The following is a 50,916-nucleotide window of genomic DNA, read 5'->3' on the forward strand; positions in this document are numbered from 1 at the left end:
CTTTAGACCCAACTTTATTAAACTTTTAAACATTCCCTTAAGTTTCAATTTATTAGAGGGAATGTATATGTGTGCAAAATGTCTCCCTGAGATCTCATAGTATTAATGTTTATCACCCATCTTTAATCGCCAACTTTTAATGTTTATAAGTTATTTTTTCTCTTGCAAACGAAAGATAGTCAAAACGAATCCATTCAAGTTAAGATAACACAATGAACAAGTACAAAAATAAGATAAAATGGCAACAACAATAAGCAAATGGACTTAAAATCCTTACAAAAATCCTAATCAAATTATAAAATAAGTCCTATTTTTTCAACTTAATTTGGAGCTTGGGAGCTTGATCAGCTGATTTATCTGCCTCCGAGGTAGTGACTCCCTCTTTGTCCTTAGTAGCTCCCCCAGCTGGCATGACTGTGGAAGCCAAGTCCTGTTGAAAGCCTTAAGGGACTACCTCTGCCTCAGGAGCTACTGCAGTCTTGTCCAAGGAGGCTTCTGGAGGGGCATTAGCCTCTTTAACTGGCTCTGGTTGGCCAAGAGGAGGAAGACTTTAAGGAAAAACCTCCTGATTAGGATCAGTGGTTGAAGGAGTGTCTTCAGCTTGACTGGATGGAGGAGCTGAGGTGCAGATTGCAGTAAGGTAGAACACATTCTCTGCCTTCCTTAACTCGGAGGAAGCTTCAACCTCAGCTCGGTTAAGGGCTTCATTCCAAGTTTGGGCGCAGTAAATGCGGCACACCACTGGCACCTCTGCCTTTAGGGTCTCCTCCGTCTCAGCCACACCGATTTCATAGCCTTTCTGTTCGGCCTCATTCGTTGCCCGTTCGGCCTTGGCCTTTGCTCTCTCAGCTTCCTCCCTGGACTTTTCAGCTTGCTCCCTCAGTTTTTAGGTTTCCTCCAAGTGCTTCTTAAGGAATGCAACTTGTTTCCGGGCAACCTTTAATTCTACATTTGCTTCACGCAAGCACTTTCCCTGGTCCTCGGCTTGCTTTTGGAAGCCTTCCAAGGCCGAGTCAGCACTCTTGCGAGCTTGCTCCTCAGCCAAGTCTTGCTCGGATATTGTCAAAGTTTGTACAGCCAACACCCGTTTCTTCCTTTCATCGTCTAGCTGATTGTAGCAGATATTGAGCATCTCATCTAGCTTAAAAGTGTTTTAGATAACCTAAAAGGAAGAGATTAACACTATAGTCAGTAAAAAGTACACATCAGTGAGTAATGATCACAAAAAGAAAAAGAAAAGAGTTAGCACTATACCATGCCCAAATATCTTTTATTATTGAGGATGAGTTCATTCTTCCTCGCGTTCTTTATTTCGGCCATATCTCTTGGAAGTAACAAAGTCTCCTCTATAGCCGAGGCTATGTGACACCTAACGCCACCGTTGAAGTCCCTAATAGATGCATCATCTCGTAGGAGCTCCCCACCGTGCATGGATGCTGGCAACCATGCTTGTGGCTCAGGAAGTTGAATGTCAGACCTCTCCTGGCCTCACTGAGCAGGGTGGCTAGTTTTTTGCTGCTTTGCAACTCGCTGGGCATCCTCCTCACGAGTTGGACGGGACTTACCAGTATCCACCACATCCTTCCCCTTCTGCTCCCTACGCCTTTTTAACTCGGCAGCATCAGCTCTGACTGGCTGGGAAGGTTGATAAGAAGGTTGATGAGGAGCAGGAGGAGGAGACCTGGTGGGAAGAGAAGGAATCTGGGATTGCATTGATTTTTCTGGCGCATTCTTCCCAGGCTAATTCTCAATTAACTCCATTAGACTTCTTTGGGGCTTCCTTTGTATTCCCATCTCGTTAAGATCTTCCTCGGAGCGTATAGGTTGATCAAAAATCCCAAAATCTTCCGAGGAGTCTGAGAGTTCTACAACTTCTTCCTTTTCTTCCTCTTCTTCTTCGTCTTCCTCTTTCTCTTCTACTTCTTCTTCTTTGAGGGCAGGTTAGGATGAAGAGGCTCCTGTTAAGATGGTGGCCACAAAAAGGGGCTTAGTGCGAGATGTATCCTTGAGAAGTGGAATACCTTCTGGAACGATGAACCCCTTGTAGGCAACGCTAATACGGTGAAGCCGAGGATCGCGAGCTCTGATCACGCACTTCGGCACTTGGAAAGCAAACGAGAGGGGGGTGTAGCTGAGGATTAAATGGGCTGCCCAGAGTTGGCCGTCAGCTTCGCTCATGTATATCTCGGCTTTCAATACCCTATCCAAACTTGCTTTGTTGACTAAATTGAGTTTGGGCTTGGTGAAACATCTATCTGCAAAATCATTGAATTGAAATGAAGTGTCATTAGGGATAAGAATACTAGGACTCAAAACAAAACCAAAAAAAAAAAAGGAAAAATATGTATGTATAAACTGAACATTATGAATCTATGACTGCATTCCCACCTGGTGTTCCTTCCTCCATAGGGCATGACAGACCATCATGCGATTCCCTATAAAAGATGAGGAAATCCTTTTTTAGATTCTTGTTTGAAGTGGGAAGGCACTGAATTAGCCTCACCTCAGGATATCTCGACTTGAGATAATACCCCTGCCCCTTCAAATGGTGGAGGTTGTACACCCAATTCACGTCATGATGGGTCAGGTTTAGGTCCATTCTCTCATTCAAAGCTTCTATACTTCCAAGGACCCTAAACATGTTTGGGGCACACTGAGTTGGGGATAACCTAAAGAACCTAAGGTAGCTTCTAGTAATCTTACCCATGGGGATGGTTATCCCGCCTTCTATGAAGACAATCATGGAAATAACCACTTCCCCTGTTTTTCTAGCGCCAGCCCATTCCCCTTGGGCTACGTACCTCATACCCACTGTTGAGGGAATCCTATACTTAGCGCGGAAATTTCTCATACCTTCCTCGGACTCAACCAGACATCGAAACTTACCCTCCTTTTTCCTCATTTTCCTAAAGGGTTTAGTAGAGAAATTAACGAGTTTAAGATGAAAGCTGTAAAGGTTTTGAGAAAACTTACAGGTTTGAAAGAGGGTCCTCGGACAAGATTTCAGTATTTGTAGATGCCAGGAAAATGACGAAAAATGAGAAAAATGTTCAGTGTATGAGCTCTAGAATTGTGTGATTACTGAAGGTAAGAAAGAGAATTGATTTGAGAATTCCTTTATAGTCGTGTAGAAGTTATGAGCGGGAAAGTTCCCACTCGCGAAACGAGATAGACCCTCCACCATTCGATTTACATCTTACCATTGAACGTGGGGAGACAAGGGCGTCGCCAAAATTTAATGCTGCCACGCTCAGGATGCTGAAGCGTCAGGAGCATGCCCAAAACATAAAAGGATATGGGCTTGTGACATCAAAATCAATCTTTTCTCCCGAGGAGTCAAAAAACAAGATTTTGAGGGGCTATTGTGGAGGCCAATTAATCAATAACTATTAAAACCATATTAACTGGGCCTGTGGCCCATCCGGGGACGTTAAACCATCTGAGAATGCCCATATAAGATTATAAGGGGAACCAAATGAAAAGAGAAGTAGATATCACATGAGATGGGTCCAGTATGCGTCCGAGGACAAAATCCATTTCGGTAATATGTGTCCGAGGACGATCCGAATGCCGCGTTGTCACAAACACACTTTGAAGTTGTATTACCACAAAAGGTGGGACATGGGACCTAGGGTAACAAAGAAAAGATAAACAAATATCTTTAACAACAGCTGTCTCCGCATTAATTGCCTTTCAACCAACTCTCTGGCCGCATTAATGTGGAGGTGATGCCTGAACAGTGATGAAGCAGCCTTACAGCTGCTAGTTGGAGGTTTCAGAAGGTGTTGGATGGGACAGGAAGGGATCCCCCGAACCCAACCTACACGTGTGTGGTGAAGATGACACCAAGAGGGCAGTATATAATATGGAAGAATGCATTGAGAAAGAAGATCGAAACTTCTAAACGAGTAGTACTTAGAAGAAAACCTTATGAAATAAAGAACTTAACTTGTTTCAAGGAGAAATTGATTGTTATATTTGTGTTAATCCATCTATAAACGTTAAGTTTAATCGTTTTTCTTTTGGAGTTAATCTAGTTCTTTGACATCCACGCTCTACAAATTTATTGTTTGGGCCTTTAGCGTTCGAACCCAATACGAATTTGGGATCGTTACAAATTGAGTCCTTACAAATATTTACCCTAGTGATTTGGAAGAGATCTCCCGAAAAGTATTTACTATTTAGTTCCCATTTCAGCCAGCTTATCTCCATCGTCTTTCATTGACTAATTGGGATGTATTTCAATGATGTTCGTTTTTCCAATTATGAAGAATGATATCAATTTTTTATATTTTTTAATTGTTATATTTCTACACTTTGAGAAGGTTTTGTAATGTTATGACTTCTTCTTTTTTTATTATGTTTTATGAGTTTTAATTTTATGAATGATATATTTTACTATGTGCCCATCTTCATCATTTTTTATTGACTAATTGGCATGTATTCCCACGGTGCTCGTTTTTCCAATTATGAAGCATGATATCAATTTTTTATATTTTTTAATTGTTGTATTTCTACACTTTGAGAAGGTTTTGTAATGTTATGACTTTTTTTTTTTTTTTTTATGTTTTATGAGTTTTGATTTAATGAATGATATATTTTACTATGCCAGCTCATCTTCATCATCTTTTATTGACTAATTGGCAAGTATTTCCACGATGCTCGTTTTTCCAATTATGAAGCATGATATCAATTTTTTTATTTATTTAATTGTTGTATTTCTACACTTTGAGAAGGTTTTGTAATGTAATGACTTCTTCTTTTTTTTATTATGTTTTATGAGTTTTAATTTTATGAATGATATATTTTACTATGTGCCCATCTTCATCATTTTTTATTGACTAATTGGCATGTATTTCCACGATGCTTGTTTTTCCAATTATGAAGCATGATATCAATTTTTTTATATTTTTTAATTGTTGTATTTCTACACTTTGAGAAGGTTTTGTAATGTTATGACTTTTTTTTTTTTTTAATGTTTTATGAGTTTTAATTTAATGAATGATATATTTTACTATGCCAGCTCATCTTCATCATCTTTTATTGTCTAATTGGCATACATATTTCCATGATGCTCGTTTTTCCAATTATGAAACATGATATTAATTTTTTTTTAATTGTTGTATTTCTACACTTTGAGAAGGTTTTGTAACGTTATGACTTCTTTTTTCTTTTTTCTTTTAATGTTTTATAAGTTTTAATTTAATGAATGATATATTTAAAATAAAGTTTAAGAAATTTATATGAAAAAACAAATTGTGTTTGGTTGGACAGGCAAGTATTGTGAGTGCCAACTTAGACAGGAGAGGGAAACAAACCCTTCCTAAAGTGAAAGTGGGGCAGGGGTGGGGGATTAAGACGTGCACCATACTCACCCAATTGCCATTCCTAACCTTTGAAGAATTTTATATATATATATACACACAAACACACATTATATTGGAAAAGCTCTAAAAGATTAAATCTTATAATAAAATTTCACAAAACTGAGGTATCAATTCACCATAGATCAAAATAAAAAGAAATAAAATAGATATTATGTCAGATTTCGTTAAAACTCAAAACAAAAATATTGTGGAATTTCTTTGTATCTTTAGACATTCTAAACAAATAAAAGGCTTTAAAAAAAATGAGGGTGAAAAGAAAAATAAAAGTAAAACAAAAGCAAAGTTGTTTACGCTTAATTAACTCATTCAAAGAATGGAAATAGTGATGGCTCGGCTAGAGGCTTGGAGAGAAAATTAATGTCTTAGTCGGTAAGTAGAGAAAATTCGTGTCGGTCACGTGTTTGAGTGACCGGTATGCACGAGATATCTACTCTTTTCTCTTCGCCAACTACCCGTAAGTACAAGCTCAGGGAAAGTTGGTGTCATGGGAATTGATTTCCCCATATTGCTATTTTCTTCACGGTGATAATTATTACTTATCTAAAAATAGAATGCTTGGGTTTTTGGGCATTGCCATGTCAGTAAAAGCTTGCCAAATTCCAATAGGTCACGGAATTTAACTTCTTTGGGTCCAAGAACTACAAAAGAGAGTGAAAATAATCCAAATCTATGTTGTCATCAATTATACTTAAGCAAATTAATACACAAGTTTTAATCAATTTACTCTAAATGACTTTCATGGATTGGAATTTGAAAAAAAATAGGGTGAGGTTTAGGTCCAATGCATGTAGTGTATTGGACTATTAAGATGGTGGCATGTATTTAAAAGTGAACACATATTATTATCTCAACGGGTCCAGTGTCCAGTTGCACTGGACCCAAACCTCACCCAAAAAAATATATAGCAACATTAAAATATATCCCTATAGGATTAGCCAAAAGAGTTAGTGTCTATTTGAGAACAACTTATCCAGTTTTTACTGAAAACATTTTGTTGAAAATATGCTAAAAAGCTGTATAGAAAAACTAAAAGTTAAAAGTTAAAATTGATGCCAAACAAATTGTAATAGTATTGGTTCAAGGACGTAAGCTTTTTAAGAAAATGATTGACTCTAATTAATGTTTTGAGTACTAAACGCAAACTAATTCATGTTATTTTCCTGAGAATAGTTGCTCTGGACAAATTTTCAAACAAAATTAAGGGCACATATGTACACATTTGGCAAGAAAACAAAAGGGTACCCTACACTACGTTCTTGCTTGTTTTTTTTTTTTGGCTAAGCACATTAGAGGAGAATCGTAGCACAAAGATTCCCTCTTGTGGGATGGATAGATCGAAAGGGGTGGAACTGCAACAAGGAATGTAACTAATCTGTGCTCGTATGGGCTTGCGTAACCGAGCTGATACTGTACCAATTAGAACGTGAATCCTTGATTCTTCCAAGACCAATCACTAGGAGAAGTCAAGAACATCGACTTTGATGGCTAAGAGTATTCGCATAAGCTCATGCAAAATTTGTCTATTTTAGTATAAAATTTTTTTTTTCTTATTTTACATACTCACTTTTTAGAACACTTCACGTCAGATTATCTATTTTACATTACATTTCATTAAAATATTGATTTTTCTTTTATCATTTCTCTTTCTTTACGCAACAACCACCATCCACTCACTTCCTTCATCCTCAAGATACGTAAAAAATAATAAATAACTAAATACAAAATGCAAAATGAATAACACTAGTTTAAATTTACATGGTTATTATAGTAAACTTGTAAATTTACACAATTATACATAGACTAATGTGAGTCATTTTTAGGCAAAATTATATAAATTCTACATCTTTTTTTATTATACACGAACTGAATGCTTAGTTAGTATGTTAAGATTTTTAGGAATGAAATATTGAAGAGTAATAATGATTCTTAATGTGCATATGGTGTGGGGGTGATGAGTTTTTTTGTAGGACATGGAAGAGGTGAGTTTGGTGGGTATTTCTCCCAAAACCAATTGTTAGGCATGTCGCTACTAGGTTATCCCCCTCAGGTTAGCTAAGGAGACGTGTGTCAAAATTACAGTGAAATGAACAAGTCTAATCATAGTTAGTGTACATTTGGCATTGGCTTGAAAAGCCAGCTTTTTTTACTATTTAGCTTATTTTTGGTATTATTCATGTGTCCCATTGTATTATTTCAGCTACATTTTAGCTTTACCTACAATCTTTTCAGCAAAAAATTTTCAGTTTCAACTAAATAAGCTGTTCCCAAATAAACACTTAATGTAATTGATAATTGATGAGGCATAATAAATGTTAATGTTAGAGAAAGGGGATGATAACACTCCCCTCTAGGAAGATTGTTTATACCAATTGATACCCATAGGTCTATGGACACATCATCTCTAAAGCACCCAACTATTGTGGTCCTAAGGGCCATTAACTACCGGCCCGTTTGGATGGAGAAGGGAAAGAGAGGAGTAGAGTAGAGTTGACTGAAAATTGACTAATCTTGGCCTAAATATACTCTAGTCTACTTTACTCTACTCTATCTCCCTCTCCCTCTCCCTCAATCCAAACGAGCTAAGGGCACTCTCTTTGTTGGTTGAGCCTATACAGACTTCAAGTTGTGCTCTCCTATTCACCAATCACATCAATCCTTAGGGGAGTATTTTTCATTTTCCAAAATGAAATTTGTGTGGACTTGACGATATGGAGGTTGATGGAATATCTACATTAGGTAGAACCAAAAGGAAGACATAATATTGAAATACAAAAAATATAAAAACGAAATAAAACTTAAAAGAACTAAACTGAAAACATTTCAAAATTAGAGAATAATTTGTAATTTAGTTTTTTTTATTATTATTAAATATGTGAAGAGGTGAGAAAGTGGTCAAGCCTTAGTATGATAATAAGTACCTTCCACCAAAAGTGATAGATCTTAGATTTCACTCTAGGAATCAGCATAACCAAACAAAAATGGATTTTTGTGCACTGGGTACAGCCTTTTGTGTAAAGAAGTGAGATAAAACTCAAGCAGTTTATGTTTATAAACTCTTCTTATTATAATGAAGGTAGGTTATCTTATTATAAGATTATATAGTTTGATGCGCCTGTTTGATCTATTTGGCATCTTGAACTATTTTGATAGGGGAATATGATTATTTTGAATTATGAAAAAATTGGTTTATTTTTATATTTTTGTGGACTATTTTATATTGATTATATAGTTGATTTACACAATATATATGTTATGTTGTACATGTTTTGAGTTATATAAAAAGTGTTATCAATTTTTCCAACTATAAAAAATATCAGAAAATATTTTCTAACTAGTTTTCTAGGTCACTATCAAATATAGATATAAACGAGACATTTTTTTAGAATTTTTTTTTTTTTTTTTTTAGAAAAGACCTATGTTTTAGTAAAACGCTTTAGGTAGAAAAAAATTGATCATTCAGAAGCAAAAATTCATCAAAAATCTCGAGAAGTCTAGGCAAAAATTTTGCCAATTCTACAGGTAGTTGAGTTTGCCCTTCGCCATCATTCACTCTCAGATGCTTGTTTGTTCAACTACATACGAAAAGAGAAAATTCGAAAACTTTTTTTGTGATTGACATATGTACGTTTGAAATCATGAAAATCCTTTTTTCCTAAGAAATAAACAATGCATGTTATGACTTTTGGGAACCTATCTATTAAGAGAGGGAGCCCCTCTCGCTGCCATAGCCAAACTCCCCTGTATTTTCCTTTTCATTCAAGTCACCTCTTTAAGCTATCTAAATAAGCATAAAAGTTTATTTGAATACCGCTTATTTAATTGAAACTGAAAACTTATTGTTGACTATAAATAAAAATAAAAGTTAGTTGAAATAATACAGTGGAACCTATAAATAGTGCCAAAAAATACAGTGAGACTTATGAATAATAGCAAAAATAAATTAAATAGTAAAATAATTTATAATTTTAATCCACATCCAAATGTACACTAAGACTCTAAACGAACTATATATCTTACAAAATAGCAATGGCCCCTTCTTGAGAAATTGGCATTAATTATGTTTAATTTTGGTCCTGCCCCTAGGTAGGTTAAATTACTCCAAGGTAAGTATCTATCAAGTGGTTTGGTCCTGTCCTTATGTCGTGTCTCTTTTTTCAAACATTATTAGACTATTCTTGTAAAGGAACCTTTACGTATACATGCTATTACAAGTCTCTTTTTCAATGGACACATGTTAAAAGAGCTAAGCAAGTCATCTAATCAAGTCATCTACTAAGTCTTCTTCCAAAACTAACAAAGCTTCTAGTATCAACCTTCTAGTATCAACAACTCGAGGAACATAAGTCTTTGTAATGTTATTTACAAAAACTACTTTTATAATAATTGTCAATAGACTGAAAGCACTACTCCCCAAAATTCATACCTTGGCAAATTGAATTCGAGCCTAGAAGACTCATTCTTCTTTTTTTTCTTTTTTTCTTTTTGATGGGAAACCTGAAAATTTCATTAAACAACAACAGAAGACAAATGGATTACATCGTCAGTACGCGCGTGCTCAATAAGCCTAGGAGTTTCATCCAGAGGTTAACCACACTATTAGCTTGGGGAAAAAAAAGGAAATTTTAGCTATATATAGGGATAGATTTGGACATGAAAAAAAACCTTTGATACATACATAGACTAACATCAACCAAAGACAAAAGAATTGCAAAATCAATAGTGAAAAGCCTGCTATGGTAGTAAGTGATCGGATAGAAGTGAACCAAATTCAAGAAGAGGTTAACCACACTATTAGCTTGGGAAAAAAGAAAAAGGAAATTTTAGCTATATATAGGGATAGATTTGGACATGAAAAAAAACCTTTGATACATACATAGACTAACATCAACCAAAGACAAAAGAATTGCAAAATCAATGGTGAAAAGCCTGCTATGGTAGTAAGTGATCGGATAGAAGCGAACCAAATTCAAGAAGAGGTTAACCACACTATTAGCTTGGGAAAAAAGAAGAAGGAAATTTTAGCTATATATAGGGATAGACTTGGACATGAATAAAAAATCTTTGATACATACATAGACTAACATCAACCAAAGACAAAAGAATTGCAAAATCAATAGTGAAAAGCCTGCTATGGTAGTAAGTGATCGGATGGAAGTGGACAGAATTCAAGAAAATGGTGTGTTTGGATACCGTTTATTTAGCAGAAGTTAAAAAATTATTGCTGAAAATACTATAAATAAAGGTAAAAGTTACTTGAAATATTACAATAGAACTTATGAATATGTCAAAAAATGTAATAAAACTCATAAATAATAACAAAAATAAACTAAATAATGAAATAATTTTCATTTTTTATCCTACCCAAAACGCGTACAAAAGCTTTTGAAGATTCTAACATTTGAAATCGCAAGTGGCATCATAGATACACACATCCTTGAACGGTAAGAAATGGCTGCCTTATGGCTTCATTGATCACTTTTATCCAAAAATTTATGACAACCAATTGACAGGAACGACCGACGTTAACGTCCTTTCACTTTTAGACAATGGGACATTGTACTAACTACTAAGCTCTCATTAAATTTTCTGAAAATTTTGGCAGCTGGTGTTGGAAAACTTTAATGGCCTAATTGATCAGCAGTCCATGAGTGACCACCCACTTACTTATCATGTTCAGGTCGGAGTACTTGTAGGACTGCCACTGTCCATTCGGTTTTTCACTTTTTGTGGGTGTGGGCTCGTTGCGGAAGCCAGAAAGAAGAATGCACAATAATACATTGGCTTTATTATTTGGGAAAAAATTTTCTAGGGCTGCAACCAATTATTGTAGACCAATTTTTACCATTATAGAATGTGGTTAATTGTGAGTAATGAAAAAAAGTTATGAGTTCATATGAAAGTTTGTCATATAAAATAATTGTGAAAATTAATGAAACTTGCTGTGAACTCGTACGTTGTACGTGATAATTATTTTTATAATGATTTTTTTTTTTTTTTTACAATTTAAACTAATTTAATAAAGAATAATGTATTTCATAATCATATTTTTATTTATTATAGAAAAAATCATAAATATAATATAAGAGCAATCATAAATCATAAATATAAATTTTGTGGTACCAAAATGAAAAAAATACAGTTTTTCTCAGAAATTCAAAAAGCAAATTAACGAAAATATTCATTTTTTAATAAAAGTTTTTGTGGGGGCTATGGCCCAAAGTAACGAGTTGGGCCTTGGGCTTGTCCGAGGACACTAGCGAGTCCGAAGAGACAACATGACTTAGATAATCTATGTTACAAGCCTTATCATAGGAGACAAAGAAAGAAGGTCCAAGGAGGGACTTCTCCTTGGACGCTGAAAATCCAGAGCAAACATACATTCAAACTGTTGAGGCACACTCCCTAAACACGTGAAAAGGAAGAAAACTCAAAATATCTAAGGAAAGGTTGCCACCACCACATTAAATAAAATACAGCTGTTTTTCTGGCCGCATTAATGTGGAGAAGACCCCTGAACAGTACTACTTTAGCTACCGCAACTCACAAATGATTGAAAGAGGTGTCTGATGGGATAGATGCTCAGGTATGAATCCAGGTGACCAACAGGTGTAAGGTCCAGATAATCAGAGAGAGCCTATATAATGTAAGAAAGCTCCCACAAAAGGGGGACGGAGAATAAAAGGAAGAAAAGGAGAGGGAGAGATCGAGAGCATGTAAAAGAACCCTGATATGGTGATTTGTGATCCTAAAAGTTCCAGTCTCCTTGGAAAAAGGTCTTTTGACCGTGACAGATCTTACTTCCAGTCTCCTTGGAAAAAGGTCTTTTGACCGTGACAGATCTTACTTCATGTTCATTTACCTTTAAATCTCATGCAAGTCGTAGTTCAACTCATTTTAACCTAGTTCTTTGACCCATACTCTAAATAAATTTATTGTATTGGGCTTTTTGGGCCAAGATTCTAGAAAATCTGGAGTTGGGCTCCAAATCTAGTCCCTACAATTTTTTATAACATTTTGTGAATCGTTAAAAAGAATATAAAATTTTGAAATTATTCTTTTAGTTTCAAACAAAATTTCTCAAACCTTATTTTTTCTACCTACAATCCAAAACACCGAAAAACGTAACTAAGAAAATTAATAAACTTAACAATAATTAATTGGACCAATTAGGAAAAATAATTTGTTGTTGATAATCTATTAAGGTTATTTTCTTTTCAACAATTGTAATTTCATCCACCTAAAACATATTATAGAATAAACAATTATTAGCAAAATCTAAGAATTCAATTTCTATATATGCATTGTTATAAAATAATAATAACAATTAAAGTAAAATTACAAAAGTTAAAATTTGTCACCCATCTGATTATTTTCGTTTGACTAACCTTTGCTTTTTTCTAAATAAATGACATTATAGAGTATTTCTAATACAACTATTACAAGTATTTTGTTCACCACAAAGAATTAAAAATAAACAAAAATTAGTAAAGTTTCATAGTTTAACATCTAAATTGAGCACTATAAAAAATCACGATGTGTCATAGAATAAATACCAAATTATCCAAATTATGCTATGTAATAGAATAATATTATATTTTTATATGCTATATTTAATTCTTTATAATGCAATAGGATAAAATTTAACAATCAAAGAGAACAAAAAAAAAATTCAAAAAAAAAAAAAACTAAGTCTCATTAACCTAAAGTAGAGTTTTAAATAATATAAAAAATTATTAGCCTAAAGCAGAGATACAAGAAAAATAAAAAAATCCACCAAACAGTTGAGAGAGAGAGAGAGAGAGAGAACATTTGTTTTGTGAGGGAAAACTATGCATACAATGGAAGAGATAGTGACAAGTTTATAGTAAGAAGGTGTGAATAAGAAGAGACAAAAATAAAAGAAGATGAAGGGGAAGAGGAAGAATGATATTAATGTAGAGGCTAGTGGGGAGATGAAAAGGTAAGGAGGTAGAAATGTTGGAGAAGTAGTAAGGAGATGAAAAGGTAAGGAAGGGAGAAAGGTTTGAGAAGTATAAATATTAAAAAAATAAATGTTAAAAACAATTATAGGAAAATTGAAAAGAAAAAAGATAATGACATGAACGCTGATGTGACTCAACTAGAACGTAGCAACAATAAATGCTACGCTTCAGTTTATATATATATATATATATATATATTAGTTGTAATTCTATAATAACTCTTAGTTTGGATAGTATGTACCTTGTTAATACACCAAGACATGTGGTAGGGTTTTCTTGATTTGAAATTAGGTGTGAATTGGTGAAATGTGGAGTGATAATGAACCAATCGTTCTTAAGTTTGGTGCTGGTGTATGAATACACTATCATTCCTACTCGGGGTGTTCTAGTTGTTGTTGCAAGTGTGCTCCAAACACTAACTTTTAATGTGAGTCCCACATTGGTTTAGAGTGAACTCTTTTTTTTTTTTTTTTCTTTTTTTGTGATTAGAAACTATTGCGAATCTCTTTTGATATCTAAATATATGGGATTTAGTATAGACTTTGACCTTATCTATATCACATACACCACTCCATCTCATCTTGTGCTACCTACATGTGATCAACTTCTTTACTTTTTTTTTTAGACTTTTCCTTAGCTATTTAATTGCTCCATCTCTATCGAAACAGCACCATTGTCCCTTTATTCTCCATGAAGTGCTTTGCCTCTCTCCACATATTTTCTTCTTGTGTGAATGGTATTCTGCCATCACCGATAATAAAGGAAACACATTTTAGAAGATTTTTCTTAAACCTCTATGAGTGAAAGTGCGTCCAACACAAAAGTGTACACCATAATCTAATCTTGAGAGGTTGTTTGACCTGAGAATCAATCATATCAAGTTTTATTCTTTTTGATACATTGATAATTTAGGATAGAGAAATTTGAACCCTAAATGTTTTTGTTGGAAACACCAGGAGTTACCAGTTAAGGTACAAGCTTAAAGTTCTTGGCGCATCAAGTTGCACTTGGTGCAACTTTAAATAGTGTCACATCACCTAATAACTTTTTATTTAGTTTAAATTTTAAAAATCCCGCCATTAGGATACATGTTCTTTATATTCTTAGAAAGCATGCAAAATTTTATACCAATCGAACTGTTTACTATTTGATCAAGAAACCTGTCTTTTGTTTATAATTTTAAAAGACAAAAACCTGAATAAAAATTTGATAAATGACATAGTTATTGATTTTTAATTTGAAAAAAGAAATTGGTAGATGTATTAATAACATAGAAAACATGTAATTCAATGGCATGATCTCAAAATTTTAATCTAATAAAAAGTTATTAAGTGATGTAACATTTCTTAGAGTCACACTAAATATCTTGACCCACGTATATACTCTCTCACCAGGGTGAACACAATGCATTTTATGACTAAAACAGCGATTTTAAGTAGGGTATTTTATTATATTTAAATACTAATAATATAATATTTGTTTAAATTTTGATAATGAATGTTGTTTTTCATAAATGAATTTGTCAATTTAAGTGCTATTAAGTAATGAACATTGGAATTTAGTAATGAATTTGTCTAGAAAACTAATATTTCTTATTTTAATTTTGATAGAGAGAAAGAAAGAGTTTGTCCACCTTCCATGTGTTTGGAAGATTGAAAATTTTACAATTTTTTTTTTAATTAAATAGTTGATTTGAATCTTGGATGTTTCCATTGAAAACTCCAAAAGATACTAGTTGAGTTACAAAGTTTTTGATAGAAAGTCAATCCTATCTCTCATAGTACTTGGATCCACAAAGGGACTATCTACATACGCATGAATGCAAGAGTTATCTTAGGTTCTTTTATTAATAGGACTATTTTCTTTCATTTGGGAAACTTAGACCATTACTTAGGTGGTATAAAGGTTGAGTCAGCCCTATCTCTCACAGTTTTTGGATCCACACATTATGAGAGGGACTATCTCCATATGCATAAATGCAAGAGTTATCTTATGCTCTTTTATTAGTGGGACTATTCTCTCCAATTTTTATAATTGTTCTTTCTTTTCTTTTCTTTTTTTGATAATTTGTCTCAATAAAATCTTACTGTAATTATACATTTTTATTTTTAATATGGTCACGTGATTGCTACATAATTTTTCCATCCATAAAGCTAATGAAAATTAGTTCCAAAGGGAGGTGTTATATGGAAGAACAGAAACCTTAAACAATGTTTTTGCAACTGACTCAAACCTCAAGGCGTATTTTTGCATTTTGGCCCAATAAAATAAAATAACTTCGGATCCACCTCAACCTTAAATTATTGGGCTGGGCCAACTTTTGTGGGCTGATTCTTGAGAGACTGGGCTGGGCTGCAGCCATAAACCTACTCAGAATAGCTCAACAACGTGGCCCAGTTCAGCCCAAGACTTCTGAAATTGGTCCCGGTTCACTTGCAAGACCGAGTCTTTCTTCTCAAAATCTCTCTCTCTCTCTCCTTCTGTCTAGAGAGAGATAGTTCCTTATGGATAGCTCAGTCCCGCGCTTTCCTGTCACCTACAAGAGTCTCTCATTGGATATTAAGGTAAAAAGATTCCGACTTTTGCTTTTTCATTGGATTTCTTTATCTAATCTTACTGAAAACAAACCATGTTGCCCATCACCTGTTTGATTCAACGCTTCAATGTAAAATCCCAATACTTTATTCTGTGTGATTTTGGTAATAATGGGTTCTTTGTATTTTTCATAATTTACTTTGGGTTGCTTCTGAATATCACTTTAGTGATAAGATTAGGTGATTTGAAGTAATGGGTCAATGGTGTCAGTGACAGTAAGATGGGCTTGTGGGGCTTTTAATTCTGGAATTACAGTTTGCTTTAAAAACCAAAAAACAAAAACAATGTTTGGAATAATTTCTCAGCTGGAGTAAGGGCTTTTGTAATTTTTAACCATAATTGAATGGAGAATTCTGATTTGGCTTGTTTTGGTTTTCTGAAATTTATGTGGATTGCATACTTTGAAGACCTAACTCAAATATAAGAAGTATGATACTACATATTATGGTATCTAGTTTCTTTCTTGTTGATATAACTATGTATTTTTATTAGATGAGAGAAAAAGAATCAAGTGAGGCTTCATTTCAATGAAATACCTGAATGCAAAGGTTAGGCTTGCTAAGAATGTGAGACAGGTGACATAGGGACATTGAATTTTATAGGTCTTACAAAGTGTGCACAAGTAAGTCAGGATCTCTAAATGGTTCTGTTTTAGTTTCAACTACCCCAATCAATTTCATGATGGAAATCATGGTCCTTTTGGGTTTAACATTCCTTGTTTTGTTTGCTTGGCTATTGCTACTAATGTGTTATTTCCCAGTTGCTTATTTTGTTTCTGCTTGTCAGGGGAACAAAACAGATGTAGTCCTTTGTAGTTATGATGATCATTTTCTTGTAAGTTCTAAGTTCCTCTTCATTTGGATTTTTTTTATTGGTGACCCTCCAATAGGGGACGGGGTGTTGATGGCTTCATGTTTGTGTGCACTTCTAATGTTTGAAAAACTTTTAGGTGATTGCAACTCAAATAGGAGCCATGGGGACAATACTCCATGCCAGGTCTGCATATTCTTTTCATTGAACTACTGGAGCAATCCTGTGAAGTGGGATTTCTTTGTTGCTTCATAAATTATATTTCAGTTCAACATTGCTGTAATTATGCACATTAGTTCCTTTCTCACTTTGTCCAATTCTTTGTTCATATGGAAACTTTGTGGCTTATGATAAAAATCCTGTTATTCTTTACTCCTGTTCTGTTCTGTGAAGTATTATATCATATATTGTCCTCCAGTCAGCCTAGAATGGTTGACACAATTTAGTTATTCTATGTTTTTGTACGTGCTTGCTGACCTGGGAGGTTTGCATAACTTACATCCAAAAAACTCTCTCATGTTTGTTGAGTAGAAGGAATGATCTTGTTATGTGGCTTTTTTAATAAAACAAAATCTTGAGAGAGAGAGAGAAAAAAAAAATAAATGAGGGAAAACTTGATTCCAGTACTTGATAATAAGAAGAGAATTTAAGGTCAACAGACTCAACACAGGGCTGAGAGGAGGAAGAATTTTTTTTTTTTTTTTTTTTTTTTTTAAATCCTATAGTTTGACCATTTAAAAATGTGAGAGATTGATTGCATAGCAATGTGACATTGTAATCTCATCCTTGGATGTGAGAATCACATGGAACCATTAAATGATAATTCTACTGAGAGGAGCTTCTGAGATATATATCTCTCTTCATCACCAGGAAGGAGGAAGGGGTGTCAATCGAGCCAACATTCAATGTGTCTGCAGTATTTGGCAAACGAGATGAGGTAGGCTAGCTTGGGCTCTAGCCTCTTAGTATGATAACTGTTAATTTAACTTATACTGATTTCAACCCACTTCAACAAATGCAGCCAATGCTGCTGGCATGTGCTCGTCAGTTAATTCAACACATCAGGTATATTTCCAGTTCAAAATATTTACGAAAGTTTTAAAGCTATTTTTTGTTCCTTGCTTCTCAGAACTAGAATTTGCTAGCAATCATTTTTTTCTTTGGGAGAATTTATTTTGTAAAATCATTTATGTGAATGCTAATAACAAGGTATTCATCTTCTCACATTTAGCCTAAAAGAGGAATTACTAGCATTAATAGAATGCCAATCAGCGTAAGTGGCATCCAAATATAATAGCAATGTATGTTCTGGATACCTGTTTCCATGGAATCTGTTACCTGAATCACAAATAATTTAATGTGTCTTGTTGTGTGTTCAGCATCTCAGGCTCCTCCAGGTCATTGGTGATCTCTCTTGGACTCAAGGACCATTCTGCGGTACTATTCAAAGATATTCACATCTTCTTTATTTATAAAAATAAATAAATTCACCTCTTCTTTGGAACAAATGACACAGTATAACTCATGATCCCACTTTGTTATACAGGAGACACTGAAGGGAGTTGTTTCTGCTGTTATTGAGAACCGCCTCTGGTAACGTAATGTAACTGAACTTAAAGCATTATGCTTAAAACCTCAGATGTTGGTTTCATTCTCCAGGACTCAAGCCTGCTGCATTTGCAGATTGATAGTCGCTTTCTAGTTGCATATTAATACTCACTTAACTAGCCTGAATGCAAATGTAGTTCAATAGTTATCGCTGGGGTACATGTCATTAGATATGAATGTTCAACCATTGCTTAATGATTTGTATCTGAAACCTTACTTTAATACAAGGACTGCTTTGATTTTTAGGGCTCTCTCTCTCTTGCTCTCTCTCTCTCTCTCTCTTGTGGCAGGGGAAGCACTCCTACCAAACTCAGCTGCTATGGTCCAATACTTCTATATAAGTGAACGAGTATAGCATGTCAGCATTAATTCCAAGTTGGGACTGAACCTACCATAAATCTGCTTGAACAGCATCATCTCAGATTATTCAATAACAAGCTCAGTTTATCTTATCAAGAATAAATAAACAATAATAATTAGTAGGGAAGGGAAATGCTGCCCCAAAGTAGGCATCTCTTCAAATAACCCGCCCCCTCTCTCTGAGCTACATAGCATCAGTTCTCATGGAAACTTTCTAATTTCCTGACACACTTGGCCTACTTCCTAGCAGAAGCAGAAACCGCCTGTGTAGATAGCTTTAATGGGTTCTTCAACATGAATAAATGCAGACCTATGTTAGGGCCCGTTTGGATTGAGGAGGAGTAGAGTAGAGTTGGCTGAAAATAAGCTAATTTTAGGTCAATTCTACTTTATTTTACTCTATTACTCCTCCCTCCCCCATAATCTAAATGGACCATTAATCTTGAGAGCCTTCAGTGAGGAAGATCAAATCTTTTCTGAATATTTACACGTGGTTCCAAGAAGTAGCCAACTTTTGTGATCTCACATTCTCACTTCAAATGCTACTTTCTTAGCTTGAGACTAGAGATCCTATAGTTTCGGCCATTTCAAAGGTCTGCATTCCATGTGTAGTTCTGCTTAAAATAACAAACGATCTACATTAAATTGCAGATACCAATCCAAGCCTCAAGTGGAAACCACATGCTTCCCAAAGATTGAAACCAATGTAAATTTCTTGTTTAACCTGAAAAAGTGAAAATAGGATAACATGAAAAATAACTCTAAAAACTTCTCCTGAATAAAATGCTTTGGGAAGGATGCTTAAAATATAATGCTTTGGTAACATTGTTCTAATAAAATTATTTATATTTTTGGAAATACGTGTGGGTAAAAAGTGTATAGAAATACGTATAATGTTAATTAAAAACTGAAAAGTGTTGCTTAAAATGTCATACCATATGGCCCCAAATGTCCCAAGTTGTGGCTGGGAATATGACAAAGGAGGATTCTAGGGTGGACTTATTAGATAGTCTTGACAAGTCTCTGAAGACCTCATCCTTGAGGCCTGAATATTTTTTGAAAAAAAAAGCTACTTCACTCCCCATTGTACAAGTTTTAGCAAAATATCTCACATACGAGGTGTATCTTTCACTATTTCACTTGTATAATTATATATTGGATCTATGGAAGTAGGAAGTAATTAATACACCCACTTAACTAAAACAAGAGTGATTAGGTTTAAGTAACACGAGAGAGAGAGAGAGAGAGAACAATGGCATCCCAAAGCAACCTCTTGGATGGATGTCCTGCGTTAAACACCTTATAGCACTGGCAATTGCAATTATTAGTATAAGTTGATTATAGAAAATTTGTCTTTTAAAAAATTTGATAGTTACAACAATGGGAGGGAAAAAAATCTGAACCTTAGGCGTCTTTATTGAAAAGTGGAAACACTAAGATATGTCAATTAAGTTACAAGACTTTTGACAATAAGTTTGTTAACTTGGAGCAAGAGGTCATGTCCATTCCATGAACTTCGCTCTACATATTACCTTTACCTGCTCATCGTAACGAGCTCAGAATGATACCTAAGTGTTCCTAGTTCACACTTCACATACAGCCCCTGAAGCTTAACATCCACAATTAATGTAAAACAATTCAACTAATCATATTGAGATTATTATCTGTGCTAACTCCTTATCTTTTAAGGATTACTTTGTCTCATATTTATTGTGGAAGATTGTATTTTGTAGGGGTGTCAATTCGGGTTAGCGTGTTGGGTTCGTGTCGTGTCGAGATAGGGGTATTCGACTAAATGGTTCAACCCTAACCCGACTCATTTAATAATCGTGTCATGATCCTTCAACCCTAACCCGACCTGTTAATAAAGCGGGTTGACCTAACCCAACCCATTTGACACGCTTAATAAACGAGTCGTGTTGGGTTGACACGAATGTAACACAACCTATTTCAACCTGCATAATATTAAATATAACATCCATCTAGAAATAATTTTTTTTACATCCCAAAAAGCAGTGCATACACTTTAAGTCTTTAACCCATATTAAAAATAATATAATTCAACAAAAATATAATATTTATCTAGAAATAAGTTCTTTACACTCCAAAAGAAGTACATACACTTCAACCCAAATTCAAAATAACAAAAATAAAACAACATAGTTCAACAAAAATATAATATCTTTGGAACTCGCCAAATACTAAGTATCAATATTGAAAGAATTTGAGCAAACAGTAGACTAATCCTAACTATAACCACGATTATCATCCATAAATTCTTTACTGATGTCCAAATTCATAACATCTTCCACAAACTCATTCAATTTCATTTGTCCAAGTTCTATGCCCAAAAAAAAAAAAAGTATTAGTAGTTCTAGAGTCTGTAAAGTTTCAATTTCTAATTATATCCCTTGTAAATTTTTGTAGTTACTCACTTTTCTATTTAAATTTAAAATATATGTTGGATATAAAAAGTATTTGACAAATCTAAAATAAAATAAATATTTATTTGTTATACGAGTTAAACGAGTTGTGTTAAGTGGGTCATTTCGGATTGATACAAATAAATTGGCGTATCAAACGTGTCTATTGTGGGTTATACGGGTTGACCCGCTTATGACACGTTTCTTATCGTGTCGCTTTCGGGTCGACCCATTTATGACCCAAACCCATTAAGGTCTAAACCCTAACCCAAAAAAACACGTGTCGGGTTCGTGTCGTGTTCGCGGGTTGGGTTGAACATTGACACCCCTAGTATTTTGAATCAATTGGCTTTTCTTCATTACTTATTCTATTCCTAAGGTTGGAGCTACGTCTAAGAGAAAAGAAGTGTCAAATTAGATGAAAGTTTAATGCAATGTGTTGTTACATGTGCCAAGTAGGCATAGATGAAAGGGGCCTAATGATATGAATAAGAAAGAAAATAAATTGGTGTAGAATGTTAGGAGAATTGAAACGATTAAATTATCACATTAACACCCAAGGAATTAACATATTTATACCAAAAAGTTATAGTAATCATGGTTGTCAAAATCGCAATCTAAATCGTAGGATTGCACAATTTTACGATCTCACCTCACCAAAACATCGTTTAAGATCGCACTGAGATCGTACGTAGAATCGTGTAGAATCATATAGGATCGCAGGATCGAATGAGATCCTACCAATCCTACCGATCCTACCAAAAACAAAAAATTTTGGTTTTTTTTTTTTATTGGATAAATTTTTTGTTTTGATGAAACTTTAAGAGTTTTTATTTTTTCACGTTGTGATAGTATAACTTTTTATTTTATTTTTATAAAATTATGTTAACCTAAACAAATGTTTTCTAGTTTCTAGTTCACTTGTAATTAAAATGAATGAATGCTTCATCATTTCTAAATGAAGAATTTAATGTTGACTTTACTGCCTTTTAAGCTATAATGTTGTTAAATTTGTTTGATTAATATACTAATTTGTGTTCTAATATTACTAAAATATTTTTTTATATATAATTTTATCAATTTTGCTTGTATTTGTATATTGATTGATTGATTTTTTTTAACATGCTCTTTAATTGTTGCTGAGTGATATAACTTGAATAGTTGAATGTGAAATTATATCGTAATGTCTTTTGTAGCTCTAGTATACAAATATGTAATGTCCACATAAATGATGAAATAAATGATAATAATTAGAAATTTAAGATGATGGTTATAAGAATCTTAGAATGAGAATAATTAAATGTTCACTTCACCTTAATATTTATCTTTTTTTTGGATTTTATATTGTAGTTAGCTAGTTTCCATATGCTAACTTTTTTTGAATTTCAAACTTGGAACTTGGAAAATATGTTCCATATGCTTTAATAAATATTTTGATATTTTATTACTAATTAAACATTTATTGAACTTTTTAGATACATTAGATCAAAACTTAAATATATTTGTTTTGTTAATATAGACTTAACGATGTATAATATGCAAATTACATCATATGATGCAAATCTTAGTTTTTTTATGGATAAATTTATAATTTACGTAATTATTCAACATATAAAGTCATTATCAATGTGTTTTTTACTTTAAATCTGAAAATATGTAAGATCTTACAATTCACGATCTGATCCTATGATTTACGATCTCACCTATCTTCAACGATCCTATGAAAGATCCCAATTTTGATAATCTTGATGGTAACCCTTCCAAATTTTCAAGGGATGTTTGGAGAAGAAAGCAACTGAAAGTTGTGGCCGCTTTTAACCGTACAGAGAGCGCCCACATAAACCTTTGTCCTTTCTGTATCTTTTTTTTTTCGCACAATGAAAATATTTGTCCTTTCTTGTATCTTACAAATAACAATAAGAACACCCCCGCTCCGGGGGACTAAAAAAAAACGAGGCTAGTACATAGAGAGGACCAAACTGAATATAATTACAAAAGCAGTCAATAAATTACATGATAGAGTGACTCAAGGAATAGCATTTCAAAATTGGGTATCTGCCTTACACACGTTCACACATATGATACACTAAAATACAATAAAAAATGCCCTATACCTTCGAAAGTACCTTGAAGACCCTCGCTAGCCACTGAAGAAATAATCAACCGGTAGAAATTCGGCTTCCTCAACCAACTATAAAGAAATTATGCTTCTTTTTGTTCACAAGGCGGTGGTAATATGAAAAACATCATTGTGCATCCTCCTCTTTGTTCACCAAAGTATTTAGTTGTCTTTCTAACTGCACAACCCAAAGACAAAAGACACCAAGACTGTTCAATGACCGGAAAGTGAGTGAACAAGAGAGAGAAACAAGTTCATAACCACCCTAAGAATCCACTTCAATCACTAAACCAACTCAAACCCCGTACACCCATTCTCATACTACACCAACAAATTGAGATGAGAGAAATGTTCAAGAATAAATTAGCAAAGAAGAAAGAGCTATGTTTTTATACATAAATTTTGTGGAGAGTTAAAGAGGTGCAGGGGCATACATCTCATCATGGTGTTATTCATGGTGAGAATTTTGAAACCAACGAACCACTATACTAACCCTTTGGGGTTCATACTTATTGAATACATTAAATTTGATAAAGTGGCAATTGATATGGAAATGTAGATGCTTTACTTTGTTAGAATGATTTGTCCTTGTGGAAATGTCAGTAGTGGCTTCTAGGCACTAATGTCTTACAAGAATTTGAACAGCATCCACATAGAGATAGATTTTAACTGATAGCATTAAAGAAAAACAGCACTTTTTTGAGGGGGAGAGCAAAACTAAAATACAACATCGAAAAATTTAAGGAGTCAGAATGTCAGATGCATGCCTTGGAACTGATTTTCTAAAGAAGTTCCATCAAAAAGGATTTCAACCACAAGTAGTACCAATGGCCATTTGCACTCAATGAAAGATGCAAATATCAACTGCTTAAAACAGGCCAACAAAGCAAACACAGTCCCACTTAGGGAAATACACACCTGGGCATTTTTCATCTTCTGCCTCTGCAATTCCTCAACAAGGCTCCCAATACTAACATCAAAGATGAGATTCAGTTCAGCATAAGACTAAAAAGTGAGTATGTAATTAGATATCACTGAATTTCATCCTGTACCTTTGCTGCATATGAAACACCTGAGACTGCAGATCTCTCTCTCTGGTGGTAGCAGGATGCATCTGCATGTTGCTCAAATTTGAGAACATTTAATTAAACAGAAAGCAACTGTTGTCTAAACATTGAATTACCTTAACCCTAAAAATCATTAAAAAAATAGTTACATAAATTCACACTCATAATAAGCCAAATTGGAACTATTATTTCCTCAGATATTCTGATTTACCAGTACAGAAAGTGAATAAGAGAAGGCTGTAGTTTTTTTCATTGGTAATTACACAGCCAAATGGATCTTGAACCCACTAATTCATCCTCCACCATGTTTTATCAAGGGATTTAGGCTGTTATGCCATAAACTACTCACTTAGTAATTAGAAAATCTATAAATAAAGTTGCTTCAAGAATGGTCAATAACCAACAAAGGGGACTACTACAGGATTGCTTCCTCTTGGCCAAGTACGGAAATTGACAATTGTGTTGGCAGCCAGTTTTTTTGTGTTTGAATGCATAGCCTTTACTAGTGGATGGTTTCGATTTATAATTTAAGATATCAACAAATAATGAAAACATCTCACAAAATAGATTATATGTGCATATGCATATCATTCCCTTCTTCCCATCCCATCTCAAATCCTATTGCAACCCATATTCGATCTCCCATTAAGAGAATAATCAATCAGATGTAAGAAAGTCATTTGGAGATCCTAACCCAAGTATTCAAAATCATATTTCCACTAGATAGTTTCATCAGGCGAAGGCACTACAAGTTACTAATTACTACTTTATTTATACTATAGGTGATTGTCCCCTTCTACAACATAACACTAAAATAATACCTGATTACTGCTTAAATTGGAATAATCTTTGACATTTTAGTATATTTAGCAAGCAATATTTTTTAAAGTTTCCAACAAATGAGAATACCTGCAACAGGTCACTTGTGACAACCTCAGTTGACTCAGCATGCTTACCTGTATCGAGCAAAAGGGGTCAAATACAACAAAACTTTTGCATGTGGGATTAACCAGCAAAGTGAATGATCAAGATGAGAGCCATACCAGAGGTTTGTTCCACATACTTGATCAATTTCATAAGTTCTTCCTGTCAAATTTTTTATAAAGGAAAAAAGAAATAAATATTTTGAGGCGTAATATCTCTACATTGAAAGGTAGGAAATACAAACTTAAACTTACCCTCTGTGTGGAGTTCTGCTGCAAAATGAATTGCAGAGATGGGAGAATTGAGGCAGCCGTTAGGTTTGCGGTTGCTATACCAGTTGAACCTCCAGAAATTGAGCTAAACATGCTGTTTGTAGGACCCTGTATAGAGAAAAGCATGGCAATGGTTATAAAGCCATTGCCTAAAAGATAAATTGCTAAGTTCCATACCTAGTTTTCAGAACTTCAAGCATCAAAGCACTTTATAAAAAACCAATCACAATTTATAACCATTGCCAATTTATAAAAAACCAAAATAAAGCCTACAAGGATGATGCTAACCAAGAAAAAAAATTGGTGAAATTCAAACCAAAAGTATAAGAAAGCCTCATATAGGAAGTAGCGTCATGGGGGAAGCGCAAAGGCAATTTTTTTTTTTTTTTTAATTATAGAAGTCGATTGTATTTTTATTATTTGTCCATTAAATTGTGTTCTAGGCCAAGAGCCTTGTAGTCAATGGCATTGCCAAGTCTTCATTATGAAGAGAACTAGAGTTCAAATCCCTCCTCGCTCACTTGATGTAACATTAAATTATCAAAAAGGAACAAAATTATTCTAGGTCTTATTAGCTAATTACTTAATTTTTGTTTTATTTTATTTCCTAGAGTCAAGTTTATTTTTGTAATTCAATAATTGGACTTTGATCTAAATCAATTAGGATGGTTTAGTGTTAGTAGTCTGTATGAGCATGCTATTGTGCTCCAATGAAGACAAGTTCATGGCAAAAAAAATTAGTTGGAAATTTTCCAATGACCTAGTGCTGAATTTAGCCAACCATAGGTTTTGATTCCTAGGTTTTCTATCCTATTTGGTGCTAATTCTAAGCAACACTAGGTTTAGATTTTTTTTTTTTAATAGGTAATATGAGAACTATTATTAATGAGAGAATGAAAAGTACAAGTTGTTCATGATGATGAACAACAAGAAACAAATAAAACAAACAACAAAACAAAAGAGAGGGAGATCAGAAAGATAATCTAAGGGAAAACATAAACTCTGGAAGAGACGAAGAATCAATAAAGCCCCAACGACGAGACCACTCAAAAAGACTATGCTGGCATAAAACCTTTAACTCATCCAACGTCTTCTCCCTATTCTCAAAGGAGCGATGATTTCGTTCTAACCAAACTATCCACATTAAGCACCCTATAATCAAATTCCAAATATTCGAGTTATGCTTCTCAAGCCACTGATACCAACAAGATAACAATCCCGCCACCGATCCTGGCATAACCCAATGATCCCTCCTATCACCCCGAGGAATACAAGGTTGGATACACTGAAGTAGAGAATAAGATGCAACTAGTTCCCAATCTTCAAAAGCTCTATAAAACCTCAGAGATGCAAGCCTCTTTGGCAGCTGAAAACACATAGAGCTCAAGATAGAGATCTTTTAGGGTGTTGTCCCCAATCCACCTATCATGCTAGAAGCAGATACGGGTGCCTTCACCCGCTATAAAAGACAGATGCTTAGAGAAACTCTCCCACCCTTCATGAATGCTTCTCCAAAGGCCACATCCATGAGTCCTTCTGCACACTTTCGTACACCACCCCCCTTAACCCTCACCATATTTTGTGGAGATAACTCCCCGCCAAAGATGGGTAACTTCATGCCCGTAACGCCACAACCATTTCCCTAATAAAGCCTGATTAAACGACGCCACACTTCTCATCCCCAAACCTCCCAATTCAACAGGTAAGCACACATTTTCCCAAGCCACCAAAGGATATTTGAAACTCCCCTCAAAAGACCCCTAAAGAAAATTCCTTTTAATACTTTCCATTCTAGCAGCCACAGCTTTAGGAATAGTGAAAAGAGATAAAAAGTATGTTGGAAAACTTGAGAGAGTACTCCTTAGTAATGTGAGTCTACAACCCTTAGATAAATAAAGACGCTTCCATCCTGATAATTTCTTCTCCATCTTCTCCAAAATAGGATTCCAAATCGAAACCGTCTTAAAGGAAGTTCCCAACAGCATCCCCAAATATTTCATAGGCAAACTCCCCACTCTACAATGAAGAATACTAGCCAATGCAACTAGATTATACACCTCCCTAACAAGGACAATCTCACTTTTCCCAACATTAACCTTCAAGCCCGTAAAAGCCTGAAAACAAGACAACGCCAACCTTATGGACAGCAACTGCTCCCTAGAGGCATCACAAAATAAGATAGTGTCGTCCGTAAACAACAAATGGGAAATCCGCACACCAACAGAATTCACTGCACCCACATGAAAACCTTGAATGAGGTTATTCTCCTCGTCTTCTTCAAAATTCTGCTTAAAACCTCCATTATCAAGATAAACAAAAGCGGGGATAAAGGGTCTCCTTATCTCAACCCACGAGAGCTTCCAAAAAAACCTTCAGGGGATCCATTAACCAGGATTGAAAAACGGATAGAAGTAACACAAGATTTAATCCATCCCTTCCATTTCAGCCCAAAACCCATCCAGTCCAACAGATAAAACAAGGCCTTCAAGTTAACATGGTCATATGCATTTTCAATATCAAGCTTGCAAACCACACCCGGTAACCGGCTCTTCAACCTACTATCCAGACACTCATTTGCAATGAGCACTGAATCCAGAATCTGCCTTCCTCCAACAAACGAATTTTGAGTCTCAGAGATGAGATTATCCAATACCACCCTCAACCTGTTATCCAACACCTTGGACAACAACTTGTACACACTTCCCACCAAACTGATAAGGCGGAAGTCCTTAATGTTAACAACATTACACTTCTTAGGGATTAAAGTGAGAAACGAAACATTCATAGACCGTTCAAACACAGAATGCCGGTGAAAATAATCAAAGACATCCATAACATCCTTTTCCACAACACTCCAACATTTCTGAAAGAAAGCCATGGTGAAACCATCAAGACCAAGGGCTTTATCACCCTCCATCTCCCTTAGGACCTGGATGACTTCCTCCTTCGTGAACTCCTTCTCTAAGGACTGCCTCTCCTCCTCTTCAATACATGCAAAATCTAATCCATCCATAGTAGGGCACCCCAATTTAGTTTCCTCATACAACCCCTGATAGAAGAGAACTAAATGAGAGCACACATCCAATTCATCCTCATAGGAGAGAACTAAGAGTGACAATGTCTTGCTGAGAGCGCACACCCAATTCATCCATAACTGAGAGCGCACATCCAATTCATCCTGATAGAAGAGAACTAACCTAGGTTTATTTTATTTTTTGTTCCTTTGAAATTTGTTCAGCCATTGTTTTGGTTGCCCTGCGTCACAGTGCTTTACAAATTTAATGTTTTATATTGAAGTTGGCATATCAGTTGCATCCATCAAGTAAAACAAGCTTGGAACTTGATGATGATAACAATAATAATAATAATAAATCCACAACGCTACATTCTATGCTGCCAAACTTTAGGATAGCAGGCAGATCCATCCACAGAATGAAGGCACATTCTGTAGAAAGGCTACTGAAACTGCAATCAGTACAGTGTGACAATCTTATGCTACAAATAATGAGTGATAATGTCTTGCTATGATATGTAATAGGAAACAACTAAACTTTGTACAGACTTTATATGCCAACACTAGTATAGGTGAAACTAGCTCAACATAAGTGAAATTAGCATATGAAGTCTTCTAATTTTTTTGTAGTACTTTTTGTTTTCTTCTTTTCTAAAATTTTTTTCTTTACAGTCTGTGCTTTGTTCTATGGATACATCCCATTTAATTAGGTAGCACTACTTTTGATTATATTAAAGAATATTTTATTTATCATAATTATATTAATGAATATTTTACTTATCACCCCCAAAAAAAAACCCTTATATTGCTTCAATAAACTTCTTTTATTTATGTGCTATGCAACATGATGGATACAAGCCCTCCACCACTCCCCCACCCCAAATGACGTTGGACCAAGACCTCTCTGGCTCTCCCCTTTGAAAGATGAAAGTTGCCAGTTATCTAGAAGTGGGGTGTTTCCATAGACAATTAAACTTGATAAAAAGGAAAACTATGCTGTCACATATATTCATAATTTGACTAGAAATTTAAGTAAAAGGTAGTTTATTGTTTGAATTAATTAGTGCAGTTGGGGAAAAAAATTGTTCCATTTCAGATCTCAAAATATTTTCACATAAAGGCTAATCCAAAGCAGAAGCTCCCCAGGGGAATGCTAGGATCAAACGCGCCAAAAGAGAAGCAATCCGTACATTGGAAACATAGACTAAATATATACAACCCAGAGATTAGGTCCCAAAATGGCAAAAAGACGTATATTATTTCCCACAGACATTCATCAGTCTAATGATATAAAACTCATATAAAATAGGCTGCTTTTGAATATTATATCAGACTGATGGAATCCACTTGCTAACCATAGACTCAGGTTGAGTGGAGATGATAGCCTATGAATGCATATGTACCTTGGGACTGAGGTCTGCCGAAGTGACCTTAAAGCGGCCCTTACGCTGTACAACTGCTCCTTCTGAAGTATCTTCAACTACATCAGCAGATGCAAGAATTCAATGTCAGATTCTTCATAAGTATAAAAAAGTGACATCGTCTTTAAGAAGAAGTAGGGTTGAGATAAGGAAGGAAATCATAATTTCTTTTATTGGTAAGTTATACAAGCTCCCAGTGAGTCTTAAGACCCATGACCTCAGCCTAGATTCCATTCTTACGAGGGAAATAAGTATCATTTGAGCTAAAGCTCGTTGATCAATAAAATCACAATGGACGTACCAGATGAAATGTTACTAGCATCTTTCTTCTGACGATACAACAATGTACCACTATAGTTACGCTCAGCTTGGTGTTTTGATTGTAGATAATCCCTTCATAACATTTTCAAGACAGGAGTTATTACATCTTACTAAATCCAAACTTCTCAACTCAAGTACATGACAATGATAATTCAAATGTACAACATAACTACAAGACAACAGAAACCTCTTCTTCTTTTTTAAACAATGTACAAACACAGTTGTGAAACATCAGTTTCACATGGGAACAACACCGATCTCACCTTAAGTGTACACCAATCAGAACCAGCTAACCCAGCACTTGTGAAAATTGTTGTGAATTTTGTAGTGGCTTTAGACTTAACTTTTTTTTTTTAACAAAATATAAGATAACATAATGTTGCACATAAAAAAATAAAAAAATAAAAAAAAAAACAAACTTTTAATGGAAAGATCAGTGCTGGAAAACAATCACGTGAGCATCAAAAAACAGCCAACAACTGATTCACGCCAAATATATATATATATATATATAACTTATTCACGAATCACGCCAAATGAAACACAGATAACAATAAAATAGAATTTGCTTTTCCAAATCTAAGAAAAATCACAAATTTAAATCTGTAGATCAATGGTAGTGAGTGTTCTGATCATAGTTTTGTGGGAGAAAAAAATGATTGGACACGCATGCAATCTTGTCCAAGGTATGTCTGTGTCCAACATGGATACGCAGCCAATTTTCCATGCATCTGCTTCCTAGGATAAAACAATACTAAAACTGCAACCATGTCACCAACAAAACTAGTACTCCCTAATTTTCATGACCTTCCACATTTCAACAAGATGAGCTTCCAAGCAAAGCGACCGTATCTCTATGACGTAATGGTTTCAATTTTCAATGAAATCAGATAAATAGAAGAGTTATAAAAACATACGCAGCTCCATACAACCCTCTCTCAAGGAAGAAAGAGAACAAAAACATGAGTCTTATAACACCAATTCAAATAGAAACTGCAGAAAACCATATACAAATAAACTGACAAAGTTGCAACACTACAACATATATACATATTATGACCAGCACCTTACTCAGAGAGGTTTAAAGACCTAGCATATCAGAAGACCACATGATCTTCATATCACGATGAGTACTGCCAATAAACCAAATCAAAAACAAATATAACACAAGTTCAAGGATTATATCCATGATTCCTCCTCTGCACTAAGCAAAAATAATAAGTCATCAAATATGATACTTAAGTGTGCGTTTGGCATTAGAGTTTTACTCAGCTTATTTTACTATTCAGCTTATTTTTGCTACTATTCATAAGTATCACTGCACTTTTTGGTACTATTTATGAGTCCCACTATACTATTTCAACTAACTTTTACCTTTATCTACAATACTTTCAGCAAAAAATTTTCAGTTTCAGCTAAATAAGTTATTCCCAAATGGACCCTAAATAGGAATGTGTTAATGGAAAGACAATAAGACATCTCTTCTTTAATGAGTGAGAGCATTAAAAAATTATGAAGAGAAAAAAAATCAGGACAACAACAAAAACAAAGTTGAATTTTATTAGAACTGGCTTACCTGTCCCCATCGTTAAAAACCTTCTTAGGAGATAGAGAATTCTCTTGTAGTAGTGAACCACTCAAGAATTTTTTATGCTCTGGAATAGCATGGCGATGTAAAATACTACCTTGACACGAACTCTCACCCTCATTTCGTCCATTTTCCTGATCCACACCAATTGGACTATTTGCAGTCTCATCATCCTCACAAATATCAAAACAACCTCTGCATCAAAAGACATGGTTGCTTAAATAAAGGATAAATTGAACTGATGAATATCAGGGTGCTAATAATATAGGTGTCAGACTGCTAAATTTATTATCATTTGAATGAATGCAAAGGATGTAAAGAATGTCAAAAAAGAACAGTAATCAATAGCTGGAAACATTATAACAAAACAAAACAAAACATTGCGTGCAATAAATTACTTGGCAATATTATATAGTACTTCTCTTTTGCCAGGACCCCATTAGGATTATCTTTCAACATGATGGTTCTTGGAAAAGTTTAAACAGTATGCTCAAACCCAGTAAATGTGATAGAGAATTAAAGATTGAGTAATTAAGAATTGAACACAAGGCCAAAAAAAAAATAATAACAATTCATACTTAAGTGCTTGAAGAGGTTTCACAGGAAAGGAAGCAAATGAGCTCTCCAAATCACTAATATCACTGAACCCATCCTGAAAAAAACAGAGGAAGATGTTTCTTTAATAATAAATAAGAGGCAGATGTCAATCAGATGGAAGAATGAAATTTCAACGATTCAAGGGAGTTTATGAACACAAATACAATTAAAAAAAGAGAGCAAATTCTAGCAATGTTAGTGGTACCTCCTGACTAGGATCAGCATTTGAATGGGACATGCTCTCCACTGGGGACCCAACAAAATCATGCCCATATTTTTGCTTATTAGCATCCGGGTCTTCAGCATTTGGCATGCCACCATCCTGTATCTGCAGGCAGCACAGTTCTAATAATAAGAGAAAACAAAGCAACGGAATAACTTTTCACCAGAAAAACCTTTGCCCAAGATATTATGAAATAAAGTAATCAGACATAAAACTAGGAACTGACACTACTTACAAGGGCAGCTTGAGTTTTTAAATCTTCGAGGTTGAAATTCCAGGCACTTATTCCTCGAATGTACTCTTGCTGCAAAGTTATGAGAATTTACATTCAGGGTGTCATTGAAACCCAACTTAGAGACTTCTTAGTGCAAGACACAAGCATAGATATTAGCACCATTTACTTTCTTTAAACATCAGCTATCAAGTAAACACTGAGAGAGGGAGAAAAAGCAACCAAAAGGACATAAACATAAAAACAACAGTAAAACCAACTTTATTTTAATTGGTAATACACACACACTCAGTGGTGGGTATAGAACCCACAATCTCAATGTCCACCCAATCTTAAAGAAGAAGGAAGTGTCATATGAGCTAGAGCTCATTGCCAACAGCAGTAAAGCCAACTTGAGCACAACAATGAGGCAATAAAGAGAAAAAAAACAGGTATTAAATCTTTAGTAAATGTAAATCAACCAATAAACCTAAGTTTGACCATTAAATAAAACCTTGAAAAAGGTAATTCGTGCAACTCCTTGTCTCTCTACTAGAGTTCATTCGACATCAATTTAAGGATTTAACTTCCACACAAGTTCACTATTATTTCCCATCATGACAAGTTTATTAGACACTGCAAATAAGCAATGAATTCATGTATGTTAAGTTTAATACCAGATTCAACACTTAATAGAGAGTTCCCAACATTTGCTTTCAAATGTGCTCTACAGAAGTACAGGTTTTTCATGTTTCTTGTCACATGACCATCCTCAATATTATTAGCCTTGTTTTTTTTCCTATTTAGGAGGCACTCCCCTGACCTCATAAAGCGAGTGAGCTAGAGAGAGAGAGGGGAATTTGGAAAACAATGTATGTATGCATAAAAAGTCTAATGCTCATATGTCTTTGTCCAATTTTTATATTCCTGGTAAGATTTGAACCCCTTGTTTACTACAGGAGATGCAACGTGGTCCAAAGATTCTTGGCCAAAGAAAAAAAGATCCGTTGAGAAAGAATGAATACAAACATATTCATTTCATATCAGAAAGCCTAAAATATGGGAACAAAGAAGAAAGAAAGAAAACATGCGGGACTAGAATGCAATATTACTTCTTCTTTTTTACTTGTTCTAATGATTTTGAAGAACTCTCACCTGCGATAACTGCTCCTTATCCCCATAAAGAGCCTTGTTCTGAACAAGAAGATCAGCCTCTTTTGCCTTAAACAGAAAAGACAATGCAGAGGAATTATATCAGAAGTTGTGCTTCAACTCAAACACAGTTTAAAAACTAGAAAGAGAGATTTCAGATAAGAAAGAGACCTTCAGCATTCTAAAACGTTCACCTAAAGGAGTAAGGCCATCAAGAATGGTATGAGCCAGATATTCATTTGGGCGTGCATGCTTGAAAAAAGGGTGCTTCAATAGCTTTTCTGAAGCTGGACGTTTTTTTGGATCCTTCACTAAGCAAGTCGCTACCAACTCTTTGAAAGACTGGAAAAATAGAGTGCTTCAAAAACAATATTCAAGAGCACTAGATATCAGAAAGTTTCAAGTAAACAACAAACCTTTGAAAATCTCTTGTCTCTTTCATAGTCCAAACCTGGAGGTGCATTTTGTAAAGTCATCAGCAAAACCTGCAATAATTAATAAACAAGACTAAAGGATCAATCAGTAAACATTAGTGAAAAAAATCCAGTATACAAAAGCATTGTAAATCACAGAAAATTCAGAAATTTACTTTCATTGGAGGGTACTTGGAAAATGGGGCATGGCCATGTGCAAGTTCAAGTGCTGTTATTCCAAATGACCATATGTCCGCTCTATTTACAAAGATTATTAAAGAATGAGAAATACTGGTGGAAAAAAGGGACAAAAAAATGTACAAGATAAGCAAACCACTGACTTGAAGTCATAACCATGCAATTGCTGCATAACTTCAGGAGCCATCCTGACCAAGGGGAGAAAAAAGAGTATCAAATCATATAAAAAATTCAAATGCCTTGATAAATCAAGGACTCTGGTGGGATCTCAGAAAAATGGAAAATCATGGAAGGCCCGATGAAAATAAAATTCAAATAATAAATCCTACCAGCATGGAGTCCCAACAAAAGTATTTCTGGAACGCTGCCTATCTCCAGTATCAAACATGCATGCTGATACACCAAAATCAGCTAACTTGACTGCACCATTAGAATCAATTAAGATATTCCCAGCCTGCAAACCCATGTTCCCCAACATTAATAAGAACAACATAATGCATTCCCACATGCAAGAGCAAAGAAAGAATTTAAAAAGACAAAAAACCAATTAACATGAAATTAAAATACGACATATGATTCAAAACATATCCTAGCTTTCATATAAACAAGAAAACCAACCTAGAAACCTTAACCTTGATATGCTACGAACAAATAAAAAAGGTGTGAGACCCTAGAGATTCTATACTCCATACAAGCATTATTTATATCTTAAAAAACAGAAGACATGTCTTTCCTGCATCATTTAATAGATAATATAATATATAATATATATATATATATATATAATTGTCATCAGGAACCCTTGGTTATACGAAACTATTTTAATATGTTTTATGAAACATGGCATTAAAAAGTCCAAAATTGTGAATTGAACGACAAGAAGAAACATGAGAGGTCAGCTATCTCGCATAAGACTTCGGTGAAGCCTATGATGTTGTGAAAGGTGCCCTTGGCCATGATCTCCTCCCTAGCGGTGATGGAACTGTCAGGTGAGGGTGGTCAGCACAGCCCGAGTCGTATAGCACAGCCATCCACCGTGCTGACTGGACCAGCGGCAGTGACCCATGCTTCCCACGAGTTGGTATCCGCTGCCGGAGCTCCGATTGGGTCTTTTATGCTACCGGCGGTGTCCTCGGCCATGATGTCCTCCATTACGGTGTCGGAAGAGATGGGTGCTGATGGATTCGGTGGTCCGAATAGCCAAAATCAAAGCTCCACCTTGCCAGTCAAGCCAATGGGGGTGAATTTGACATCTCAAGTGGTAACGGAAGGTGGGGATGTGGATTTTGTGGGCTTGGAAGGATCAGCCACTACTACTAATGATTCTGATCTTGAGGGAGTTCATCTACCTGGCCCCACTATTAGGGAATTGGTTGGAGACTTGGATAAGTCTTGGGGTAACTCTAAAGACTGGATGCTACAATCGCGTGATGGGCGGCAGTTAGTGCTTCCACTTTCACTCTATCATTCTCTAGATAGCATGTTGGTCTGCTCAAGTATAGAGGAAGAGTGTGTACCAGGTATTGCTGCTATTGCTAATGAAGGGCAGAGGATTAGTTGGGCAGATGAGGGTGAGGAGCTAGTAGAGTCTTTGCATGTGGTGCCTAGATCAAAGAATGTGATGTGGGAATTTGATGAAAGGTTGATGTCTTGGGAGAGAGGTGGTGAGCCATTAGTTGTGGTACCTTTGGCCACTGAAGGTCCTTTGGAGTCAGTGTCTAGTCCTGTTAAGGAGATTGGGTGTAAGGAGAGTGTTGATAACTCTCAACTATCACAATAGGTAACCAATAGAATTAAGGCCTTTAAGAAATCTGTGGGCACTTCTTTGGAAGGTTTTGAGAAGCAAGTTACAGGGTTGTTATTAGCTATAGAGGCCAGAAAAAAAAAGATAAACAGAAACATGTGGTGGCTGATAAGATGAAATTGGTCAAGTCAAGCCAGAAAGGTCAGCGGGAGTTGAAAAATTTGTTGTCATCTTTGAATGTTGAGTATGGTGCAAATAAATTAAGGAGTGAAAGTACGGAACAGGCTGTTGTGCCTCATCAATGAGTTTGAAGATTATTTCTTGGAATGTAAGAGGGTTGAATGAGCAGGATAAAAGGCTCAGGGTTAGAAACTTGATTAGGAAATGGGAGCCTGATGTGGTTTGTTTTCAATAAACCAAAATGGGACTAATAAATAGGGTGGTGATTCGTAGATTGTGGGGTGGCCAACATGTTGATTGGTCTTACTTAGGTTCTTGTGGTGCTTCTGGAGGGGTGTTATTGATGTGGGACACACGGGTTGTGAATAAGATGGAGGAAGCAGCGGGGAGATTTTCAGTTTCTTGTAAATTGACATGTGCCAGATCAGTTTGCATGCGCGTTTACTGGTGTTTATGGTCCAAATGTGCACTGAGACAGAAGGTTTTAATGGGAGGAACTTTGTGGTTTGAACAGCTAGTAGAGTGTTCCTTGGTGTGGGTGGTGACTTTAATGTGGTTAGGTTCCCATCCGAACGGTCGGGTTCTAATGCTTTCATTGCCTCTATGCAGGAGTTCTCCAATTTTATTTCGAAACAGGGTCTCATTGATCTGTCTTTGCAAGGGGGGACTTTCACTTGGTCAAATTCCAAAGAAGTTGCTTCGAAGGCTAGGCTAGACAGATTTTTGTTTTCTGCAGATTGGAAGGATAAGTTTCCAACAGTTTCTCAAAGACAGATGTCTAGGTTGTGCTCGGATCATTTTTCAATTGTCCTTGAGGGTGGATCTTTTCAAAGAGGGAGTAGGCCATTTAGATTTGAGAATATGTGGCTTAAGGATGAGGGTTTTGTGGATAGGGTTCGGTCTTGGTGGGAATCCTATCAGTTTCAAGGTGCACCGAGTTTTGTTTTAGCCAATAAATTAAAGCTCTTAAAAAATGATTTGAAAAGATGGAATGTAAAGGTGTTTGGTCATGTTGAAGATCGGATTAAAAAATTGTGGAAGGACCTGAGTGTTCTTGAGAATTTGGAGGATAGTCGGGATTTATCAGCGGAGGAAACAGTAGAAGTGGGAAGAATTCGTGATGAGTTAGAAAAAGCTACTCTGCTGGAAGAAATTTGTTGGAGGTAGAAATCTAGAATTCTCTGTGTTAGGGAAGGAGACAAGAATACTAAATTTTTCCACCGTATAGCTAACTCTCACAGGAGGGTTAATTCTATTGATAGGCTTATGGTGGATGGGAAGTTGTCTTCGGATCCAGCAGCTATAGCAGATTGTATCTCTCAGTTTTATAGGCAGCTTTATTTTGAGGATGTGGCTCATAGACCTGTCTTAGATGAGGTGGACTTCTCTAGTATCTCGATGGAGGATGCAAGTTGGCTAGATAGGCCTTTTGAGGAGAAAGAGGTGTTTGGGGTAATCAATGATTTTAATGGTGATAAGGCATCTGGCCCGGATGGCTTTTCTATGGCATTCTTCCAATCTTGCTGGTGTGTTTTGAAAACAGAAATTATGTTTGTATTCCACAATTTTCATACCCAGGCAGTGTTTGAAAAGAGTCTTAATGCTTCGTTCCTTGCCCTTATTCCTAAGAAAGTGGATGCTATGGAGGTAAAGGACTTTCGGCCTATTAGCTTAGTTGGTGGGATTTATAAGATTATCTCCAAGGTGTTGGCTAATCAACTTCGTAGGATGGCACATGGGCTTATTTCAAATTCACAGAATGCCCTTCTGAAGGGTAGACAAATTTTGGACTGAGTCTTGATTGCTTCTGAATGTATTGATAGTAGATTGAAGTCAGGAGTTCTAGGTGTGTTGTGAAAATTGGATGTGGAAAAGACGTATGATCATGTGAGCTGGGATTTTTTAATGTATATGCTTTAGCGTTGTGGTTTCTCAGAGAAATGGAAAAAATGGATAAGGTATTGCATTTCAACTGTAAAGTTTTCCATTCTGATCAATGGTAGTCCATATGATTTCTTTGGAAGTTCTAGGGGGCTTCGGCAAGGAGACCCATTATCTCCTCTGTTGTTTGATATTGTGATGGAGGCATTAAGTCGTATGTTGGATGTGGCTGCCTCCGCTGGGCAATTCTCAAGCTTTTTTGTGGGTAGTACGGCTAGCCCATCAGTGATGGTGTCTCACCTTTTATTTGCAGATGACACTCTGATTTTTTGTCATGTTGATCCTTCTCAGATTGCTAATTTGAGGGCGATTCTTGCTAGATTTGAGGGGGTGCCAGGGCTTCGTATTAATTTGGGGAAATCTGAGTTGGAATCTGTTGGTGGGGTGCACAATTTGGACGCTTTGGTGGGTCTGTTGGGGTGTGGGCAATCTTCTCTACCCTTGAAATATTTGGGCCTTCCATTAGGTGCTAAGTTTAAGGATTTAACTGTTTGGAATCCTATCCTAGAGAGAATGGAGAGGAGATTAGCAAGTTGGAAGAGACTGTATTTATCTAAAGGGGGTAAAGTGACACTCATTAAAAGCTCACTCTCGTCTTTACCTACATACTTCCTTTCCCTTCTTCCTTTACCAGGTAAGGTGGCTAAGAGTATGGAGAAATTACAAAGAGATTTCCTGTGGAATGGGATTGGTGGTGAACCTAAAATACATTTAGTTAAATGTGCCAAGGTTTGTAAGCCGTTGCAGGTTGGGGGGTTGGGTATTAGACGTTTGGGAAGTTTTAATTCTGCCTTGCTAGGAAAATGGTTGTGGAGGTATGGCATGGAGACTGATGCTTTATGGAGGAGGGTTATAGAGGCAAAATATGGGAATATTTGGGGTGGTTGGTATACGAAAAAGGTGACAAGTCCTTATGGGGTTAGTCTGTGGAGATACATTCGAAGTGGCTGGTTGAGCTTCTCTAAACTCCTTGTATATGATGTGGGGGATGGTACTAGAGTGAAATTTTGGAAGCATGTGTGGTGCGGGGATTGTACTTTCCAAGAGGCCTTTCCAGAGCTTTATTGTCTTAGTAGGTCAAAGGATTCCTTGGTGGCTGAAGTTACGGGTTGGTCTGCTGAGAGATTTCACTGGAATGTGCAATTTCGCCGTCCACCACAAGATTGGGAAGAAGCCTTTGATCGGTTTTTGGGGTTGGTCTATTCTTCAACAATGAGGGGGTTTGGCCCAGATAAGGTTTGTTGGAAGCCTGCAAGGAACAGAGGTTTTGAGGTTAGAGGATATTATAGCTCCTTCTACCCTCCTACTCTTGTTTCATTCCCATGGAGAATGATATGGCAATCGAAGGTTCCTCTAAGGGTGGCTTTCTTTTCTTGGTCTACTTCCTTAGGTAAGATCTTAACAACAGACAACCTTCATAAAAGACGTGTGATAGTGCTTGACTGGTGCTATATGTGTAAGAGATGGCGGTAGATCATCTTCTACTTCATTGCCCCGTAGCTTGGGAGTTGTGGTCTTTGGTTTTCTGCTTGTTTGGTGTTCAATGGGCTATGCCTCATAACATTCTTGAGTTGTTTGAGGCTTGGCAAGGAAAGCTTGCACGACATCGTCACATTGATGTTTGGAATATTAGTGCCTCATTGCTTGATTTGGTGCATTTGGCGTGAAAGGAATGCTAGAAGCTTTGAGGGTTGTGAACGTTCTTTGCTAGAGATTAAGTCTTTTTTCTTGCACACTCTCTTTGAATGGAGTGTGGTTTTTTCTCATTTTTCTTGTTCTTCTTTTCCTATTTTTCTTGACCGTTGTACTATTGTTTCATGATTTGTGCCCCCATAGTACATCCCCAATGTACTCAGCTTGGCACTTTTTCTATTATTAATAATATTCTTACGTTACTTATCCAAAAAAAAAAAATCCAAAATTTATAGTGGAAAAAATAACTGACTAAATGGTGCTTTCCTGCTAAAATAGGCACACACCAAAAGATCATTCAGAGGCGAATGAGTCAAGCAGGTAGAGTAAGTCACCTTCACATCTCTATGGATGTGCCCATGTGCATGAAGATAAACAAGAGCTTTCAAAACCTCACGCAATAAAGTAGCAATAACAGGCTCCTCAAAACCTTCAGGGTAACCAGATTTCATTATATGAAGGCAGGATCCACCAGCCATGTATGGCATCACAACCCAAAGGCTGTGGCCAGCAGTGAAAGAACAATGCGCCTGTAACAAATTTGGATGATTAATCAAGCTCATTGTCTGTACCTCTCGCCGGATACCATCCTGCATTTTTTTTCCAAGGAAATATATATCTCAATACCAAAGTAGCATAATAAGTTGCATTACTATTTATTTAAGCAGTTGAAAGTTTCAAAAAAAAGCATCAGTCTGACATAAGAAGTGCCATGAGTAATGTTTCTACTGGAATTGATTTTTTATAGATCTTGGCCAAAGGGGAAGGGGGGATTTGAACTAGCAAGGCATGGTTCCTAGCCAATTGTGCTACCCCTGGGGGACAACTTGGAATAGATTAAGCAAACAGGTCTTTCAAACATCTTTAATGGCAAGGAGAACAAATGTGACATACACAATGCAATATATATATATATATATATATATATTGGAGAAATCAATGCAATATATAGAACAGAATGACTTGTAATTGAGCCATTAAACCATGTTATAAAAAAATTTACCCTTTCTTTCCATGTTCATAAGCAACTGGAGTCAACAATGTTGCAACAAATCCTCAAAGAAAATGGTAGCCTAACAAATTACACTCTACATATGCATAATTGTGAAATTAAGAAATTAATCAAGTAAAAAACATGATACCTGATACAGCAAGAAAATGGTAGCCAAACAAATTAAGCTCTACATATGCATAATTGTGAAATTAACCAATTAATCAAGTAAAAACATGATATCTGATACAGAAAATTGTATTGCAAGTGATAACAACTGCAAACCAAATATAATTGTGTACCATTTGGCAAGTATCAACTAAATGTAAGGATGTATGTGTGTGTGTATTTTATACATATATATATATATATAATGAAATTTGTGCATCCAGGGAATATGCATGTGTGTGTATTAATTACACATCAAAATCTTATATCATACAAGATATTTGGACAAACGGGCACTTACCAGGTCATTATTACACTTTTCCAGATCAAGAACCTTGATTGCAACTATCTCATTAAGTGGAACACAGAGAGCCCTGTACACAGTGGCGCTGACTCCCTCACCAACTTCTTCGTATAACTTATAATCTTTTGCATTGAGAGGGAATTTTTTCTCTGATATGTGCTCCATGATTTCTTCTTATGCAGCACCATTAACACCCTCTTTACTCCTAGATGTTGTAGAGAACATGAATAAATCGTATGCTGAGGAGATAGGTGTCAACTTAATGTGAGGTTTCTTCCAATTTGGTACCATTCTCTCTTTATTCAAGACAAAATAGTAAGTGTATCCATTGACTTCATCAAGCCAATTTTTTAAGAGAAGACCTCAGAAGGGCCAAGATCATCAATCCACAAGCAATACAAGCTGATAACAGCAAGTGCAAGATTGTTATCTCAGATTGAGGGAAAAATGAAAGTATATAAGTTATCGTGTACACTTGCTACTAGAACCGCACACCAGTAAATAAGTCATGAGCCCAGAAATATCAATTACATCTCTAGCATCCTCAGCATAACCACAGGCTAATGTCCAATCCTGAACAACAATAAAAGCTCCCAACCCCAACAAAAATGTTTTGTGTATAGCATGCACACAGAATATGGAGAACCAGTATTTGTTGAGGAAAGATAAGCAGATAACTCCTACAAATTCAAAAGGTTAGTTATTAGAGTGGTATTGAAGTTGATACAAAAATAATGATTTTGGCATAATTTGGGAATTGTTGAACATACAGGACCCATAAAAAACCTAATGAACATACAGGACTTTTTTTTTTTGGCGGTAAGTAGAAGGATGTCATTACTCATTGCCTCCACTAGTCTGTGACTCAAATCAGGAACAGCAAAAGGTACTAACAAGTAACAAAACTCCATAATTCAAGGTATAGAAAAAATATATATGCATTTCTTGAGTTTTTTCATCTCATTCCCAAGTGCATTTTGACAACAAAATCAACCCAATATAATATCTCATTAACTTGCTCTAATGAAATTACTTACAAGATTAAGAGGATTCAATCAAACAAATACATGACATTTATCAAAGGGTATTCACATTAAAGGCATCATAGAATGGAGGAAAAGAATACATGTGAATGACCCTAACTAATCTGTTGAGAACCCATAGCTGACCCCAAAATTTTGGGACTAAATCTTTGTTGTTGTTGTTGTTGTTGTTGTTGAATTCAAGTCAAAATGAATCAAGGACACTCAATTAAGCAAGACAATTCAACTGGCCCCCAAAAATACTCCATTTTGATGCACACCAAATACCCATAATCTTTTACCCCAAACAATCTCCATCAAAAATTAAAAACAGCTCAATTTTTAGATTCCATGTAGCACTGGTGCAAACATATTAAAGGGTCCTATTAGAAGTGCCACATCACTTAATTCCTCAACAAGCAATTGGCTTACTCAAATGCAAATTTATCTACCTTTTATATATATATATATATATATATATATATATATATATAATTCAATTATCACAACAAGTGGAGAAAGGGGGATTTAAACCCTGAATGCATTTGCTTAATCTAGCTTTTAAACCCCAAATAAAAAAGCTATTACACCCCAAATAAAAAAGCTCTTACAAAAGCAAATGCCAAGGACTCTCTGATTGTTCCCATAGCTAAATAAGCAAAACCCAGCAATGAAACCCTCACAACAATGATTCACTACAATAACAGTACTTGGCATTCAGATTTAGTAGTCCAAAATTCAAATTTTCCATAACCCAGAAAAGAAAAAAATCCACAGCAACAAACAAAAAAAAATTCCAAACTTCAATCCAATCCCAAATCATCAAACTTAAAAAGTTTCAATCTTTAAGTGTCCCAACTTCACCTAATCAAACTGAATCATTTCATTCCAAAAACACTGAATTCGATTTCATAAACAAAACAAAACTCAACAAATCCAATAAATAAATAAATTGAAATTAGAACCAACAAAAAAATAATAATTGGAATTAAGCCGTGGAGATTTATGGTACGGACCTAGGGTTTTGGGACAAAGCACATCGAACACAGGACTGAATCTGACGGTTCAAAAGAACAGAACAAAACGACGCCGATTCAGCTGTAGTTCGACGTAAACGATGATGATGATGATGATGATGACGCCGACGATGAAGAAAGGTTTTTTTGATATCTCTCTGTCTCTCTTGTTTTTTTGTTTTCTCTCTCCTATGTCTCTGTGTGTGTGTGTCCTTCTGTATCCAACTGTCCGAGCCTCAGGTCCTGGGATCGAATCTCTCACCGTTTTTCATTTTATATTACCAAATATTAATAAAAAAGCTGAATTGCTTTTCTTTCTTTCCTTTTTCTTTTTTTTTTTCTTTTTTTGTTTTAAATAAGTTTTTCATCAGTTGTGTACTTAGAATATAATTAAAATAAACTCCGATACGACATATTATGACTGTATAAATAAATTGAGATTTGTTTATATATATTTATTTAGTAATTAAGTTAAGCCCATGTTATGTTTATTTCGATAAAAAAAAAAATTTTATAAAGATTGTTGGTTTATAAAGATAGTACTCAACGAACAAAGAAAAAAAAAAAAAGTTGAGCCCATGCTATGTTTGTTTTGATAAAAACCTTTTATAAAGATTGGTTTTTATGTTTTTCATTGTTTTGTAATATTATAAAAAAAATAAGTCAAAGGAAAACTATTTATGGTTAATGAAAAAAATATGGTTTGTTCTTAAAGATTTGTTTAGAAAACAATTTTATCACACTGTAAGCTAAATAAAGAAAATTAAAATATTATTTTTCAACTTATTTAAATTTGCTATCAAACATAGAAAATTATATAATTTTATAGAAAATTCTTTTTGGAAAATGACTCATTTTCTAGAGAACATTATAGTTGAACCAAATAGCGTTCTTATAAATAAAAAAGAGTTAGGCTCAACTCATAATTGAAATTTCTTTGTACTTTCATGAAAATTATAATATAAAATTAAAAATACATACCTTTTTTTTATTTTATATAATGAATATGGTATAATATTGATATCTGCAGAATTGAGCTTTATAACCTAAAAGTATAGGAAGAGTTAAGAAAATTCTTGTCTTGTATTTTTTGGCTAGACAACCTATTGTTAGGTTTGCTTATGTCGTCTTGTCAGTTGTTACGCATCAAGCATTGATTAGCACACAAAGAGTGAAGAAGGCTAGCGATATGTCTCATAATATTGTGAAAGATAATAAAGAGGAGATTCTCAACTAAGTACAATGCTATGTATTTTCTAATCATGAAATTAGGTAAATTTAGAGCGGTGTGGTAAAGGGGAAAGAAGACCACCCCCCCCAAAAGAAATACTACTACTTTTTTAGATAGCTAAACGGTGAGGTAAGGAGAGATAAGATTTCAACCACGAATATAGAATACTACAAAGAATTAATGTCATTACTGTTGAACTCTTACTTGAACCTTAAAAGAAATACCACTTTGATCAGTAAGTATTTTCATAGACCCATAATTTTTTGTTAAGTGTCATTAATAATAATAAATCAAAGTAGGTTCCAATTTGCTCAACTATTAAAGTATTTTGTAATCGAATAAGAAATATGGAAGTGTAAAAATGAACCTATCTCTTAGATAAACATCTTTTAAATATAGTTTAAATTAGTGAACGAAATTTTTGTTTACTCGAATTAGTGAATAGAATTACGACACCTACTCATTAAAAGAAATTCACTAGCACTGTTTTTTACACTATTATTTGTTATATAAAAATAATTGACTTAATAAACATCTTGAGTTATTTAAAATTTTCCATAATGCTTATTTATGTATAAAAAAATAAGTGAACTCCCTTCGAGATGAGAAAGAGTTGGTCTATCATAATTTCATGATTGTGATCTTCTATTATTATTAATTTTTTTCAAATTTCTTTGAGAGACAGAAAAATAGAAATGATGACCGCCAAGAGGTTTGAGTTTTAATAAGTGAAAACCTCGGGGGTTTAGAAGCATGGGATTGTATCGGCTAGTTTAATATGAGGAGTTAGGTATCAAGTCTGAGGGGGAGTGATTGCGTCACTGGGAAGTGGGAAGAGGGTTGGTAACGAAGTAAAAGGTCAACTATGTTGGGTATTGGGTGGATTTATTATATTTACTTCTTTTTTTTTCTTTTTCTTTTTTTAATCTTTAGATTTACAGATTTACAACAAATCCTTTTTTTTTTCCTTTTAGTTGTTACTTTTTTGGGGAATATAAATGGGGAATTTGCTACCTTAATAAGGTGGAGGGGACGTTAACGATGGTAGACTAGATGAGAGAAAAATGGCGGAAAAATATATTAAATTATATTGGACAAAATTTAATTATAATTTTTGTTTTTTAAAGTTTAGTTACAAAATTAGTTATAATTTAAGATTTTTTCTCAATTCAAAATATATAGTAATGTATATAATACTGAGTATGTTTTGGTTTTAGGTTTCAAGAAATTATTGTGTACTCCCGAAGTACCATAAATGCGTACTCTCTCCTCTCACATGAATGGTGGGTCTTACTAATTAAATTCATGATGGGATCCACCATTCATGTGAGAGGAGGGAGTACGCATTTATGATACTCCGGGAGTACCTAATAATTTTTCTTAGATTACAACCAATTTTGCAACTAAATTCCGTTCAAATATATTTTTCCATCCTAGATTATTACCCTAATTACCCTTATCTTCCTAAATTATTAAATGCACAATTAAACTTCCAATGTTAGAACTATGTTTCAATGTCTCATATGCCATTTGTTTTAGTGTTAAGTACGGAAAAAAAAATAACATTTAAAAACTAATTTATCCTTCTCCAAAATGAATAGCAAAATGGTAAATTGGTCTTTCAAACGTTAAAGGGTTAAGTGTTGTGCATTTTTTTAAATTGGGGGTCAATTGTGCATTTTAATAGTTTAGAGGGTCAAGTATAGCTATAATCGAGGTGATATAGTCTAGAGTGAAAAAATGTAATTTGCCCTATTAAAAATACAAATTTTGAAAACTATAATATGTTTAAAGAAGAATTTGAACTTACATATCTATACATACATATTTAGAATTGGACAAAACAAGAAAGATAAGTAAAATTAATTTTTGTGTTATCCCTTTTTTGAGGTGAAGAAAATTTACATGAGTAGGCCAGGATATTTTGCTATCCCTACAATGGGATTTGAACTCAAACATAAGGTTCAAAACAAAAATAAGCAACATTTATAAAACAGGCTAAAAAATTTATTAAAAATTATTTATCTGAAGAAAAAAAAAAGAATTCCAATAAAAAGGACATCGATTAATAAATTGACTAATTAAAGTTTCCTATGATAATCACTTACGCTTTTTAAGAAAGATGGTAAAGATTTTGTAAAAAAAATTAGGCATAAAAGTATAGGATGGTATAAGACAACTATCAAAAAGTTTGAATATTGAAAACCACAAGATCATGTTGAATGTTTATTGAAGATGTTGGATTTTTCTTCTCCATTTTAATTATTTAATTATTACTTTTTTTAGATTTCAATTTTATATTCAATAAGTTTACTACATGTAAGTGATCACACAAGTAGTGGCATTTGAATTACAATTTTGCTACCTAAAGTTTTGGGTAATATGATAGGAAATATTATCTCCATATGAATAATTGTTGGTTCCAACATCACCCCCACTCTAGATAGTAGGATCCATCGCCAATACCAATACATGAATGAGTGATTATTTTGAACTTTGAATTGTAAAAATAACATTAATATAACGATCTTTTATTTCTTACTCAATACAAAATTATAATTATATTACCCCACATTATATACTTAAGAGATAAGTTTGTCTTCTTCTTTTATTATTACTATTATTTTTAGCTTAGTTTAGAAGCATATATCAATACTAAATATAGAATCCATTTGGATAAAACTTATTTTACTGAAACTAAAAACTGAAAACACTATAACAAAATAATTTTTAAATGTGTAAATAGTACCGTGGGACCTATTTTTAATGAAAAAGTGGCTGAAAAGTGAAATTTGTAGGACCCGTGAACAGTGCACAGGTGCACACTGTTCACAGGAGAATAGTCAAAAGTTGTGACTTGAAAAAAAAGAAAAAAAGAAAAAAGAGAGAGAGAGAAAATGCGTCGTAGCTAAACGCAGACACCAATAAACGTGGATCCAAACACACATATAGCCCACCCCTTGAGTCTTTAACCCGAGACTCCCTTAGCCTTAGGTAGTTGCTTAGGGAGGTGCCATTAGGCTAACGTGGTCATTGCCAAGTAAAAATACATGGCAGAAACACTATTTTCGTCCTTACATTTTAACTCTATTCCCGTTTTGGTCCCAACTTTTTTATTTTACCACTTTTAGTCCCTAAATGAAAAGAGCATTCCATTTTTGTCCCTACCATTACTCACTTAATAGAAATATCATACGTGACAAATAGAGTACACTATTGACACAGTAAATGCTGATGTGTCCATTAAATGAAAAAAGCATTCTATTTTTATCCCTATTGTTACTCACTTAACAGAAATATCATATGTGACAAATGGAGTACACTATTGACACAGTAAATGCAGATGTGTCCATTAAGATAATATTAAGAAAATTTATTTGGCTTTTAAAAAATTCCACGTCAGCAATTTAATTTTTAAAAAAGTCAAAAATTAAAAACTTCTAATTTCTTAATTTTAATTTAAATTGAAAAAAAAAAACAAAAAAAAAATCAGTTTTAAAGATTAGGAAAAAATTGTTTGCATAACTTTTTTAATTTTTCTGAAACTTTCTTGGTAACCAAACACAACATTAGAACTCAAGCTCATGTTAACTTTAGTCAATAATCTGACCCAACTCATATTTTCCAAGCTCTCTCTCTCTCCATGAAATACTCCAAGATCTCACTCTCTCTACAAAAATCTCCAAGATCAAATGGAAATCTCTCAAGCTCTCTCTCTCTCTCTCTCTCTATGGGCTAACTGAAGGTGAGCTCTCTCTCTCTCTAAACCCATGGACAAAAACCCAAACTTTCTCTCTCCAAATTCATGGCCAAAACCAGCAGTGGGTTTCTCTCTAAACCCATAGGCTAACTAAATCGGTAGCTTCGAATCTAGGGTTAAAGGTGGTGTGTGGGTTGTCGGATTTAAGGTTATGCGGTTCAAGGATGGACTCAGGTGGGGGCCCAAAGGGGCCTCGTCCCCTTGGGCAAAAAGTTAAAATAAAATTAGTAGGTTAATTTTTAATATATAAAAAATATATATGTATATATATACACACTTGGGCGCCCCTTACTTTGTAGCTTGGGCCCTCTCCAAAATCATGAACTATTAACCTAGCCCAAGTAAATATTAAAAAACAAAAATGTAAACCCAGTCCAAATGAAAAAACAAATGAACAATTTTTTTTTTTTGAGAGGTGAGATAGAGAGAAATTGAGAGGCGAGAGAGACCAAGAATTCGAGACCAATCTTGTTGCCACCACGCGAGACCTATCTCGCTGCCCTGACGCAGACCCAAACGGCCACACCAATGCCACCACGCGAGACCCATCTTGCTGCCGATTGCTCGATCTGCCCTGTCCACCTTCGTTGCTCCAGCCTTCACAATTCACACTTCACACTCAAGTATTTAATCTATCATTCAAAACCTAATATAATGATTGTGAATCTCATAATCTGTGCTTGTGGTGTTTGTGTTTTTACTGATGAGTGATGATGGTGATTGTGAATTGAATATATGAATCTATGATTGTGTTTGTGACTCCCTGTCTCAAAGAGTTTTTTTTTTTTTTGGCTTTCTCCTGGTGTTTGGGTTTGTGAGTAAAGTTATATTATATATATATATATATAGAGAGAGAGAGAGAGAGAGAGAGAGAGAGAGAGAGAGAGAGAGAGAGAGAGAGAGAGAGAGAGAGAGAGAGAGAGAGAGAGAGAGAGATTCAACTATATGGATGTGTATTTGAATTTTTTTTGCTTATCTCCGGCTCCCCTAGCTTGAAATCCTAGGTTTGTCCCTGTGGCTGTTTATGGTTTCTAATATGGGGTTTTGTTCATTGATTTGAGATTTGAGTTTTGTGTTTGGTTTCTCAAAAAACATAAGAAAATATGGGTTGAGTTTTGTGTTTGGTTGTGCATGGAGGCCAAAAATTTGGGTTTGTGTTTTTGTGTTTGGTTTCAAAGCAAAAGAAAATCTTGTTGAATGTCTTTGTGTAATTGTTGAATGTCTTTGTATTTTGTAAATTTTTATGGGCATGTCTTTTTATTTTGTAAATCTGAGTGATTTTATGGGTTTGGTTGCTAAGAAAATGCAAGAAAATAAAAGAAAGTCTAGAATTTTTAATTTTCTGGGCAAGATTAGTTGGGGAAGAAAATGAAAAACACATGTTTAGAGTTCTTCATGTTCTTCCAAAAAAAAAAATAACTATTTCTTTTTTTTATAAAGAAGGTTAGAATTTTTTTTTTTTTTTTTATCTGATGTAGCTTTTTTAAAAATTAAATTCCTGACATGGCATTTTTTAAAAGGCAAATAATTTTTTTTATATTATTTTAATGGACACATTAGCATTTACTGTGTCAACAATGCATTCTGTTTGTTATGTAGGATATTTTTGTTAAGTGAGTAACTGTGAGGACCAAAATTGAACGCTTTATTCATTAGGGACTAAAAGGGATAAAATAAAAAAAATAGAGACCAAAATAGGAATATGATCAAAGTGTAAGGATGAAAATGATATTTTTACCAAAATACAATGATAAACCTCGTGGTTCTTAGCTTCCTTATGATTGTTGGCCATCAAAAATAAAAAATTTAAAAAATAATTAGATAAGTAAAATATTGCATCTTATTTACTAATTGCAATTCACTTACACAAGAATGACGGTGTCTAGAATTGATATGAAAACTTTCCTTCTTCATGTGATATTTCCCATCGCATTGGATTATGGCGTTTCTCTTTTTTCGATTGCTACTCTAACCTCAATCCACACTCACTTATCTTTGTTTAATTTAGAGAAAATACATTTTATTCCTAGTATTTAGTGATAACTCACTTTACCTCCACCTTCCTTAAAAGTTACCATGACTTTTGAGTAGAGTTGTAGTTTGCCTTTATGTTAGAGCCAATTTTTCTCTCCCTTGTGTGTGTTTGTTTGTTTATCAAAAAAAAACAAAAAACTCACTTTACC

The 50,916-nt window shown here is 34.8% G+C and overlaps 2 protein-coding genes across 6 annotated transcripts; one reads left to right on the forward strand and one right to left on the reverse strand.

The window, feature by feature from the left end:
* Positions 1-15,773: 15,773 nt before the first annotated feature.
* LOC126714868 (uncharacterized) lies at positions 15,774-18,627 on the forward strand. Of its 3 annotated transcripts, none has more exons than XM_050415265.1 (7): positions 15,776-15,933; positions 16,751-16,798; positions 16,914-16,960; positions 17,645-17,711; positions 17,796-17,839; positions 18,154-18,211; positions 18,321-18,627. In XM_050415265.1, exons 1-7 carry the CDS (start codon positions 15,874-15,876, stop codon positions 18,369-18,371), a joined length of 375 nt encoding a protein of 124 aa, XP_050271222.1. In that variant the 5' UTR covers positions 15,776-15,873; the 3' UTR covers positions 18,372-18,627. The 3 variants fall into 3 exon arrangements, with proteins under 3 accessions (XP_050271224.1, XP_050271222.1, XP_050271223.1); XM_050415266.1 differs by lacking the exon at positions 15,776-15,933 and adding an exon at positions 15,982-16,034; XM_050415267.1 differs by lacking the exon at positions 17,796-17,839 and having other exon boundaries at positions 15,774-15,933.
* A 4,496-nt stretch (positions 18,628-23,123) lies between these two features.
* LOC126714869 (serine/threonine-protein kinase BLUS1) lies at positions 23,124-44,000 on the reverse strand. Of its 3 annotated transcripts, none has more exons than XM_050415268.1 (21): positions 43,743-44,000; positions 41,702-42,384; positions 40,529-40,831; positions 35,014-35,138; positions 34,828-34,872; positions 34,663-34,744; positions 34,490-34,558; positions 34,245-34,415; positions 34,077-34,142; positions 32,946-33,014; positions 32,693-32,815; positions 32,469-32,542; positions 31,879-32,085; positions 30,283-30,374; positions 29,964-30,040; positions 25,530-25,655; positions 25,395-25,437; positions 25,261-25,307; positions 24,337-24,398; positions 24,203-24,254; positions 23,124-23,462 (listed from the first exon to the last, which is right to left on the reverse strand). In XM_050415268.1, exons 2-21 carry the CDS (start codon positions 41,867-41,869, stop codon positions 23,412-23,414), a joined length of 2,052 nt encoding a protein of 683 aa, XP_050271225.1. In that variant the 5' UTR covers positions 41,870-42,384; positions 43,743-44,000; the 3' UTR covers positions 23,124-23,411. The 3 variants fall into 3 exon arrangements, with proteins under 3 accessions (XP_050271225.1, XP_050271226.1, XP_050271227.1); XM_050415269.1 differs by having other exon boundaries at positions 40,577-40,831; positions 43,743-43,999; XM_050415270.1 differs by lacking the exons at positions 23,124-23,462; positions 24,203-24,254; positions 24,337-24,398; positions 25,261-25,307; positions 25,395-25,437 and having other exon boundaries at positions 25,609-25,696.
* Positions 44,001-50,916: the final 6,916 nt, after the last annotated feature.

The sequence above is a fragment of the Quercus robur genome, chromosome 2 (genome assembly GCF_932294415.1).
Source record: "Quercus robur chromosome 2, dhQueRobu3.1, whole genome shotgun sequence".
NCBI lineage: Eukaryota > Viridiplantae > Streptophyta > Magnoliopsida > Fagales > Fagaceae > Quercus > Quercus robur.

Excerpts from the sequence above, each read along its gene's own strand:
- LOC126714869 (XM_050415268.1), bottom strand. The coding sequence starts at position 41,869 with ATGGAGCACATATCAGAGAAAAAATTCCCTCTCAATGCAAAAGATTAT. Across the intron at positions 24,255-24,336 it reads GTGTTTCATATGCAGCAAAG|TATTGGGAGCCTTGTTGAGG; the intron begins GTACAGGATGAA and ends CTTTGATGTTAG. Across the intron at positions 23,463-24,202 it reads AGAAGATGAAAAATGCCCAG|TTAGAAAGACAACTAAATAC; the intron begins GTGTGTATTTCC and ends TGGGTTGTGCAG.
- LOC126714868 (XM_050415265.1), top strand. The coding sequence starts at position 15,874 with ATGGATAGCTCAGTCCCGCGCTTTCCTGTCACCTACAAGAGTCTCTCA. Across the intron at positions 15,934-16,750 it reads GTCTCTCATTGGATATTAAG|GGGAACAAAACAGATGTAGT; the intron begins GTAAAAAGATTC and ends TCTGCTTGTCAG. Across the intron at positions 16,799-16,913 it reads GTTATGATGATCATTTTCTT|GTGATTGCAACTCAAATAGG; the intron begins GTAAGTTCTAAG and ends AAAAACTTTTAG.